General features: G+C 36.9%; 1 protein-coding gene across 1 annotated transcript; it reads left to right on the plus strand.

The window, feature by feature from the left end:
• Nucleotides 1–45,662: 45,662 nt before the first annotated feature.
• On the plus strand, nucleotides 45,663–54,526 carry LOC104577980 (uncharacterized). The gene is made up of 5 exons (XM_010225505.2): nucleotides 45,663–45,697; nucleotides 46,077–46,257; nucleotides 48,400–48,603; nucleotides 52,594–52,792; nucleotides 53,934–54,526. The coding sequence occupies exons 1-5, from the start codon at nucleotides 45,663–45,665 to the stop codon at nucleotides 54,524–54,526; spliced, it is 1,212 nt and encodes a 403-aa protein (XP_010223807.2).
• The last annotated feature ends 17,563 nt before the right edge of the window (nucleotides 54,527–72,089 follow it).

Raw genomic sequence — 72,089 nt, forward strand, 5'->3', positions numbered from 1 at the left:
AATTTAATATATTGGTATTATCCTTCCTTAAGGATCTTCCTGGCAGAATTAATCTCCAGACACTTATAAAAGCTTTTGCTTTAGGCGCTGAAATCAAGTGACCTAACTGCCAACTCAGAAAACTTTTGAAAAATAATTACCCGAAGAAAATCTATGTTTGCTTCTGATTGTAGTGAGTTCAGAAGAAGATTTTTGATTGATTTCACTAGGAGTGAGCTTAGGAACTTAGTGATCAGTGGCATCTCAAAGGAAATATATTCCAAGCTCAAATTGTGAGTTAATAGATGTTCCATAGGTGTTTGAAGACTAGGCCATTTGAATAGAGGTGACTGTTTTTGACCTTACGCATATTGTTTTGAGTCTACTTGAACAAACTATGTAAAAAAGTCTTTATACTAAACATTCTCTTTGAATGAAAATATACAGAAGAGCTAAATTTACTCTGATTCATGTCATACAAAAATAAATAAATGCAGATCTGACAAGACATACAGGTCCTGTTAAAGGACCTTCAAAGCATATATGGATGACTTTTAAAAGGCAGGCTATCTTTAATGTTTCTGCTCTTCTATAGTAGAGGTTTTAATAACAGTCCTCTTTTTAAGAAAGCAGTCATGACAAAAATCTTTCACCACTTACTTGTCAAACAACACTCTGTTTCAAGTTCAGCACTTCAGCACATCTCATTGTGCATCATTCAACCCTTTCAAACTAATCAGCAAAGAAATTTAGGAGCAGAAAAAAAATACAATCTTATGAAGTCTCAAAATAGTGAGTCTTTAGGGGACTAGCATGTACTTAAAACACTTTTACAGGTAAAATGCAATGCTGGCCTGAACTAGGGTATAATCAATTCTTAACTGTGCAAAGCAGGCTTGTTTTCACTTTCACTGCTCTAAACTGTTAGAGTGGGATCAATCTCAGCATGTTTTGCTAGTAATTTATTTTTAATAATACAAGAAATGCTCCCTTAAGTCTGTGATGTAGGTTTTCTGAAGTCAGGGAAGTTAATTTGAACACATCTGCACCATCAAGCATAATTGCTTCATAACACCCTTGCATGCTGATTCAGTGCATCATTCTGTCTTTCCACTTATGTGAAATAGAGCGAAGTGTGCTATGCAACTGTGAGTGAGCTATAGCAATGTACATCTGCCATGTGGGAAACTTGGAAAAGAAATCCAAGGAATTGCAAAGAACTAGCCATAAACAGTTAACAAATATATATTATTTGTAAAGCAAACAAAAGGGCTTAAAAATAAATTACAGTTTTGGTAAAAATAATCAAAGCACACTTAAAATTGATTCAAAAACGATAATTCCTGTATGCATATATTGTACAATTTACTTGTGTTGTTGTGTTTTAGGATAAGATTTCTGCTGAGGATCAGATTTAGCCTAGTTTGACACTAAATGTAAATAATAATAGAAAATATATTTTCCATTGTGATTCCTTTGTGTTTCTTGAGCTCCCTGAATATGGAGACTAATTTTGTGACCCTAAAGTGGCTGGCTTCTTACGCCCTTCTATATCGACCCGATTGGAACTGGAGAGTGCAACTTAAAGGCTGCAGCAGATAATTTATTGTGATCCAACTTAAGTGTAGCATAATCCTTCTGGGGATCCCCCTTCCTATAAATTCTCTGTGGAAGTAAACTAAGGAAGAAACAAAAGTACTTTTTCAAATTTTTTTTTCCATGTCATTAACATTTCTGTTAGGTAGCCATTTTGTTTTACCTTACATTCCACCAGAGTTTTCAGGGTAAAACTTAGTAATACTGTTTGATTTTTGATTTGATATCCTTTGATATCAGTGGGTTAGTGTTACCAGCAGATGTTGTGGGAACAAACAGCATTTGTAGGCTGCGCTGACGTGTGGGAGAGTGGTCCTGGTGCAGTTGCGCACTCTGACTGTCCTGCCAGGCGAGAGAAGCCATGACCGTGATGCTTTGTTGAGAGTAGGTCTCCTTGTTAAAGTGTGTAGACTTTCGTCTGGGCCTACCTATTTGAACAGATGTCTTTTATGACTCATGAAGCCAATTGGGGTTTACCAATATTTTACAGGATTATGGGTAGCTAAAGATCACTGAGCCATCTGTGCTTAGCACGTTTTAATGGGATGAACTGGTTCAGTGAACCTGTATACTGTGTTTTAAGAGCCTCTGGGGAGTTACCTAGTAAAGGCATGGAGGAAGAGATGAAGAGAGGATAATACACTGAATTATTTTCTACCGTGCAGTTCAGTCAATCAATCTCACAGTTCCTGCTTTGGTTGAAAGGCAGACAAAGCTCTTACAAGGCCTCAGACATCTGAGACAAATTTCACAGATTTCTTACTGTTTCTCTGTCTGGCATGTGAAACTCAGCACTAGGTGAAAGAAGATTACATTATGGAATCTCATTTAGTAAGGGTAATTGGAGCACCTAGGTTCCCATGTTTTTGCATCTATTTATAAAATAAATTAACTCCAAGAGAAAGAAAATTCCAAAAGATGACTCTTAGGACATGTCTTTATCTTTGACAAGACCATACAGAACAACTTTTCAGTAGCTTAGCCAATTCTTAAATATCACAGTTTGAGGGTCTTGTAGTAATAACAGCCATTGCAGGCTATAAATGACTCCCAATTTGCTGAGGAAATGTGGGTCAAGCCATTATACAGTGCTTATATCATCTCTCAGCAAGTAGCAAAACAGCTGGGGGGCTTCTTCAGAAGCAGAAAAAAACAATGTACTGTATTCCAATGCATAAAGATAACCCTAAACTATGCTCAGCCATCATAAAAAACACAAATAATTATGAAAGGTTCAGCAATGAAAATTTATATCAGACATTGGATAAAATCAGCAACAAACCATAATTACCTACTTGGAAGAATTAAGTGCTCCAAGCAAAAATGGATGGAGATGATGGAAAGTGATTTTTTTTAACAATGTTCTCTGTTAAAATCTATACAGATATATTTAGTGTCACTGAAAGCCAGACTTTTACCTCTTATTAACTTACTAGTGTCTTATGATAGTTCGAGTGTGTGTGAGTATACGTGTGAATATATATATATATGTATATGTATATGCATGTGTGTTTATATCTAAAAAAATGAATTTTCCCAGGTAGACTCTCACTACTGTAACATGACCTTGTATCAATTACTATTGAGAAATACATCATTGGAAATAGTGTATTTATTATCCATCTATTTAAAGCTCAAAATAACTGGAAAAAATGATGAAATCTAAGGAGAAGATTCCTTTTATACAGATTTACTCCTTAAATTGCCAGTCTGTAAACCAAAGTCTGTAAGTCCATAAGTCTGTAAACCAAACACAGAAGACTGAAGGAGGATTACAGATCAGTAATTACACAATTACACACCAATACCTAGTATTAATGGCTAGGTTCAGTCCTGGCATAATGACACAGTGCAGACTATGCCACGTTCTTATAGATTGCTTCTCCTGCTTCTGTCTTGTCCTTGTGCACCCTCTCTATGTAGTTACACCAGCTAACACTCACACTTACCAGCAGCACTATAAGCATGTCATTTGCACTTTGAAAAGCCTCTCCACAGCATTGCACTCAGAGCACATGCTGCACTGCATACGCTCGGTGTCATAGCTGTTGTGATTTGCTTTCTTCCTGTTAGAACTGTGAATGCTTTTGTTTGTTTGTTTGTTTGATTCTTCATTTGAAATTAGGCCTAGACAGATGGTAAAGGCAGTGCTAAAATGAAAATGAACAGTATAGGGGAAAAATACTCTGACAGTGAATCTTTACATACTCTGTACTTAGATGCCATGTCCTAGCACTCAGATTTAATCCACTGTAACTAAATTTGTGCTCTCTTAGTGTGCTCTAGGGAAAAAAATCAGGAGACAATCTAAAGCATATCAATGTTTTCAATTTTGAAAGTCCTCAGATGGGTTCTGTGAACTTAATTTTCTTGCATAAAGCTTGTGTTGGCACAATTTGCAGCATAGCTTTCTAGTTGCTGATCCATTATACTGCTGGCATGGATCTGGAGCTTTTCATTAGCTAGTCAGTGAATATTCCCAGTTTACTTTTCACTAAAATAGGAATGCTCCTCAATTACTGCACTTAAATATGCTCTTGGGTATTGTTAGGAGATGAAACAGGGCTGCCGATCTTGGTGTGCTCTGTGACCCAAGGATCCTTCCTTCATGGCTGTTGGAGCTGGGGTTCTCCTAGCCCCAGGCATTGGACCCAGCTGCTTCTCGATGTTTGCACATTCAACCAGTTGCAAGGCCCCAGGATCAGATAGACAAACAGAGGACACTCTCACAGCCAGTTACACAGACTGCCACAGGCAGGGCACTGCCTTTAACCATACCGACTTTTAGCACCGCTATAAAAAACATACGGACAGCCAAATCTTGTTCCTTCTCTCCGTCTCATTAAGAGTGTATTTCACCAGTGAAAACGCGCGCATACCCTCGCTCTCTGCTTCATGAGCACACACACATTTGCACCTCCCTCAAAACCTGCCCAAGCTGTCTGATATTTCTGCCAGACCCGGGGTTCCCAAGCTGCTCTATAGGACATCTGCTCATCCACTAATCCTCCCTTAAGTTTGAAGTTTGTAGTGGGTTACATACACTAGGGGAACCAAAGCACTGCAACCTGCAGGACACATGACCCCTGTGCCACTGGTCTTGCTTCAGCTGCAGAGACTGAGACCCTGGCCCAGCCCAGCTGCTGGCCCTGCATTCCCAGTCAGTCCAGTTGCTGGCACCAGACACAGGGGCAACTGCCTGAGGTCCCTCTCCAGTTACTAGCACCTGATTCACTCACTTCTGTCCCCTAGGTGCCGGCACCTCAGACTTGTGCTCTTGAGAACTGTGGTTCCTCTAGCTGCCACGCTAAAGGGATCTTCAACACCCATCACCAGCTCAAATCCATTCACTCCCTTCTCCCCAGTGCTGACACCCAGTTCTGACAGCCCTCACACAGCGGTAGGGAGGGAGGTAACACAGAAAGATAGTTAAGCAAGCTTTAATAAGACAGGGAAGCCTGCAACAATCAGGCACAGGACTCAGTCAAGGCAAGCATATTGATTGGCCATTGCTTACCTAGAGGGATCCATTTTACACTCCTCCTTGCCCTCTCTTTTGGCACTTTCCCCAAACACTCCTTACTAAAGCTTTGCAGCTGTCCCCCAGGACCTCATCAAATACCATAATACTCGCCTTTGTTCCCCCTTTTAGATGCAAATCATAGTTGACCTCTCCAAATGGATGCCTGTAGGTCCCTCATAACCATCGATTAGTGCCTGGAGACTTTTCGGCTCCCTTATTGTCTCCCTGCTCCCCTGTTCCTTTGCCAGGCAGGTTGGTGCCTCTGTGCATTTTGATTACCCCTTTCCTGTTATTTGTCACTCCCTTTGGATTGAGCAGGTTCAAAGAGAACAAAGTATTGTACAGCAGCTCAGGATAAAACTGCAGTTCTTCCAAGCTGAAAATTACATTTTCAGATATTAAGGTTTCTTTTCTTTTTTTTGATGATGGTTGTAGTTTTATTTTTAACAAATAGATCATGAACAATTTTCAAAATAGCATGCAATATTCTCAATTCACTTTCTTCATTTGTATTGATTTTACAGTGACTCCAAAGAAGATCAAGTACAATAAAAGGAAAATGATAAATTATATTCAGGTTCATAAGCATTCTGGATATTTGCCCAGTGTATCTCCAGTATGCTAATAATTTTCATATAAAGTTGTCCTTTCATCTAACATATATGAGGTCTGTTTTATATAGAAATTTTTCAGGGTGTATGTTCATCTGTTTTATTGGCCAGAGAAATGGGAGGGATCAAAAACTTGAGAAAGAAGGAACATACCCAGATAAAGAGGATGAATGCATCCGAATCTTTTTAAACTTGCTAGAGGTGAAGGTGCTCATTAGAAGAAACGATATTTTGGCATGCTCATGTTCAGGTTGAAGGCGAGCTAATAGTCATCATATTCTGGTTAATACGCTTACATTATAGGGGTGTCATAACCCTCTGTTTTTGCTACAGAACATTTTATCTTAACAGAAACTTCAGATAATGTAAGCCACTTGCAGCAAAACACTATTGTAATATAAAATAGATTGGCATCCTGTGATTGAATTCTGAGTGTTAGAGACAGCAATAAAAAAGACGATTATAAAAAACGTGTCTCTTTTCTTTGCTTAATGTATTTTCATTCCTGCTCCATGACGTTACATGAGAATATTTCATCTCTTCTGAGTGAATTCAGATCTGTAGTCAGCCTGTGACTTTTAAATTTAAGGTAAAATATCTCCTGATGAAGCCAAATGAATCTGCCTTTTTTAATGACTTATTGGCTTAAATAATATATATAAAATATACTCACCTTAGTAGTAAAAGCTTTTTGTGAAGCACTCCTGAGGTGTGCTCCTTTTATTGGAGAAAAGGCCCTTGCTTATATTATCTGTAACAGCTATGATTAGGCTACTCCTTAGGAAGCCACAAGGTTCAGTTCAATCACAGTTCTGAATTAGGTAGTAGGGAAATTGGAATCTGAGACTTCTGCAACCCTGCTAGTGCCTTATCATTAAACCTTAAGGTATGCTGAGAAATCTTTATGCTATCAGTGATATTTAGACCCTATTTTCAGTCTAGTCATTCATTTTAAAAATGTGTTTCCTTTTTAAAAAATAATTAGTCATAAAATGACACATTGAAAATTGACATAGTGCATTTTTCCAAACCAAAAATTATCTTTTTTTTTTGCATATCAGTTTCATAAATTCAATGTCTTCATACTACAAATGTGAGAATAATTGTTAACAATCTCTAGATTTTTGAACAGTAGAGTATTAGCTCTTGCTGGCACACTTCACAGTGTTAAGAACGGGCAGTAAGTCCCATTTCTGCTGGTTGTAGGTTTCAGAGTTTAAGTGATAAGAAATACACAAAGAGCCAGCTGTTTCGATGATGTGCTCCCCTTGCTGTGAGACATCTGAGGTAGCACAACAGCTTTTGCACATTTCATTTATTTTAACTCAGATTGCTAGGTTTTGCCTCTGAAAACTCAGGACAAAGAATACAAGATTCACCAGGGAGAAGAAAAATATGCCAGAGGTGCATGAATTTGTGGTCTTTTTTTTACTGATCTAGTTCTGCAACCACTTATAAGATTTATTTTTGTTTTTTGTCCACTAGATGATCAACATAAAATGAATAACAATTATTAAAATGAAAGGATATAGACATTATACTTAACTCTAACAGCCCCCAGGATTGTTGGAAATAATGAGGGAAATTTTGGTTTATTGTTACTCTTTTCTTCAGTTTCTTCTCTATGGTAATATCAGAGCGACTGCTCTGACAAATCTTGACTAGTCTTGTAAACTTTGTTGACTTAGAGAAGTGAGACGAGACAAATCTACATCACCCATTTCCTGGGAAAGGAATGTATCATGTTAACTCCTCCTTCTAGTTGTTTTTAATAAAGTGTTATCCCTGTTCACATACTTCAAAGCATACTTATGGATGTATTTGTTCAAAAGAGGATTCTTGTTTACAGACAATCAGGACAGTGGAGGTGTTTCTAATTTAGACCTCAGCTGCAAGGAGGACTGGTTGCTTTGATAATGTTCTTTACTAACTCCCCTTTTGGCTAAATTTAGGTTGTTTTGCTCACAGAAGTTTCAGCTTTAGGAATTCTCAATTCGGCTACAAATGTAGCTGTCATTTTGTACAACAAATCTTGAATGTGACTACTTGAATCCAGGCTAAATTACTGATTGCAGGCTACAAGCCTAAATTTCACATGTACAGATCTATATACCTAGCATTGTTTTTTTCCTGTTCCATATCTAGCACTCTCTTTTCCAACTATTGAAATAGAGTAACATCAAATACAGGTCTGGTAGTATAAACTGATTTTTAAATGGCTTTAATATCAAAAGTCTGTGGTGTAAGGCACAATGATATAGGAGTTGAAAAAGAAGTTAATAGCTAAATGAGTTTTAATGGGAATTTTTCTCTTGGTTTTATGGCAATGCAGAATGAACACAGTTTGTCAGGTAAACAGGCACCTGTGTGAAGGCAAGGCAGGCCTTACTAGAGTTAATGCTATATGGTCAGTGTTTCATTGAATATACTCTTTTATTTTCTAGCACTTTCCTTCTCCCTCCAGCAGTCAGGGAGTTGACCATAACATGCTGATTGATATTTTCCTCCTTGGTTTTACTTATTTTGGAGCACTATGTTTAATGATATACCTGTGCACATGATTTTAGAAAAAGAGAGTAGGACATTATTTAAAAAAAATCCCTAGACTACAAAAGGCAGATTAAGTCCTGACCATCTTGGCATACTGGCCAAAAGACTAAATATCTCTTCAAAATTCTTTTTTCAGTTGTTGAGGTCTATTGTTGGGCACTCCCCCGTGCTGGTCTGGATATCTCAGGGAGCCATTCACATTCTTTGGATCAGCCCTGGAAGGAACATTTACACCTGGTCTATGGCTACTTATCTAAAACAAAGGTGTCCCTCAAACCCCCTTTGTGTTGAAATAAAGGCAGTTCTCTGTACCTAAACCATCCCTGAGCTTCATGGGCACCTGGTCCTTCCCCGTCTCCTCTGAGCCTTCTTCATTGTAGGGGTTATGTTAACATCATAATAGGGTTTTTGTTTGTTTGTTTCTTTGTCTTTTTTTCTGGATACTAAGTTTGTCTGGCTCTAGAGAGGTGACTCCATTAGTTCAAGATATACAATGCTATTACCTGTCTTTGAATTGTGTTTTCAAGTTTTTTCTGTCAAAACACAAGCAGAAAGGAAAATTCTTCCTTTCGTAATATGCCCACAAAAGCGACATACCCTTCTTCTTCTAATACTTTTCTTACAAAAAATTACACTGTTCAGTAATTTAGGGGCTCACAACTATAGTATAATATTTTTCTACCGTTCTGGTTTCTGTTAGTCAATGTTTTAGGGACAGGACTACATCACAACTGCAGACCTGAAAGTTCTGAAAATTATTTTGGAAGATTTTAGATTCAAATGCTCTATTGCTTTACCTATTCTTAAAGACATCCTATATTGGAAATTGCATAAATTTGCTTAGCAGCCTATTCCAGTGCTCCTATTTTCAGCTTTTCACCATTTTTTTTCCTAGGGCTTAATCCAAACTGAATTTTTTCTTGGTATTTCCTCTTTTGCCATGAATAAAACTACTAGCCATTACTCTTTTCATTTTTTTAAAGAGGTTTGTATTCCCCCTTTTTCCTGTTCTTCTTTATACTCTCATTTTTTTCTTGTATTCTCACTAGTACTTTCCAGTAAGCCGATTACTTTTTTTTTTTTCACATTGGTGTGACATCCTTGACACATATTCAGCTTTTGATCCACTCTAACCTCTTTCTCCTTTTCTGAAAAACTGTGATGAACTCTTTTTTTTTTTTTAGTCTGATTATGCAATTGATTATTCCCACTTAAGGGTAGTAGACATTGCTTCTGTTCTGAAATTCATCTTAGTTATTTTTGGAACACTTCTTCAAGATGATAGAAATGATTGTATTTAATTCTTTTCCTTTAATGCTCCAGCATCTTTGTTTAGCTTGCTTTCTATGAACACCAAATTAATTTATTTTGTCACCCAGGTCATTAACGAAAAATTATTAGAACTATACCCTGAACAAATTATTGTGGACACTTCTCTAAAAAAACCCTCACTTTTGGCTATAAACCAAGGAGAACTCTGCTCTTGTACAGAGTTCTGCAATCTGTATATATTCCATGCAATAATTTCCCAAAGATCACCTTTAGTTTCTTAATGAGAACTTCATAGGATATGTAGTCACAAAAAGGAGAGAGACTACTTTGGCACAACTTATTTTAGAAAGAAGACATTGTCCATGGTTTTGTGATCACTTCAGACAAGTCTTAAAGTATCGGAGGATGCCTAGTTGTCAATGAAAATAACTTCTCATAACACAACTCATATGAAAAATCTAAGTTGTATGAATACATTCTAGCTAAATTTATGTGTTTTAGGATGAACTTTTATCTTTTTGTCATACTATAGCAGTAGACAGCTATTTGTATTTGATTTTAAAGGGAAGGTCGATATAAAGATAGTCTTTCTTTTTGGGGCATCTTTATGGGTGACTTTTCTTGTCCAGTGGCTAATAAACCAATGCTATTACTGGTCTTTGGCTTACTTTTCCTACACTTGTGAAGTTGTTCCTGGCTTCCTGAATTTCATTTGTTATCTTCTTTGCTTTGTCTCTATTTATTGTTTGTAGGGCTTGCCATGGTGATTAAGAAACATTATTTCTTTTCTTCCTAGAAACTGACCACAATACATAGCTTTTCAGATAGTTCATCTCTTCCATGGATGTAATTCAGCTGCAGCTCTGTTCTGCATGAACTGAGCTATCCACACATGCATATGTGTGCATGTGCATGTGCATATGCACACATGTATTTAAACAGTGTACATGAACAGGTGTATGAACATTTGTAACTAGAATTAATTTTTTTGGTTTAATATATCTATCTTTAAAATGGCCAAACTATCTTCTAATGTTTTCATAAAAAATATATTTTCTTCTGATTTCAGGCTTTCTAGGGCGATGTCTTTGTTTTATGTAATTTACAAATACTTATGCATAACTGAATTTATTTCATTGTTGCTAATTTCAGTCTATAACAGAAAATGTCATCTTCTTGTCTTTGTCCTGTAATTACTTACTTTAGTATCAGTCATTACCTAAAATTGAAGGTTTGTCATGTGAAATCACAATGAGCTTCTACTGGAAGAATTTGAGAGTTAATATTTCTTGTAGTAATGTAAATGATTAATTTTCTTGGAGTACCATCTTTCACATAGAATATGCTGTAAAAATACCTTCACTGTATAAATATCATTTGGAATATAAATCATGTCTTTTTAGCAGCACTAGTAGAGTGAACTTTCTCTCGATAGGCTACAGACAGGAGTTAAACTATATTGAATGAATAAGATAGTCAAAAATAATCTGTCCTTCTTCAGATACACCTATGTTTAAACATTATGTACTTTAGGAAGTCAGTGTCTAGATTTTTCATTATCTCATAAAAGGATAGCATCAAATTCCTAAAATAAAAAGAGAAAAAAGATCACCCTCAAGAAATTCCACCATCTCTGATGAAAGATATTTATTTGAAAGAGGAGAAGAATGAAAAATGGGAAAGAATCTGTTACTTTGTATTTAAAAATGAAATAGGGTGAATATGCCAACACTGTTTATAAAGACTGCTTAATGAATATTCTATTTATATTGTAGTTATATATATTTCCTTTTAAAGTCGGCCAAGAAAAGGTCAGGTCATAACAGGAATCAAAACTATGGAGAAAAATAAATCAGTTGGATGTTTTTTAGCTATATCAGGAAAGCAAACTTAGGAGTTCATAAAAAGAGGTACGTTTTTGAGCACCTGAAATATGAGCTCCAACTTACATTAGAACATTGAAAATGCATTTTTTATCATTATAGAAACTCAGTTCTTAATAGAATTTTTCTTAGTATTTAAACATAGAGCAGATTTTGTATTTTCTATAGATTATTAATTCTCTTCACAAATATTTAATTTTTGTGCAATATTCTGAAAGGAAAAAAAAATCTTACTGAACCACTGATCACAACTGCATATAAAAGCAGAAGTCTTAAGAACAAGCGTGCAACAGAACATATCCTGCTTATTTGTATACTAAGAACAGACGTACATTTAGATTCAGACAGTGTTATCATAAGAAAAAAAAATACAGTAGATTAGGTGTTCATGCTCTATGGGAAGTCCATGTCACAATTTTCAATGCAATTTGAGGTTAATGGCTCTGTGCAGCCTAACCATACGAAAAGGATTTACCCTTCTGTGCATTAGATGCTACATCATATAATGAACATTATGTTTGGTAGAGCAATCAGTTTACAAAATTTTGGATTATCTTTCTTGATTCAGTTTCTCCTTTGCATCCTCTGGAATATATGAATATAGCGAGACCGACTTTTAAAGCTTTCCCTCTTTGAGTACGCTCATTTGAACAAAACAAAAACACCCTATTCTGTTATCCTTACAGTACTTTTTGGCCCTTTCAAATAAGTCTTGTAACTGGTTTTATTCTTTGCACGGCAATCTTTAAAAAAGCTCTGTTTAACAACAGAGTTCACCTCTATGTCTAAGCAAGATAGATAGATTAGATGTGCCATTAGTCCTTCTTCCTCCCTTTACACCATTTTTGACCTTTGCCTTCTGTACATTTTTTTTTTTTTTACTCTAGATTGGACTTTATATATGTGACCATTAAAATGTATTAAATTATTTCAAATAAATTTATAGTCTTCAAAGTGCTACAGATCTCTATGGTTTGGAAGCAAAAATGGGATTGTGAACTGTGAAGCAGGCATCCTTTGAGCTGCATGAGTACATTTTTACTAATGCTCATCTTGAAATTGTTATAAACTTGCAGAAATGATCCTTCTGGCTAACATTTGAATTATTATTTACTAGTAGTCCATTTAATTCAATCTTTATTTTCCTTTTATAAGTATTTGCACATTTTTAAAAAATTGGATATTACATTTTTCATATCAGATTTAATGGGGAATTTGCATAATAATGTTTGGTAAGAATTATCAGATTCCTATACAAAATGAAATACAAGATCACTTTTATGCATTTCAGTTCAAGAATATAATGTTAGCTGTTTTTCGGGCAGTGAAACAACAGATTTTTTGATGAGTGAATTGAAGTTGGTGAATGCCACATTCATACTGTTCCCCTTTTTACATTTTTTTACTCACTTTGTGCATGCACCTCAAGTTAAAATAAATCTACAGTGGCCTATAAGTTTTTCATTCTTGCAGGAAGACCTCAGGTTGCAATTGTAGAGACGCTTTTCAAATTATTTTTTTCAGTTCTCACATATGTGGGAGAAGTTGCCTGCATACCGTAAACATTCTTCCAAAGACAAAGGCTAGTGCTCGACTCTAGCTGATTATTATTGTGTGCTTCCCCCACTATATTTGAATATTCTGGAGGCAGTTTGTTATGAAAAGAGACACAGTATCTGCCTCAGTAACCTGCAGGTGAATTCAACTAGGTGGTTTCTAGTTCACAGTGGCTATCCAAATCTTCTATTCACATCATACTTATTTTCTGTAGGTGTTCTTGGTCATAGAAGGACCTCTTGTTACAGACTATACTAATCTGTAATGATCATAGACCCTTCCTATTAGTAATTTATAGTCTCTGTCTTGTTCTAGTAATTCAGTACAGATGTCAGCTAAAAAAATTAGCTACATTCACTGAAAGATTTGAAATTAGTTTTTGTGGTGTGCATCTTGTATAACAAAGGACCATCTAGTCTACTTGTCTGCTACAGAAGCATAAGTAGATTGCATGTGTGCTGTTAGGCAACATACCTGTATTTCTCTTCTGATCTTTTGAAATCAGTATCTTTATTTCTTACATTTTGATAGGTTTTGTTCTTAAGTCTGTATCTACAATGGCCTTTCTCTAATTTGCTGATGGCCTAATTCAATTGCTTTCTACTCCTCTCAAGACCAAGGCTTGCTTCTTATCTTCAAGAATGAGAAGAGCACTCTCATAATGTATACATTATATATAATATATACATATATATGTAAATGTATATATAAATAGTATATATTTATTTATTTTTAATATACACATGCATCATTATATAACAACATATATAACACATATGCATAAATATATATTTTATGCATGTATGCATTAATGTATAAAGCCAAAGTAGGAGTAATAGAGGTGATGCATAGGAAATGATTAGGTTCTTTAAAGAATATTGTGCAGTCCTTTATCCCTAGTACACTGGATTCAAGTCTGTGCTGTAATATGACTTCATGCTGATGCTTAATTTAATTTAATTTAATTTAAATATTCCTCCCTTTATTTCATCATAATAGATGTTTTGTGGGAAGAATAGAGTAGTGGAGAATTGAGACTTCAGAGAAGAACAAACCACATAGCACACAAAGATTAACTGTCTCAGAAATAAAGAATAAGGGAAAAGAAATACAAAAGAATTATATAATAGACTGATTTTTTTAACTCTTCTGTAAGGCATCATTAATAGTTCTTCAAGAAGGTATGCAAATACACTCTAAAGCTTCCATCCCTAATGTAATACCATTAAAAAGATAAAATCCTGTTTGTAGATGTAATTTACATATTAATACATGTAAATTATGAATCAAATCCTAATTCAGCAAGTGAAAGTATATACTGTTTACAGTTCATTATGGGCCATGCTATAGCAACTTGACAATTGAATTGATTAAACTTAGGTCAACTCTTACGGTCATCTGGCTTACACTATTGAAGTTGCTGTGATTAATTAACCTGAGATGCTTAATTAGTGTCAACTGAGAAACTTACATTGAAGTATTCAAGAGGAAGAAGAAAAAAGAGAATTTGAATGAGAAAATGTCTGAAGTTCTGTAATTATCCAGAATATCTTTAACATTTATCTTTTCATTCTTAATCCAGTCTAAAGCCCTTTCTGTGCTACAACCTTTATTATATAACTCCCCAATAATGAGAAATATAATCTACTCGTCCTAAAAAAAAATCCTTTTCTTGCTGTTAAAGTCCTGTATCATCCCATCTACCATGTGAAATACCTAAAGGTTTTTGTACTGATGCATCACTCCCCCCCGGGAAAATCCATTAGAAGTCCTGGAACAACTGATTCACTCACAGGAAAGCCCATGGAGATTCATAAGGTATATTTTGTCTGGCAAAAAATAAAAAAAAATAAAAAAATAAAAGGCCTCCAGTGATAAGGCAATGACACGTTAGGGGCACTTGTCTCTGGTAATTACTCTGGTAAAAAAATAAGTACCATTAATTAAAAATCAAGTAACTCGACAGAAAATATTAAGGAAATCAAGATGCCATAAAGTTTTGTAGTGAAACCACTATGAGGGAAGATGAGTCTTGCATGGTTAAGTGTCTTCAGGCAAAATGTTGATGTGCTGAGAGGATTTTCAATCATCGTGTTACTGGTGTTACTGTGTGTAACAAGCTGTTTACTGGAGTGCTGTTGCCACTTCTTTCCCTGTTCCACTGTCTTAAGGAAAAGGTCTGGCTATTGTACCTCATCTGAGGAAATATTTTGATAGTGAATCCTTGCTGGGCAGGGTGTCTTCCTGATCATGGGTTAATGTTAGGACTGTGGGCAAATGACTTGGCCATTGGCTATGCCCTGGTTTGAGATTAAGCTAATTGGAAAAATCACTGGACATGACATGAGAAACTTCTGAACATAAACAGCAGTGTGAGAAGCTGACCACAGGTAGAGATTGTTTGAGGAAGTATATCTGGATTTCACTGGTGGTAAGTTTTGTTGGACAAGTTATGAGAGAAACTCCATGGGTAGCGGGAGGGGATTACAGAACATTTCAGGGAGTTTGGTAATGAAGGACCAGCAACACTCAGTTAGCTATTTCCATAATATCACAAGAAGCTGATAATACATAGGACACTGCCTTCTCTGCCACCACAAATTATGGACACCTCATATTCTGTGGCAGCCTCTCTTACCAGCAGATGTTAATCTTAGAGGTGACCAGCCATGTTTAGCAGGAATTCCTCAGTTCGTATTCCAGGTCCTAGTGCCCCTAATCTTATTCTCAACACCATCCCAGGTAGATTTTATTTTAACCAAACTACTACCTCTCGGCACTGATGATAACAAATAGGAGACGTAGGGACTGTATCTCTATATATAATTGGTATGTTAATAGAAATAAATGTAGGCAAGTAACTTCAAAGATAAAATCCTGTCTCTAGGCCTTGCTGAAAGGCCATTTATGCTTGAAGACATTCGCTTAAGTCCAATTTAAGTCCTCCTCAGAATGGAAGGTATTTCTGAAATTGAAATGAAAATGTGAAAAACAACAATTCTTCCACAGACACCACATATTTCCCCAAAGGAGTGTGTTTCCAAGGTGCCTGTTCTAGCCTGTACCTTTGTTTCCAACAACAATCTGTAAGTGGTTACTGGACAGACATTTCTAACAAATTGACAAGAAGTGAAATGACAAAAACAACAATGCAACAGTGGCTTCTGGAAAATTACTTGAGGACAGAGAAAAGCTTAAGTCAGGAGAGCCCTCAAAGTTACTGCAAGCATATTCTGTAGAACAATGTAAAATTCCATGAGAGGGATCCATAACAGAAGAATTTTTTTCCTTCTAAAGCTGTCACGTACTATCGGATAAAAGCTGTCTGCCTCATTATAACAGTTAAGCACTTTCTAACACTCATCTGTTTCATAGCAAGGAGACTTTCTGAAATAAATATGGAATAAAGGCAGTCATTTTGAAGTATTTTAGGAATAAATGAAAACAGTATCTTCACACTAAAATAACATAATGAATGAAAGATGAAAAGGTAGGCTGACAGCTTCAGCTTTTCTTTTATCATTTCTTAGTTTGGTTAATAGTTCACGTATTTAAAATCACTTTGTTGCGTGACAGTAATTGGTTAAAATGAGATTGGATATTCTGTCTTCCAAATGATGAATGCTGCATGGTCCTAACTCAGCAAAAAGTTTACCTTTCTGGGGCATTGCAGCTAGGTTTCCTCATACCCAGCGCTAAACTGAATTATTCTCAAGTCTCAGTCTTGCAAGTAGTTGCATGCTCATGTATATCTTCAGGTAAGAACTGGAGTCCTAAGAAATAGTCAATGAAAAATGAAAACAAGATATATCCTCAAATGAAGTTAGAAAATCCTGGAACAATTTCTTCCTGAAAACTTTATCCTGTGAAAAAGAAAGTCTATTAAATTATGTAGCATGGTAGGCCATAATTTTAAAGGTCAGCTGTCGTCATGCACATGGGAGATCATGTTCATGATATCAGTCTCAAAAACATGCTTTTTTGTGCATTATGCTTTACATCTTAGATGAAGTCATAGGCTGCACACACTACAAAGCTTCAATAAAAATCTTTGGCTAAAAATAAACAATTTTGTACATACCTTAAAGAAGGATGGTGGGTTGTTTTGTAAGGTAGTCAAGCTACAAGAATTCCAGCTGTAGTACTATGGTTTTGTGAATGCATGTGCTTTTGTAGGATTTGATTTAGTTAAACTTTTCATGAAGATGTGGAAGAGTGAGCTTAATTAGGGGGATAATAGTGGGAATAGTGGGATAATAGTGGGAAAATATTTTTATATTTTATTTGCTAACAGAGTAAGTCTTCTTATTGTTAGCTCCAGTTCTTTTTCTTACTGTGAATTTAAAGAGGGGCTGAATTTGGTTTTCAGACCAGTGAAGTAAAAATATTAGCTTAAAATTATTTATACTTATTTTAATCCATCTATTTATATATATATATATGCATTTGTTAAGCCCATGTATAATATCTGTGTCAAAGAAATAAATCCATATGTTGAAGTGCTCTTTGTGGATCTTTAATAAATTCTACTGACTAAATAATTAAAAAGAGAAGTAACCAGATGGAGAAAGAAAATGCTACATTTGTTTATGCAGAATATATCTACCAAAACCGTTCTTAACAAGTTCATTATATTTACCAAACTAACTTTACCAAATTAGTCACCCACAAAATCATTACTGTTGGAGTAGTACATTACTGATGAGGTCATCACATGGTGTTTAGCACCCCAAAAAGAAGCTGAATAAGAAACCGTAAGGTAGTCTGTTTCCTCCAGATTTATAATACAAAGCAGACCTTTCTTTAAAGAATTTGGCCGAGTGATTTTTCTATTGCAAAATGCAGAGAGGAGGTTACTGACTTAAGGGCACTGCATCAAGAGCTGATTAATAACCACTGAGAGAGTGAATATGTGTCTGCCATCCTGCAGCAAAGGCATGTGTTTCACTATCACTTTCATTTCAAACTGCGTCTTAGCCCACTGACAAGGATAATTTCTGACAAGCAAGGAAATTGCCTAATACAAGAGATATCATAATTTGCAAGAGCAGAATTGCTGGATGACCTATGGACCCAAGGCAAAGTATTCATCTAATAGTGCCAGTGTTTGTCATCTCTGAAAGGTGCTGAAGAAAATGTCGTTCAAAGTCAGTACTTTAGAGCGCTGGCTGCAAGATATAAATTAATGTAGTTTCTTCAAGATCTAGTAAGCTGATAGCCGATATTTAAGAGCTACAATAAATGACGAAAATTTATTTAAATACAACAATAATAAAGTGCTGGAGAAACTGTGGGAAACAGTATTATATTTAGTATTAAGCTACAAATATTAAGACGACAATTTTTGAAGCAAATAAGGGCTATTTAACCTACCTTGCATACAAATTGTTTGTGTTTGTTTTGCTTTTAAAACATTTTGGTTTAAATAATATATATACAGTTCTTCAAATAAGTTATTTTGTTATGATATTGCCTTTTTTTTTTCCATGTGCCATAACAGTAAATTTTACAAATCAAATGGAATTAATAATTTTCTGTATTTTAAACATAACCAACTGAAAACAGAGCAGAGAAGCTGAAGTTCTGCTTATTGCATTGATTATTGTCACTGTATTTCCTGCAACAATATTTTAAAGTGAATGAGACATACATATGTTTAGATAATTAAAAAGTCAAGAAGGATCACATACATCTTTAATGTCTTTCTCTGGGTGAAAACAGGAAGGCTATGCTTTCGCTGTCACATGAACAAATTAAATTATTATTTTCAGTATTAACATATTCATTACTTACAGAGGTGTATTCACCAGAAGATATGCTGTTTTTTTTTTTCCTATAAATATTTGAAATGAAGTATTTTGAGTACCAACAACTAATTATGAATAGAACCATGGAAAGAATGACCCGCAGATTGTACAGTCAGAACTGTTTCTTACTGAGAGTATATAAAAAGCTTGTAGTCTTGATGAAAATGAAGACGTCTGATAAAACGGAATATACAAGTATATTTCTAATACTACTACCCAAACCATAATAATGTAGCAAATGTCTAAAACATGGTGGGTAAAGTAAAGCATATAAAAGTTAGCTTGCACCTATGTGAGGTGCCTGAAGGGATAAAAAAAGGTCTTCAGTCATACTCATAAATATCTAAGGTGAATAAAATTTAAGAAGGTAAGTGAAAATTAAGCTATGTTGATGATTCATTTGTAGGTTTATCTTTGTTACAAAAACGACTGTAATTGTTTAATTAATATAACTCTACTGACTTGTCTTGTTTGGCCAACCCATTAATCATGGCTGTTTTTGAATTCTTATTTTAACAGTACTTGTTTCAGCACTGTAAATTTATAGAATTACTATTTGGAAAGATGCCACATTGAAGAGATCTCTAAGAAATTCAAAGGTTATTTAAATAGTATATGGATTAATATTTTATTGCATAGCTATGCTTGCAGTGCTTTATATTAACCAAAATTTCATTAGAAGTTAAAGTCAGACCTAGACAGAATAGTTTAGAAGGTATTTAGTGTAAAATATACATTATTTTACATTGCATAGGTGTATAGCATCCACTAACATTTATTTATCACTCACTAGAGTCAAGTAATTTTCTATGTTCATGTTAGTTTGCATAGTTAAGTTTGGTTTTGTGCTACCAACTGAAAGAAGCTATTGTGGATGGTGAATCTGATTGTGTTTAGTAACTGGTATTCAGAATTTATTGCAGGAAAATTGTATCTCCAATCATCATACTATTTTCAAGTTTTACAATTCAGAAAGATTGCCGGAATCTTTCTGAATAGGAAAGGTTGGAACCTTTTCGGAATAATGAAGTCCTACCATTTGAAATCATTAAATCATTACAGTTAGTGAATGAAAACATTTTTGTGGTGTCTTCAGAGAAGTCTATCTGCAGAGTAAGCTTTACTATTCTGCATTTTATTCCCCTTAGGTATCAACCTCTCGGAAAAAAAAGAGGAGCGTTTTCCATGCCATAAGATTTACAGTCAGAATACTTATGATGAGTAATAATATATATGTTTATGCAAAGTCAGTTGTAAGAAAAATATTTTAACAGCTGCCTGCATTGTTCTTTTACCCATATTCAGCTTTAGAGCTTCTGGTGATTGAGGCATGTTTTGTTATAGGCTTTGGAATTACAGATCCCCATCTTAAAGAGATCATCATCTAATTTTTCCTAATTCTTGCAGAAACCATATATACAGAATTAGTATCTTTCATTATCTTGCTATATTAGAATCATACACTGTGATACTAGTTATTTCTAATTTGCAGTGCTATCAACTTTTGTTCTGAAAGGAAGGTAATCTTACAACAAATGCGAAATGCACAAATTTCATTCCTGATTGGGCCAGTCACTCTGGAATTATTGCCTAGAATAATGAGTAGAAAGTCATAGTGGAGATATTTGTTTTAATTGTTTAGGTTTTGAAGATCTGGAAATCTTTTCTCATCAGTATGAGAAGTCAATTAATAGTAAAACATATAAAAAGAAACAGTCATTTAAAAGGTTTCTTGTGATACTGTTCCAAAATTTTTCTGTTTCTGTTTTAGTTATTTACATTGAAACAATATAATCATATTAAATTTTCAAATGCAAAGTTGTCCCCACAATAAATTGGATGTTTTTTCTGTTTTGAAAATAACAAAATAAATGTTGTTTACAGAAAACTCCCTGCCAATTCTTCTGATGTGCTTTGAAGTATTGTTGATTTGGACAGACCTATTTAGAGGATGTTTAATCACTGATAAAACCCTTCCCATATATCTACCAAATTATTTCACTGTTCTTTGAGAAGTGACATTATGTTCAAATTAATTCTGTACCTGTTTGAGAAAAGTGATTTTTTTTTTTCCTGAAGTGATGCCTGGGTGGAAATGGTGAACATTACATTTATATCTCTTTGCAAGAGCAAAGCTTAACAATATATCATCTGTATCTAATTTGCCATGGTATTGTAATGATTCACAATCATACAGAGATCTCTTTAAATTTTAGATGAGATCTCTGAAGAATGTGCAGAATGGTAATTGGCCAGCTCTCCTTGGTGTTACAGTTGGCATGGCTGAGTTCTGCATAGGTCAATCAATTACACTGGATCCAAAATGAACAACTTTTTAATACTGCTGTCATCAAGGCAGATTTAAAACCTTTCACTTTACTTGCTTGTAATTTTGTAATATGAACAAAACTAGCAAGAAAAGTAATTTAAGTAAATTGCTTTTTATTAAGAAGTAATGTCCAGAGAGACCACTGACCTCATACATTAATCTCCTTACAAGAAACAACTTTCAACATTTATTGCAGTATACACCAGTCCTCAACAACTATAATTCAATAAAAGTGTACTTGCTATATAGAAAATTCACTGATGGGGCAGAATGTCATAGTACTCCATTCATACTTTAGTCAATGGCCAGAAAGAGCATGTCACCTATTTACAACATAAAGTATTTTTCATAGCAGTGTAATGTACCTTAGAGATCCATTCATAGGGCAAAAGCCTAGACTATTTATTTTAATAGTGGAGTCCATAAGAGAAGTGTTTAAATGTGCAATCATTGTATATTAACTAATTTTTACTTTGAGTTATAAAATTGAGAGGATTTTCATGGTTAAAATAGTTTTGTTTACTTCAATAGAGACCCTCTTCCCCAAACTTCTATTGCACTTCTTTGAATTGGAATGCAGAAATGAAATACCTCATTAAATGTGTATGCCAATAAGGTAAATTTCCATTTGACTGGTTTTCACACATTGTATTTCTTCTTAGGGCAATAAATAGCTATTGCTTCATTAAGTTTTCACTATTAGTTACATTTTTTTTAGAGATTTTTATATTTTTAGGTATATTATCCTAATTTCATTTTGAAAAATGTAAAGTAAGAAACAAATATCTATTTGTGTTCAATCACGTGAAGAACTTTAGAAATTAAGGTAGAAATCTCTCAACGCCGTTCCAGACTGGAAGCACTAATAGGCTAAGGGGAGAGGAAATGATAGGACCATAAAAGAGTGATGTTCATACCAGAATGCTTGCCTCTACGAGTCATTGACAAAGCTCATCATTTTACTGAAATGTCTTTTCAGATTCCAGATTTACTTAAGTGTTCAAACAACCACTTCAAAAATACACTTTTAAAAACAAGCAGGAATAATTCTGTACAATAGGAAAGAACATGACCTTTATATCTTATTGTAGAGGAAAGAAGTTACACTTCAATTTTAATTAAGAAAAGGGAGTAAGCTGCACTGGTGAAATGGTACAAGGTCAAAGGAGAATGATAGAAGTGTTTGTTATTTGCCGCTTACAACAGTGAGTGGAAAATAGATGTAAAATGTTATCCAATCAAAACCAAAGCTTGAAATCTCAAAGTAGCACTTAGTCTGCATTTAGGCAGCAATATCCAAGAAGGCAATTTTCATAACTTGTACCTATTCCTCTAAGAATTTTTAAGTAACTTAAAATTTAAGTTTAAATTCATGACTGTTGCCAAATCCCAATGTTCTGTTTCAGCTTGATAACCATTTTGGCTTGATATGTATTACAAGCTGAATTAGCATTAAACTAAGTACTTTTCACATAAATTCCCTAAGGAGTTTGATTTGGTAGGAAGGAACAAAGTACATGGTTTTAAGAGCAGAACTGAGTTTTACAGAAAATACAGTGACTATCGTCTTCTCCCTGGATCAGAAAAAGAGCCAAAGGAGAAGACTGTATCTCCTCTCAGAGAAACTATTGTCTTTTAGACAGCACAGCAATCATTTGGGACATTTAAGAATATGATTATGCCACTTTCTGGCCTGACTTCCACAATTCCCTAAGCACCTTCCAACCCATGTGCAACAATCACTGAATATATCCCATGCTCAAGGCATTTGCTCAAGCTTGCTTAAGGCATTTGGATTTACTGTATGCATGAGGTATCTTCACTTGCCTGAGCAAATGAAACTCCTCCAATCAAGGTCCAGTCACCTCTGAAGTAGCCCTGCACTTACCTGCAACTGTAGGTGCCTGCCTGAACAGGAACCTGAGACACTTGCTGGAGTCAGCAGCTCCACAACTGAGGCACTGCAACCCTATAGAGTGGAAAGTATGGCGTTGCTGCTGCTATTAACAAGCCACAGACTTTACAGGTGCTTGGCAGCGCAGGTTTTAGGACTTTGGAGGCTCATTTGAATCGTCTTGGTCTTTCCGGAACCTGTTTTATCTTATTTAGCTGTAACAACAGTTGTCTAATGACATATAGACATATCCCAAAATACTAGTTATATCTTGAGCTTAGCTTTGTGCTTTTGTATAATGTCATGCTTATTTTTACAATAATTTGTGTGTATGTCTATAACTAATGGTAATAACCAATAGCTTTTCTGTCTAAAATGAACCACCTATGACCCTGGCACAAAAGTGTCATCAAGTAAAACCGTGTCATGACAGCTGCGCCTTGAAAGCACAGACAGAGGATAACAAAGGTTCAGGGCACTAAACACAAATCTCAGTTGGTTATTTGGTCACTAGAGGAATATAGCCTAGGGAATGGCTAAAACTGATTTTAGGATACCAAAAAGGACAAAGGACAACATCCATCATATGCAAATCATAACCATATATTGTAAAACTGAACTGTAACAGGCAGTTCTACATCAATGAAGAAAAATGTCTGACAAGCAGAGAAGGTTAGAAAAATGTATAAAAATAAAACCAAGAGCATAGGGAAAAGTGTCCTCCATTGATATCATATGAGTACTGACGAATAACCTAGGATGCTGTCAGGCTTGCTGTAATAACGCATTGGAAGGCTGAGCATAACAATACAGAAAGGGCAGATATGGATAGGTTGTGTATGTGCTTTTTCAAGATGGGCTATAATTGGGAAATTTAGACCATAAATCTGTAAAATATAACAGATATTGAGCTATGTAGAAGAACTAGGATACAATATTTATATGTTATAACTCTTCAATTTCACTAATTTTGGCATTATTACTATCATTTTCATTTTAAAACCAATGTAAACTTTTTTTTTCTTTGAAAATATAGGCCTTGGCTGTGTTACAGTCATCTTACTCATCTAGGTGATGAACGGGGTTTATTGGATGGATGAAATGAGCAACAGTTTAAACATATATTGTGGAAAGTCTGTTTTTAATAGTGTGGTGCATCTCTAAATTATCCTCGCCTTAGCACCTCTTCTGAGAATTAGGACACGGTAACTAAGAGTTATCATTTATTTAGACTCTTGATGTCAGAGGGAGCGAAGGCCATGCAGCTTCTTACAAAGTAAGTTCTTTACTGGCTTACAGCGCAAGACCTGTGAGAGACCTGTGCTTTAACAGAGCAGCTTCTCGTAACTGCCTGTCACTGTTAATGATGTGTAATTTATGGAAATAGTAGATAGTAATTCCTAATCAGCAAAGTTGCAGCTAATAATGCTGGAACGTATCATGTGGGATTGATGTCAGATTTGTGAAAAATGGAATTGACAAGTAGATTTTCTCCTATAACAGCTGTAAGACTGTTTAAGTAAAGCATTCAGTATATTCAGTAACACATTTAAGGTTTAATCTTGCACAATTTTTTATTAATAGAGGCATGTCTAATAATTCTTGCTTGTCAAAACATTAAATAATTGAATGTTTAATATTTTAATTCTTAATGTATGAAATAAGTAAGATCCCTTTTACATGAGTTACTAATACCATGTAATTGGAAAGGACAATTCTCTGTTTTTTTACTTATGCTTTGCATTTTTATGATGACCTACTCTAATCATGCTGGTAACAAAAACAATAACAATAACAAAAAAAGCAAAAAAAAAAAAAAAACTTATTATTCCTGTTGCACAGCTTTTCCTTGGAGGTTGTATGGGTAGAAGTAATTTTTGAATTACAAGAATCACAAGATAAGGACTCTGCATTTTCACTGATTTTTTACCTTAAGCTGTATGAAATCAGTTTATAAATACAAGGTTATAACCTTAGCTATGTACTGTCAACTGCTATGGTAGCAGGCACTATGGTACCGGGTTGTGTGTGCTATTTGATTGTCACATTTTTATGACACATAAATCAAAGCATTGGAGCAATATAATGTTTTAACATGAGAAGACAGATTCAGACACTCTTACTTTTTCATGGTAAAAAGATTTCCTACTGAAATTATTTAGTCATCAGATCTACTGTCTTCATTTCCTACATCCTCACTGTAGGGAAAAGCAGACTGCCATCATGGGGCAGGATCTGAGAAAGATCACAGAATCACAGAATCACAGAATGGTTAAGTTTGGAAAGGACCTCTAGAGATCGTCTAGGCCAACCCCCCTGCACAAGCAGGGACACCTAGAGCACATGGCACAGGGTGATGTCCAGCTGGGTTTTGAAGATCTCCAGAGAAAGAGGCTTGACAGCTTCTCTGGGCAGCCTGTTCCAGGGCTCTGTCACCCTCAGTAAAGTTCTTCTTCATATGGAAAATAAACTTCCTACGTTTCAGCTTGCACCCATTACCTCTTGTCCTGTCACCGGCCACCATGGAGAAGAACCTGGCCTTATCCTCCCTACAATCACCCCTCAGGTACTTCAACATGTTGATCAAATCTCCTCTCAGTCTTCTTTTCTCCAGACTAAACAGGCCCAGCTTGCTAAGTCTGTCCTCATATGATAGACGCTCCACTCCCTTAATCATCTTCGTGACTCTACACTGGATCCTCTCTAGAAGCTCAATGTCCTTCTTGTACTGGGGAGCCCAGAACTGCACCCAATACTCCAGGTGCGGCCTCACCAGAGCTCAGCAGAGGGGGAGAATCACCTCCCTCGATCTACTGGCAACACTCCTCCTGATGTAGGCCAGGATCCCATTGGTATTCTTGGCCACAAGGGCACATCATTGACTCATGGTTAACTTGTTGTCCCCAAATCCCAAATTGCTCTCTGCGAAGCTGCTTTCCAGCAGGTCAACTCCTAGTCTCTACTGGTGTCTGGGGTTATTCCTCCACAGGTGCAGGACCCTGCACTTGTCCTTGTTGAACCTCATGAGGTTCCTCTCCCCAACTCTCCACCCTGTCTAGGTCTCCCTGAATGGCAGCACAGCCCTCGGGAGTGTCTCCTCCCAGTTTGGTATCATCTGCAAACTTGCTGAGGGTGCACTCTGTGCCCTCATCCAAGTCATTGATGAACAAGTTGAAAAGTATCGGGCCTAGTACTGACCCTTGTAGGACACCACTGGCCAGCCACTGGCCTCCAACCAGACTCGGCCCCTTTTATCACCACCCTCTGGGCTCTGCTATCCCTCCAGTCCTCAATCCACTTCACTGTCCATTCGTCCAGTCCATACTTGCGAACCTTTCCTATGAGGATGTTATGGGAGACTGTGTCGAAAGCCTTGCTTTCACCATGCACTTCTCTGTAGTGTGTGTTGAATAGATAAAGACAATACCTTAAACCTCTTATGTTCTGAATTTGACCATATTGCAGAAAAGTCTAGGAATATTGGGAATTCAGCAAACAAACATTTTTTCCATATTGACTTATGTATGGTTTGAACTTTGTTGTGTGAATCTGCATGGAAAACAGCTGAAGTTAGATCCTCTTATATCTTATCATAAAACCTTCAGTTACATGTTATCTGTCAGATTAATAAATATTCACGATTGACATATGTACTCAACTTATCCAAAACATGGTAAGTATTTTTAATTTGTGAATCATGAAAATCATTCTAATTTTGGGTTGTACTGGGAAGAAGACAAAATGTTTCTGACAATGACAGTGGGATAAACAAAATGCAGATGGTGGATTGGAGCAGATTGCTCATACAGTTTGAGTGATTGACTGTGTCATCACTAGGCTAGAATAACCTAGGCTCAACACCAGCTGAAAGGGATTCCACATTTGTCTGAGTTTTGCAGAGTTCAGCTGTGTTAGGCTTGAGGAACCAAAGCTTTTCTAACTTTAGATAGAGGGTGTGATGTTTGTAATAATTTATGTAGGGGTGTTAAGGCAAAAGCCAAAATCTAAAACTTCCCTATGCTTTTCTTATTTCTGTTGTTGTCTGCTTGCTTGCTTTGTGGAACTGAGAATTGCTTTTACAACCATAGGGATGTATTCTCTAACGGACTGGGAGAGTCTCAGGAAATCAAGAAGTCAATAATCTGCTTTTGCCACGGTACAAGGGCGAATTAGGGGAAGCTTTTCTAATCCTGGATCTAGGAAAATAATGTACTATATCTTCGGGTCTTATAATATTTTTGTGTGTTTAGTCTCTTCAAATTTATTGCCTTGTAATGCTTATTAAATCAATCTTTTTTTTCACGTACTTCTACTTATAAATTCTTGCATGTCTGCACATTTGTCCAAGGACCATGAATCAAAGTGAGCATGACTTGTACATAAGTTTCTCGAGCAATGCATAGATTTCTTGCATGCTCTTGGATGGGACAAATGAAAGCTTAATTAACTGTCCTTTTTTTCACATTAAAAAAAAATAAAAAAGGAATGTAACCTAAACTTCTTCCATTAGTGGATCACTTTTTTTTTTTTTCCTTTAATAACACGATATTCAAAATCTACAGCAGTTTTGGAGATGTACGTAGTGCATTGACATATTTTCCTTGGACTGTACCTTCAATAGGGACTTACTACTTGAATGAGAAAAGCATCAGAGCTGCATCTGTATAGCCTTAAAAGAAATCTAACCTGTTATTGAACACCTTTTTTTAAAAAAAAAAAAAAAAGAAAAGAAAAAAGAGAATAGAATATGCCTTTTTTAATAGACTAGTATTCTTCTGTAGTTCTTCAAATGAAGAGAAAGTTATACCCATGAAAGACAATTTACAGGGGGAAAGTAAGTGAGTAAGTTTTCATAGCACTGATCAACAGTACTTTAGATCATAGCAAAGAGAAACATCAAGTACTGGAATGTGTCTAAAGTGATGTCTTCTTCCAAGGTTTCAGTAAGAGATTAAATTGTCTGAGAGAGATCTACAGCTAGGAAGCTTATTCTGAAGACAGAGATATAAAGCGTACAATAGTAGTAGTGTATTAGTAGTAGCATTTCACACAGTGGCGTAGTGATTGCAACACTCAATAATAGAAAATGCAGGTTCATTTCCCATGTGAACTGGAGGAGGTTTGAACTCAAATGCCTCTTGCTTCCCAGATGTGAACCCTGGTCACAATAGTGACTGGAAAGGAAGGACAGTGGTTTCCACAGTAAGGCAAAATGAGCAAAATGATTTGGTATCCCAGTGTTGGATTTGTGCATCTACTTTCTATTTCAGCACCAATTCAGGTAATAAAGTTCTTCACTGATTCTTATTTAGAGACGAATCTTGTATGTTCATACGACATATCCCAGATTTGCTAATTTGTGTCTTTTGTTCTGAAATAATGCTGACTCCCAGATTTATATCTTGTTTGTTTTGTTTGTTTGTTTGTTTGTTTGTTTGTTTTTCTTAGCTGAAGAGGAGGAGGATTATTCTGGTAGGAGATCAGAATGCTTGGGAATATTTTAAGTTTTGAGCTCAGATTTATATTAGGTTTTATGTAGTGCCCAGCTTCAGAAGGATATTTCTTAATCTTTATTTTTTTTAATAACTGTCAAGGAGCAAGTAACAGATGCTTCTCCTGTATCAGAACTGTAGTGTTGTTGAAGCTATAATAGGATAGGGATATAAGTGAGGTAAGTTTCCTAAGAGAGATAATATCTTTAATAGATTGATAGCTGGGGAAAAAATATGCAAGGTTTTGGTTTCAGAGTCTGTTTCTTTCTCACCAGGCCAAGGATTTTATCGTCTCTTCTATTGCTGCCTCTCATAACTATTCTCCTTTCTCAATTTGTCTCATTACTTAATTAAACAAAGGTGAAAGTGATTGTGATAATGTGCATGGCTGGGAGTTGTTTGATCCTGTTTCAGACCTTTGCTAAGAGTTTGTCACTTTTTTATTAACTATACTAGGCTATCTGCTAAATGATACTACTTCTCCCTAAAAAATAAGTGTGACTGCCTTTTAACCGAAGAGAGTTCTAAGTGATTACTAGTCACATTGTGAGGAGGAATTTGTAACCTCCGTTACATTTCTTACCTTCATTGAGGCTAAAACATTTTGTGGGCTTCTTTCTTCACTCAGACAGATGACCTATATGCAAAAAAAAATCATCCAGACTAGAGATTCTGTTTGTTTTTCTTTTCTCAACAGTAAGTCTTTTAAACTATAAAACCTCACCTGCGTTAGAGTACACTTACCTAGTTCATGGCCTTACTAATAAGAAGGGATAGAATTGTACACAAGGCAGTGCTGTTTAGTATGCAAAATTGTTATGCTAGCCTTCAATGAGCTTGTTAATATGTAACTTACAGTCATGCAGATGAGGTATGCACTTTGAGACATTCCTGTTCACTCTTGTGATCTGTGGTGGATTTTCATTATAAAAGAAACGAATATCAAATTCCATAAAAATTACATTAACATGCTACTGTAATTAAACTTATATGCTATTACTACCAAGGAAAAGATGTGGGAGTTGTTAATGGTCTGTGCACAACTCCTCAGAAGGATCACGGCTGTTTTAAGAAAGCTATTCTTTGTTCTAACCTATTTTTTTATTCAATCTTAAAAGAGGATTTACTGGGCACTGATGTGATGACTTTGAAATACCTTTTAATTCAAACTGCCTGTGTGCAAAGATACTTATTAATGCTTTTGTAATATTAGTTATTAGACATTCTCTATATTAGGCTTCTTAGTCAAAAATTCCTGCCTTCTGTGGCAGGCATCTTACATAGGAAGAAGGCAATCTTTACCTTATTATGCAATTTACATGATACAACTATAGGAGGAGCAGGATAACAAGAGTGTGCCGAACATGGCAAAATCAAAAAAAAAAAAAAAGAGTAAGCCCTGAATGTTCCAAATTATGAAATATTTATATCTGTATATTTTCCCTGGGACATAGTCCATTTCCTGAATTCATTTTTTTTAATTAAATTAACCCATGAATATATTGGGAGAGGCATGGCAGAGAAAGAAATCTTGAAGTAAAGTTGTCACATTGCTGATCCTTTGTAATTATTCCACTTCTGAAATTTGGGAGGGCTATTTTCTTCAGAACATACCTTTAAAATTTAACATTAAAAATCTAACTTTTAAGCAACAAAATAAAGTATTATCTTAGAGGAATATTTTTCAGCATTGGTATAGTTCACCAGAGGAATTTCTAGCTGGGAGGTAGGGCCAAATGTGGGAATAGAGGAATGCAGCATAACCTCAGCAGGCTAAATATGACACTTAATATTTTCAGATATTACAAATTATGGTCAGACCAAAAAGGAATATCGGTGTAAATGGAGCAACTGTGACTTGCCTTTATACCAGTGTAAGAATGCAGTTAGAGAAGCAAAGACCCATAAAAATGTCCTATTAACCTCTGTGCACTGGCTGTGTTACGGTGCAGCAGAGAGGGGCTTCCATGAGGTTTTCGCTTGCCTCGCTAGAGTGAGTAGTGGCAAGGAGCCAGGAGAGCCTTCTCCTCACAGCCACTGGCCTTGCTGAGCAGCACATGGCTTCCATTCAATGACAGGAGAAGAAATGAGCCCGAGAACTGCTTAGAATCATAGACTCAAGGAAGACCATAATACTGCAAACATTGAAAAAGGTTTTACCTTAAAAATCTCTTTCTAATGTAGGTGTTACATTAATACTCAGAATGCCAAAGCTATCAGTAAGGGTTTACTTACTTTTCTACTGAAATCAAACAGATTAAGTCACTTTAAATTTATGTACTGAAGCTATTTCAGGCGGTGTCTGAAAGCTGTTTTAGAAACACCATACTTATTCAAAAAATCAGTTAGTTTGTTAGTTTCTAACCCAGCTCTTTGGTGAGTAAAGGTTTTGGAGGATTGTGGAAAGATTTCTCTTATGGGAAAAAAAAAAAAAAGCCCTTCACGTTATAGGCCTGGAAACATCTTTGATGCTATCTTTTTTTGTTGCTTGAAGGAGCACCATAAATATCTGCTTCAGACCTGAAGACCACCCTAAAGAGGTCAAAATGTCTTTCACGTTATAAAAGCTTAGCTGAGAAACCATCTGGGAGGAGCCAGTGTAGTCTGGGCTGGGATTACTAAGCAACTGTCCTGAAGATCTGACTAGTCACACTGAGGAGACTTGGAAAACACTGCAAGGCAGAACAAAACAGTATTTTATAGCTAAGTATTCCCTCTGAAAAACAAACAAACAAACAAACAAACAACAAACTCTATGCCTCTATTAGTTCAGAGATTACAATTTGTTACAATTACATTCTCTGGAAAGAAAATGAAATTATGTTGTGAATTAGTTTGCATGTTCTTTCTTTTTTATAGAGTCCTACCTCCAAAAACCCCAAAACACCATGTGTCTGAAACATACAAGCAACAACTTACCTGAACATTAAAAAAAAAAAAAAACTAAATTAAAAAATTAGCAAAACTGGATCATTTTGGGTCAGTGTAAAATTTAACAGCTTGGAAATTAGTCAGACTGTTAAAATGATTCCAAATATTTCTCTGTTAAGCAGTTGCAATCAAATATTATTTAGATACATAATGATGCACAAATTGTCACCCAGTTTTATAGTGATCTAATGTTTCTGACATTTTTAATCACTGCCAGGAGAAAATGTCAGGCCTATGCCGGTCCAGAGCTATCTTCTTGCTCTTTGCCTCTGCAGACGCATAGCTTGCCTTGGGCATCCCGCTTATTGCACATTCCATCCTGTTGTTGCTCTTTAAGGCTTGGCTCTCTGTCTAGAGAAAGCATATCTGATTGCATCTAGATTTATTTGTGTGGCATGGCAGGGCATTGTACAAGATCCCGATTTTCTGCTCAGCTAGAACACCAAGAACAAATTGAAGTGCAGCATGACTCCCTTGTGGTCCCTTGTAGGTTATTTTGGAAAGCAGAACTTGGCTTGACTGATATTTTTTCGAGTTTCACCTTATTAGGCCTGCATATGATTTTGCTACTTTTCTTCAGTTTGATCTCTGTCCAAAATCACCTTGTGCAAGGACTTTGGTTTTCCCTAATCATATCTTTCCATTTTTTGGAATATCATCCTTTTTTTCTATAACTCAGACAGCCTCTTTACTCTTAAAAAAATCACACACACACACACACACACACACACACACACACATATTTTACACATATATATCCACATATATCTTTTACACATATATATACACACATATATACGTGTGTATACACACATATGTACATACACACACACACATGTATGTATATCTTTAAACTTTGTTCAGTCAACCAGTGTTGGCTTTGCTATTTCAGTCTTATTGTACTCCCAGAACTAGTGCTCTTTCAGTAGCTTTGTAGAAAGTGCGACCCTGTGTCATGTGCTCTGGTTGTCCCTGCTTGAGCAGGGGGGTTGGACTAGACGATCTCTAGAGGTCCCTTCCAACCTTAACCATTCTGTGATTCTGCGATTCTGTGAAAGGGGTTAAGTGCTGTTTTACATGCAAGGTTGCACGTTCACAGGCTTTCTAATCTACTGCTGAAAACTACTGTGCTCTCTTTTGACAGCGGAAGTGCTTGTCAGTGACCTGTGACAGCCTTTAGACTGACAGATGTTGCTTTACAGGAAAAAAAAAAAAAAAAAAAGAAAACAAAAAACAAACAAGTCCTTTTTTACAGTAGTTATTGGATTTGCTAGAGAAGAAACTGGATAAAGCTAAAGGACCTGTGCATCCAAGAGATTAGCTCAGGCTGTTTATTTCAGTAGATTTTTTTTAACCTTTTTGTTGTACTTTTCTATATTATCATGAATGAATTAATATCTGCAACACCTGGTGGCATGCAGAAGAATAAAACTCTGTCATTAACACCCTCCCCTCCCAAACATAAGACAGTGACTTGTTTTCTGTAAGAAATCCCTTCTAACATCCCACTTACATAAGAAAGTTTTAAAGCAATCCCTGTTTTTCTTTGCATGAAACACATGCATGAGAGATGGAGAACTTTACTCTGTGTTCAAGAGTGCTAGGACCTGAGCTGTCTGAAGGGAGTCTGATACTTTCATGGGAGCAGAAGGAAGCAGAAACTATGTCCTGCAGGCTGGGAATACAGGAAGAATTGGACTATTTAAAATAAAATACTTCCTTCTGCACTTCCCTTTGCAGTCACAGTTTAATCCTCTTGAAGTAGCATATTTACTTACCACTTCTGAGCAATGTTTAAGCCCCACTGTGCATTTACACAGCATTTATTTCTAATTATTTCTGTAACAATCAGTGAGTCTCGCATTTCAGCCTGAGGCAGATGCCTAAATTTTCAGATTTGATTAAAGGCAGAACTGGAATATGAGGGCTGCATATGAGGATTTATCATACTACCTTATAGCATGTGCTTTCCATGTCATGGGCTTTTTATACAGTAGTCACATGGCTGTGAAACCTCCTTTCCGCTGACCCTATATTTAATACTGCACATGCAGGACTGAGGAAGTAAGCATAGAAGGGCCATCGCAAACCAGGCACAAGTCAGTGCCTGTAGCAGCGGTAAATGAACTAGACAGATAAGGAAAGATTGGCCTAACTAATGGAATTTGAGGTGACACATGGATGAGAGTCCAGGGAATTACCAGCACAGTAATTAAAAGAGACCAAAAGCAAGCTAAATCACAAGGATATCATTTTAATTCAATTACTAATGAACAAAATATTTCCTAGGACAGCAATTCCCTGAGACAAGCTTGGAGATAGGAGAATAGTAGTGCTCAAATTTCTATTCAGAAGATATTTTTGTTTACTGATATTTTGAGGATGAGATTGTAGTCATAAATATAGAACAGATAAAATCTTTTTTTTTCTCTATGTGCTTTAGGGTTGATGAATTGGCAACAATTAATACTCATACACATTGTAATAAAATGTTCATGAAGTTCATTTTTTGCCATTCCTATCAACAATTAGAAACATCTTCAGGGTAAGATGTGTAATAAAGGAGTTGAAGAGGAAGATAGAATGGATATAAACACATTTCCTTCTCTTAAATATAACACTGACTGTTGACTCATGGCACATTATTTCATGCTACAGAAAATAACAGTCAATGTATAACAAAGGCATTATATTATAATATGAACTCTGTGTATATTACGTGCTGTGGTTGTAGGCTTTGTTTTCTTGTCAAGATTATAATGAATGTGCTGAATAATACTTCTACTGTGAAGTCCATGTGGACCTACCCAGTTTTGTTGGCTAGGGATATTGAGAATATATTCTATCTGCTTCCAGCAAAGCAGAGAGCCTGTAGCCTATAAGTTACCTTTCCCATATGTTCAGCGGGTTTGTGAGAACAGAGGAAATAAATACTTCTTATCCCTAGAGCTTCTTTTAACTGTGTCTTTCAGAGCTGCTTGTATTGTGACCCTTGGCAACCAAAACGACATTTTTGAGGACAATCTTCCCAGTCATCACTACAGTAAATAGAGAAAAATGAACAAGACAGAACAGGAGAAAAAAAAAAAAAAGAAAAGAAAAGAAAAAAAGAACCTGCAATGTGAATGAGTCACCATGCATGTTGGCACATCACAACTGTACTATGAGGCAAAATATTCACCAATATTCTCCTTGCTGAAATAAAGCTCCCATGGCAGCTTTGAGAGCTGCATCTAAGTAAGGAATTAAAATTCAGTCTCTCTCTTAAGTTATGCCAGTCTTTGTGTATCTTTGTTTGAAGTGTCCAGAGAGCTCAGAAAATTGATTTTCTATTGAGTTCCTGATGAATATTCTGGAGTGAAGTATAAAAGCTTAAGAAAAATCCACCTTACTCACAATGTGTAAACCTAATTAAATAGAATAGTTCCATAAAAACATATAATGCTACACAGTAATGTCCATTCTTCTCATTGTTCATATGAAAAAAGTACTTTAATAAGATCATGAATATGATCTTTGTAGAAAACTAGAATCCTCCTTTAAACTGTCTCATAAAAATATGTTGGTTTCTATCGATAAGCAGCATATATATGTTCCAAATAGCACAGCTATTGTACAGAATAAGAACTAATTATTACGTGGATGCAGACTTTCATTTGCACAGGGTATTACTGCGACAAATGTAGTGTGGTTGATACCAGTAAAACATTTATTTCTGCAAAAGTACAAAAAGGGAAAATATAACTCAAAATTATCTATCATAATCAAAATCCATGATTATGTAGAATTTTGTTTGAGAAATCTTGTAATTGTCTTGCTAATTTTTCAGAAAGACATGTCCTGGTCGAATATTTGTTTATGGTTATGGTTAGTGAGGATATGTAGAGTTAATACGTAATTATAATTGAAAATAAATACCAAAGTAAGTTTTATAAAAGTAGTCTGATAAAAGATAAGAATGACTTTTTATGATAATTTTAGCAAGTCCTGTAAGAAATAAGTTTAATGGTAGCAAATATTAGTAGAGCTATGCTTTATTTAATAATTAATTGTGAGGTGATAGGCAACAATGCTAAGATTATAACCTCTTTCTGGAAGGTTGTAGAGGAGTTCTGTCTTCATGCAAACTTTTCTCTCCCTCCCGTGTTAGGGCAAATATGTTTCAAAAAGACCTCTGGTGATTTGATAGAGAAACTGTCTTACATTTTTGTTCTAGTTTTGGTCAGAGTGTAGGAGGAATGGTGGGTGGATCAGTAAAGAACAGGAATTATATGCAAGATGCATAGGAAGTGGGGATTACTGACCTGAATCTGACTCTCCAAAATGTGTGGAGGTGTGATGTCATACCTGTCATGTGCTTGAGTTCTAGTGGAATATCACTGTTCATATTGCCTCTGCTAACGAAAAGGCGTGGGAGGCAGATGTTATTAATTTCTAAGGACAATAAGCAACCCGGTTTGTAAATGTAAAAATGGAGGAAATCCAAAAGACTTCTTGAACAGTCTAAAATGTATGTGTTTTGATGAAGCTGAACACAGATAGGAAGAAGTTGTAAAGTAATACCTTGATTCTACTTTTTAATAGTACAAGAAAAGCTTTTACCTGAACTAGTCCAGTAGGTACGAAAAAGAATGTGAGCATAGAAAGCATATTAAGGCCAAAAAATCCTTCTGGAAAGATTACTATATTGCTGAAAAGGCTATAAAAATAAAGGATAAAAAGGAAAAGGAATCAGACCTCAAAGGTAAAGTCTATAAGCTTCAGTTCTTAGATTTTTAAAGCCAGAAAGTAATGAATTATCTTCAAACAGTGGGGCGAAAGGCTTTAGACAAGTTAAAAGATTTCAAGGAGAGGAGAGGTATTAGCATACAGGGAGGATATCAACTTTTCATCAGCTTAACATTAAAAAAAAATTGAGGGAGCAGGAATTAATGTGATTGAATACTGAGGGTCTGAAGGCTTCGTTGCGTCACTCATCCACATTAGAAAATCATCATTCATTAAGTTTCTGCAAAAAGTACTGGAGAGAGTGAAGCTGTTTGCTAGCATGGAAATGAATACTTTTGGAATTACATTAATTGTTACTGATGATTACAGTGTGCTTATAGTGTGAGGTAATGCTACTGGTTATGTAAAGAGTTAACATCATTAAATATTCTGTCCAACTTTTGAAAACAAAACAAAACAGACAAAAAACCCACTTATGTTTAAAAATATGGTAGTTTTGCTTCAGATTATCCCCCAGAAAGGACTGTGGGATAAATCCTGATAAAACTAATGCTACTATAATAATAAGGTAGGGCTTCATATGGCAAGGCTCTTAATACTTTTTTTTGTTGACAACACAAAACACATATTGTAAAGGGCTTGTGTGTCTTTTACAGAACTGGTAAAATATCTTTCTTTTACATATCTAGCCCCTGAGGAAAAGCCAGAAGCTTGTAGGGCCAGGTCCCTATTCAGCAAATAAGAGAAACAGCTCTCAGAAAGGTTTCCAGAATAAGGAGCACATGAACAATGGAATTATGCAAAAAGGAGATACTGTAGAAATAAGAATTACTACTTGTCATTTAGGTATCTTTGTTGGGAGAATATCTTCACCTACATGGATGCCAAATTTTAGGAATGTCTTCTGAGCATTCTATAAAAATTCAGAATAATTTGCAGTCTGTGAAAGTTTCTGTGAAATTGTTCTACCCTGAAAGTACTCAACCTTGAAAAGTTCCCAGTTTGCTTATCTCCTCTCCATGACATCAAATCCACATCCTCCAACTCCAAAAAGACCAATCACCTATTTTCTTATCTTCTAGTAGGATTGTCTTCACTAATGTTCACAAAGTTTTAGTTAGAACCAATAGAAAATACTGTTCTCAGCTAGCCTCAGTTTGCTACTCCAAGGCCTACCAGCCCATCTCTCCAAAGATCCTGGAGTACTGGAGTTTACTCCAAGCATTTATTATCACCTCTGTATTTTTTTTAAATATGTTTTTTATAGAGCATGTCATTTATTAAACACACTGGTAAGGACAAACCTGGAGGACTCAAGCTCTTCTGCAGATCAGAATTAGGAAGAGCAAATGTCAACGCGGGGGTCTCGGACACCACGGACACAATCAGTGTGATCAAGCAGTGCCAGTTTATTCAGGGTTCCAAGTGTGCTTATATATGCAAGGCTTCCCTGATAACGAGAGTGCTTCTTTGCAATGATTGGTTAAGACCCCGCATCTAACTATGCAGTGTGATAGGCTAGCTGGCAGTGTCCACGCATCCTTACTTTCAACAACCGTCCCCCTCTACTTGTTTATTACAGCTCTCTTACTTCCTCTGATCTTGGCCCGCTTCTCTGTCACTTAGCCGGTAGTCCTCATGTTCCTCCTCTGGGGTCTGGCTCATCCACAACATCGCGGACGTGCTCTGTCTTGCTCATAACATGGCCGCTGGCCTTCAGGAATCCCACAAACAAACCTCTGCTGTTTACCTAATATGAAGTTTCTAATACTGGCTTATGCCTTTACACAGCAACAACTGTATACTTCAGGTATAAAGCACGAACATTCAGTCATCAGCCGAGCATGAACATTCCACAGTATGTGAGGCAACAGAAGAGCAGTAGTTATTTTTTGAATGGCCACCATCCACAAATGCACTTAAAATTATTGGCAAGGTCAGAGGATGCTGTGATAGACTCAGAGCTTTTTAAAATCTGCCTATCATCTACTGCCTACAAAAATCTGCCTCTAAAAGGCTGACCAGGCAACCAGTATCACTTAATCTGTTATCTTTCCATACAAAAGAATCACCACGAGATTTTCATTATGTAGCACACATAATGACAGCTGTTTACTGTGATGAGAAATTTCATCTTTTCCTCCTTTTAACCCTTCCTGCTTCCTTTTCCTCTTTTTAATGACTCCTCTTTATGGAACTTCCCTGAGACATCGAAAAGAGCAAGTAAGTCTGCATGGCTGGTTCAGCTTGCCGTCTGCTAGGTCAGGAAAAAATGAAAGATATTCACCCACCTGTCTTGTTTGACGAGCTACTTCATTGAACTGAAGGTAATGAACATCTGCGAGAAAGGGCAGAACATGTGGAGTAGGACATAAAAGAGGTTCCTCCATGCAATGTTCTTTACAAGAACATCAGTGAAAACAATATATCCACTGTTTAACTAAAGCCAAGTATAATTTAGGTGGAAGAAAATAGCTAATGTTGTTTTCGCATATATTATTTTAAAATTATCCAGAACACTCTGCATACGGAGAATAAAACCTGTTTGCTCCATATAAGTCCACTTACTTACTTTTTCTTATAGAAGCTATTTTAGTTATTGAATTGAGCATATATGTAATTATTATTTTATGTGCTTTTCATGTAACACAATATGTTAATATTTGTGTTTTCAAATAGCCTTGCTAAAATGCCAATATATGTAAAATATCCTCTAAAATGTTTCTGGAAGTATACTAACATGTTATTGGACTATCAAACTGTATGTAGGAAAAAAGGGAAATATTCCTTGAAAGAAGAATTTAGTAAAAGTTAAGGCTTGAAATTGTTAATTTGCACCATACTTAAGGAATGAAATATGAGATCTATAATTCTTCTTATATACATACTTATAATACAGGGTCTTCTTTTCTTTTTTTAGAATATTTTGAGTTTTCTTTCAGGAAATCATAGAAAAATATAGGGCTGAAGGACTTGCAGAAGTCATCTAATCCAAACCCCCTGCTCAAAGCAGGGCTAAGCAGATCCTATTGCTCAGGGCCATGTCCAGTTGAGCCTTGTACAGTCAGTTGAATCTTCTCTCCACACATGGAGATTCCACATCTCTGGAACCTCTTACAGTATTTGAGCACCCGCATACTAAAATAAAATCTCACTGAAAGTTTGTCTGTTCCAACTTGATTCCATTGGCTCTCAGTCCATCACCATGCACTTCTAGATGAGTCCCACAGTCTGAGGCTCTGTCTTTTCTGTATCCTTTGATTCAGACAAACTTACTTTTGCTCAGACCAGTTCAGATCAGTTTAAAAAAGAAGACTAGCATGTAAATGAAAAATTGCAACTCAGACAAAAGGCAAGTTTGGCATGACAATGTTGAGTTTATTAAGTGTGCATCTACAGTCTGCATCTTGGAATCACATGAGTGCATAAGTGTCTATGATTTTTTTCAAAAGGAATCCAGAACTTCCAGACAGCATGGTAACACAATCCTACCTCCTCCCTGCTCCAGTAAAATGCAATCAAATTTAAAGTTATGACCTAAATGCAACCGATGCAGTTTGAAACACTACCAACAGGGCTGCTCAGCCCTGGAGTGAAAAACAAGAGTGTGTTACCATGCTGTTGGCCCAGAGGTGGGGACCTGGCATCTGCACTGCAGCCAGCATTGGGGAAGCTTGCACTATGAGGAAGGTAAGTACCTGCAGGAGCATTTACTGTTCATCTGCTGGATGAGAATAGCTCCTGCTTCTGGAGAAGCCTAAGTTGTCTGACAAATAGCTAGATGACATTCTGCTAATTAAAATGTTCTCTGAAAACCAAATTTGGCATTTCAGACTAATGGAGCCTATTAGAAAACCTTATAACAGAGTGATCACAGTGTTTGAAGCCTTCTTTGCATAAAAAGTATCCCAGATTTCTCCATGTACTGTCCCACAGTCCTAGAGAATTGGTAGATGTTGACTAATCCCTGCAGAAGCTCATTGCCTGGGAATGCAGGTAGCATAGTTGGGAAGATAGCAGATTGTGGCCAGCACATTGTGGCTACACTTTGGCTAGAGACATCTCAGATTTTGGAGATTGTTCTGCCCTGTGAAGTCCAGTCCCAAGAGCAGGGATTTGTTCCAGCCTGTGAACAAGGGCTGAGGATTGTTGTGACCCATGTGTCTGACTGAGACAGTGGTCAGAGAGCGCTGAAGGGGTCACGATCCTGGGAATTCACAGCAGCTCCTTGGCTTTCTGACCTGTTTACAGTGTTGGAGTGACACAGGTGGCTGCTGTGGCAATCAGTTTCTTCAGCGACAAAAACTGAACAGTGACAGACAAGAGCTGTCATTCACTAAGAAAATTTTCCCTGCATTTCAAATCCACAAAAATCAGAATGAAAGGCCTCATTAAGCTGCTTGTTTTAAGATCCATAAATAAATTCCATTTCTGTGTTGGAACAACTACAAAATAACGCTAATTCACAAATAGCAATGGTAAAGATTATAATGGTGATCACTGTATATTGAGTTGCATTGCTTGAGCACATGTTAATATCAATGATGAGTAAATATGAGAAGTGAAGAGAAACTATCCAGTTTAATGATTCTGCAAGAAAATAATCATTAAGTAGAACAAGACTAAAAGAGATGCAAGAGATTTTGTATTTTTAGCTTTTGCAAAAATAATTTAAATATCTTTAGTACTAGAAGAAAATTTACAAATATATGATGAACAAAATGTGAAATGCTGTTATGAATACTGTCAATTGGGCATTCTGAGTGCAACTAATTTAATGAAACTGCTGGTGAGACAGCAGTTGGATACAGCATTATTTCTTTGCTTTGATACATATAGTTAAATTATATATTTTTTTCTGCAAGAATGGGTCTAAATGCAAATTAGATCTCTTCAGTTACAATTATTTTTATTATTATTAACAAATATTTATGTAAAAAAGTAGATGTAACATGTAGAATGTTATATTTTTTTTCTTAGCCATTTCACATCTATGTAAGATTTCCAAAACCAGTTAACATGAGATCCATATGGTGGTTCTTATTGATTTCACCAAAGTATTGTCTAAAAATATTTTTTTTAATAAATCACATTAAACTCTTACTGATCAAGGGAAAAATGCATACTTGGATACCTCTTCATTTTTACGTTCAGTCAAACAACCTCAAATGTCACTGTCTCCACATTTCTAACACTTGCAGTGTCATAGCAGAGCATAGAATATGAAATCTAGAATTCCAACACAGTATATAAGTTGTTTAGCAGTAGCAAGTCAAGAGGGTCAGTAAGTCATGGGCACATTTCAATACCAGATGACTTGAAGAATTGCCTCTTAAACCTATATCACTTTTAAAATTCATACGAAAATTGTTTTCTTTATCTCTTTTTAAAGTGGTAAAAGGAGTGAAGAAATATTTCTCACTACCTAACAAGCATTTGTACTCCCTTATAACCTTTCTGACTACTGCTGTTTCAGGCTTTCCCATTCCCACTTCTAACAGAAATTGCTTGGTAGTTCTTAACTCCTTCTTGAAATAGTTCTCTGAAATAGAACCTTAAGAGACTAAGTACACTGTGAAATTTATTGAAAGCATACTATCATTTTCTCAATCTGAATATATCTTCCTAGAAATTTGCTTTCTCTCTCAAAAAACTCTCATTTTTTTTTCCCTTTTGAATATTCTTTTAGCCAAAATAGAACTTTTTTTCCCCGCCAAGAGTATTTGATTTTTGCTCTGTTTTATCCTTATCACATCTCAGATACTGTTTTTTTTCTCTAACCAGTGGGAAGGTCTGTTCTACTGTTAGGCTAATCAGGCTATTCAAAATTTCCTTTCAGCCCACGGCACATCACTCCTTTCCCTAAGATTAAAACTCTTAATTTTAAAGACTTTATTAGTAGGTAATATAGATGACATAATTTTACTTTTCATTTTTCAAAATTTGAAAAAAAAAATGTGTAGAATGGGCAAATTCTTATGCAGATATTATTACTGTGGAACAAACAGCAAGTGGAAAATTGGTTGCAGTGCACCATTGGAGTCTTTTATACTGTGTACAATCATTTGGATTCCAATAAGCAACTCCTGATGTACAAATTTTTACCTGTCTATCAGTACTCAGAGCTATGGCTACATGCACAGTTATGGTGCAGCAAATTGGAATACAGATTAACAAACCTCTTGAAATAGTTATTCACAAGTATAAGTGAAAGACCATTTGCCATAGCTGTCACTGGGTATAAACACTCATTTATCATGGACTGAATACCTGAAATGGTTAATGCTGATCTGACAATTCATATTGAATAACTTCAAGGTGCACTATTGAAAATTCATGTTATTGAATAACACTCAAGTCAATAGCACATACAAGTATTATCACAGCATTCAAAGTCTTTTTAAATAAAAGCACAGAATTAACAGTGAAATGTATATGTAGAGGTATTTGAGAGAGGTTTTACATAAAAAAAGTTCCTTAAGTTACAAACCAAATAATGAAAAGATCTTTTTTGACTCTTTTTAAGAACTTAAAAAAAAAAGAGAGAGAAAAGAAAAAAAAAAAAAACTTACACTTCCAGAAATAGTCTTTCAAACTCAAAAACTGGCCAAAACCTACATGTTCAACAAAGTTTCCTCTTATAGTAAAACAAAGCTTCCTGACACAGACTCTGCCAGAACAAAAGACTGTTTAATCTCTGCTGGTTTCTCAAGGGAAGAGAGAGTTTCAACAGGGATTTTGCTCAAGCTGGTTTTTGAAGAAGCTTTAGCTTAACACACACACTCTTTTCTAGAAAGAAAGAGTCATAGTTCATCCAGGTTTAATACAACTGCAATACGTCTGGCAGCAAGAAAGTTGCCTAAGGAGTGAGCTGGCCTACTGAAATTTGTCTCTTTAATACAACAGGCAACACAAACCAGCTCTTTCGTCAAGCTGTCACTGTCTGCATGGTGTCCATAAGAGCGCAGGAGTGGCTGTGCTCCGATCCAAGGTCCAGCTAGGGCAGGACACTGCCTCTGGCACTGCTGGAAGCAGGTGCCCCAGAAGGGTAAAAGAGAATAATCCCTTCCTTTTCTCTTGGTAAGCAATGTAAGTTTTGCTTCCACTTTACCTGGGAATCTAATGTTGAAATATTACTTTGCCCTATCATTTGTGTTAGGTACTGCGCCATTAGGTTCATAACTTCTTTATTGAAAACTGAAGCAAAATATTTCCCTTGCAATAATACTTTTTTCCTATGTGCCAAAAAAAGTTTGTTATTTGTTTTAATTTTCTACTTATTATGTAAACCAAATCTTTTGTGCATTCTCTTTTTTTCTACACTGCCTAATATCTGACAGAGGTAGTCAGAGATCTACCTGTTAACCAAATCTCTGATCTACCTGTTAACCAAATTTATTTTCATCCTTCTTGGTTTCTCTTCTGATTTTTAATATCTCATTACAGGGGCTTAAAATCCAAGAAAATCCTCCCTGACTTTTTCTCGTCCTGCTAGGAATAAAAGCTATTAATAGTATTTTCACTTTTGAATAAAATTAGTCCCCTCCTCCTCTGGATTCTGTCATTAATTCAAGTGCTTTTAGCCTCACCAATTTTTTAGTTTCTCAAAGTCAGCTTTTTAAAAACACCAGATGTCTGTTACCGACTAGCAAATTTTATTATTTTTGCAATTTAGTTGGACCTATGTTCATGACTGCATGATCCAAATCTGTTTTCTACTGTCTGTGTGCTTTTACTAGGTGTAAAAGGCCACATACTAGGCCACATTAATCTCTTATTTTAGATGAGCAATATCTGTCCTGCCCTAGGACATCTCAGAATGTATCTCAGAAACGTTATTTCCAATTAATGTCTAGTAAATAAAATGTGGAATAAATAGGAAAAGTATGCGATAAATTACAACATAACTAGAACTTAGAGTTGTGGTAAGATGTTGAATTACAGAAGAAAGTACAAAAAACAAGCTGGAAGAGTGATGGAAAGACTGGAAAAAATGGTTTACTAAGACATGTAAAAGAGCTTAAGCTAATTAACTTATCTAAAGGGACATTGAAAAGTATCTTGATAACTGTGCTTAAGAAGAAGAAATACTTATAGAAGAAATGCTAATTCCCCAAAACCTCACCCCCAGGTAGGTAGAGAAATGCATAACAAGAATCCCCGGCCAGATTAGGTGTTAATCACCGAGGCAAACTGGTAAAAGGCCACGCCTATAGGACATACCATTCTAAGAGCATATGTGCATTTTGGAAGGTTTACTTCAGCAAAAGGACAATGACAATGTTACAGGAAATGTAACATCTTGATATGCTGGAGATCAATTAGATGATCTAATGGTCCCTTCTGACCTTATGTTCTAATTAACCTATGAAACTCTTTTCCTTCCCTGAAACTCCTTGGCGCATTAAAAGTTTAAGTCCCAATTTTCTCACAGGTGTTTTAAGAACATAGCAAGCACTTTAAACACTAGCTTTCTACGGGAACAGCAAGAGAAAAACATGGTTAAAATCATCTTGCCGGAAGTCTACAGTCTGACGGTTTCTTTTGGGAATGATGCACCATCTCAACCCTAATTCACTGAGCACAGAGGACCTTTTGCTGATATCCCTGTACAGAACACAGGTATCACTATGCAGCAATTCTTCCTGTTTTAGAGGAAAAAAAAAAAGAGTTTAAAGGCAAAGAAGGATTGCAACCTGCCTGAATTGCCAATTTTTAACAGATTATGTTTGCACTTTTATTTTTTTTGACTCAGCATGTGCCCTGTTATAAGAAAGAAATTTGGCGCAGTGGGAAAAAAAAAAAAAAAAAAAAAGATAAATAAGCAGATCCCTTACAGTTGGCTGGCATTGGTTTCTTTCAGTGACACTGCAAATTTTCAGCCTTTTTCAGGATCAAGTCCCTACATTTTATTTTCATCTCTTTGGAAATATCTCTGTAAGTCTAATTAGTCTTTAACTTGAAAACGACAGCAGGGGAGCTATTCTATCTAAAAAATAGAAAACAAGCTCGCATCTGTTTTGCTTTCCAAACTCACAGTACTCCACACTTAACAGCAATAAAAAGAAATGATGAATTTCATGCCTCAAAAAAAAAAAAAAAAAAAAAAAGCAGTTTCAGAGTACGTTAGAAGTGGGATATCTTCACCTTCCTAGAAGATACCTTTTTTTTTTTTTAGCAAAATAAATTTTAGTGCAATGAGATGATTAATCCTCACACTACATTTTCCAGTGCTATTGTCATAAACTGTATTTGCATGCAGTTTTCTCACCTTTTACATTTTAGGCATAATGCCTGTTTTGCTTCAACATTTGTCCATCTGGGCACAATGGGAGGCACACGGACTCAAACAAGATATTCTGTGGTTGTACAGAGTAGGAAGAGAGATGATTTTTAAATGAAAGTTTGTCACAAAAATCCTCATGAATAAATTCATAAAGTCAGTGTTCACACATACTCTCTGACCTTCAAAAAAATTGAATACTGTAGATTAAAAATTCAATGGACACTATGGAGGAATTTAATTGTGATTCCAGACTTGTGGGGTATGTAAGAGAAATAGAAACAATGGATGGAAACATCTCTATGAACTGGAAGCAGACACATATACATGCAGCATTTGACAGTGGATAGCTGATTTGAATGTGTAAGGGGGATAATGAAACCTACTGCCATTCCATCAAATCTTAAAAAAAAAAAAAAAAAAAAAAAAAAAAGGGCATGATCTCAAGGGAATAATAAGCAGATACCTTTTGCTTGGCATTTTTTTACAAATAAAGGCCTGTATTTACACATTCAAGAAAGCCGGTTAACAAATTAGAGCCCTTATTAATCTGCCTGTATGGAGTATATATGTACGTATATGTATGTTTACTCGTATTATTTTTGGTCCATAGATGACTGCCTTGTTCTATATCTCTATAGAAATGTCACTTCAGTCTGTGGGATGTACCGGCCTCACCGGAGGCTGCCGATACACAGAGAGGAGTCTGGTCAGGGGGCAAAAGCAGTGGTTGGGACATCCCAGAGGGGTGGGGGCATCAGCATAAAACCTGCCAGAAGCTGCGGCGAGCAGGCCAAAAACAGGCCAACTCCAGGAGCAGCGGTAAGGGAAGGGTTAACTTTAAAAGTTTGAAACTGGCCGGACTTGTCAGTCTTAACACTGCGATCTCTGATTGCTCAGTGGATGCTTAATGTGTCACTGATGTGCCTGCAGCTGCAGTAGGGTCTGGGTGGTAGCACCGAGATGCTCTGTAGCCCCCTGCTCCTGTGGGCCTGCTCATTAGGTGCTTTGCAAGGGCGGCAAGCAAAGACCTTGCTTGCCTGCTAGTGGGACACTGCTCACAGGTCGGCCAGGATTGGGAGGCTTCACATCACTCCGCAGAGGCATGAAGGGATCTCCAAGCAAGGCTCTCCGGGTTGTGAGAGGTTTGTTGTCCAGAGGCACTGCATACATTTATACGAGCTCTTACAGACCATACTCTGCCTGTGGTAACTGTCCCTCTCTCTGTTCTGTTTATAGCTTTTCTTTAGCTTTCTTTGGAAAACTTATGTGTGTAGATTGTCAACCTTTCCCTTGTGGCTTAAGTTATGGCCTTTCTAAAGAGAAAAATGTGCTGTGGGTGTTGAGAAATGTCTGGGAGTTTGGAGGGAAAATCTGCAAAGACCATTTTGTTAGTTTAGGTACCTCTTTGTGGGGTGCTTGTCTTCAAGGCTTGGATTTCTCTTTCTCACAGGATGGTGAAGTAAGAAATAAGAGTTGTCCCAGCAAGCACAGAGCAGGAGCGGTGTTCCACAGAGCACTTCAGGCATTTGGCTCCACATAAATGCATGGCAGCTTCATCTACAGGTATTTTTCTTTTTCTTTTTTTTTTTATGTATGTCACACACATTTTGTGACAGCTTTGAAAGGAGTTTTAGTGAAATATTTGCAGACTAGAAAACTCTTAATTTCTTTTTTCTTCTCTCTCTCTCTCTCTTTTTTTTTTTAACATTTTAAATGCTATGGTGTTTAAAATGTGCCATGAGAATCTTTATGAAGATATCGTTATGAAGATATCTCATATGTCGTGTGTCTTACCACCTAGGAAAGCAGAATGAAAACAGAATTATGAGATTAGTTAGAAAATTCCTCATTTCAAAGTCCAAATATTTTTAATACTTGAAAATGCTGTGCATCTCTGTTCTGCCAGTGCATCAGTATGTGCTTCCCTCTACTGCAGGACACACATGCCTCTGCCTTATGATAACTCTTGCAGCTTAATAAATTATACTAGGCATGCCTGCCTTTTAGAAATGGAGAGAGTACAGCCTGCATTTTAAATCCAACTTGCAGTTGATAATAGGAGTCTGTAGCTAGTGTGGGTGACCGTATTTCCTGTCTGACAGTTTTTATTTATCTTCCAAAGTTTAGATCATAAGAACTGCCATGCTGGCTAAGACTAAAGAACCGCTATGGCTGTTTCTTGACTCTGTCAGTTAGGTATTAATAGATTCCCAGCTGTCATTGTTTCCAAAAGAGTAATGGTGTGGAGAGAATATGTACTTTCAGCATTTTTGCTCATATAGTTAAAGCTATGATTATGTAGTATGAAATATATAAACAGCTTTGCAGAACCTCATGTGCTTATGAATGAGGTGCCCAAATATTGTAAAATTGGATTGTCATTAATGAGGTGCTAAAAAGGTGCTACATTTTTATTTTAACTTCTCGATTGTCCTTTTCTATTCATATGTGCTTAGCAATTAACATATGTACTTAGCAATTAACTTAACAATTTGTCTGAAACAATCAGGGATGAATTTTAGTTTTATAAAGTAAAAATATATTTGTGGAGTTTTGTGGGGAATTGCCTTTAGAAATACACTAAATATTGTACAAAATGTCAAGAGTGTATATGTGATTCATCTTTTTGTATGAAAAACAAAATGGTGTACATTCAACAATTTCTAAACTGTGCAGCATAAATTGCAGAAATTTAAATGACTGGCCTATTGCATTTTTGGATCACATCTGAAGAAAACAGGTATTCTAGATAATGAGTTTATATTGCAAACAGATGGTCTTTCTTTCAGAACTGGTACCCAATGCATGAGGAGATTCTAGTTTGGTTTTGATTTTTTACAGTATGTAGTAGGTATATTCTTTATTATACCCATATTATACAATTTTTATTTTATTTTCTCGCTTTTAAAAATGATTCAGGTGATGCTTCCTGATATGCTTTTGTTTTGCTGCTTTTGTCAGCCTGTGCTGCTGCTGACCCAAAGATGCAAGAAAAGATTTGACCAGTCTTCACCAGGTCTAAATACTCGGGTTCAACAGTTTTTGTACAGATTGCCCGTGGGGAAAACTGCTACTTACCGGACACAGACTGTAGTGCTAAAAATAGCTGTCTGCAATACTACTGCTTTACTGAGAGAGGCACTGGGAGCTGGGGGTACCCATGAGGTGTGCAGACAACTGGAGTTAAAAACTGAAGGCAGAGATCTTACAAAGAAGCAGATCATGGGCATGCATATCCTGCAATAGTTCTTCTGTGCATTGAAGCTGTACATTGTGCAAGAGCTGGGTCTAGGAAAATGGTCCAGATCCCTGCACCTAGATGACTGCTCTGGGAAAAGGTTTTCATCTAGGACCAGCCAGAGTCTAAAATAACAGGCCTGCAGAGAATACTCAAGGGAGGAGGAAAACTGTAGATGTGTCAGGCCTTCATGACTCTTTCTTGCCCTAATAAGAATTTCTCCATGGTGAGTCTTTAGAGTTTTGCCATCTTACTTTTACCCAAAGTGCAGTCACCTGCACCTGTCCACTTTAAACTGGACAGCTAAGAGCTGTAGACTGGAAATCCCGTAAGAATTAAATCATGCCCATGGAGGGATGATGATGGTGATGGTGATGAGCCATGAAGATATCAGGATCCAATGAGATCCTGATTAACCATTGTATGCCTAGAGTCATAGAATCATAGAATGCTTAAGGTCGGAAGGGACCTCCAGAGGTCATCTAGTCCAACCCCCCCTGCACACGCAGGGTCACCTAGAGCATGTGGCACAGAACTGCATCCAAGCATTTGAAGATCTCCAGAGAAGAAGAGTAAACAACCTCTCTGGGCAGCCTGTTCCAGTGCTCTGTCACCCTTTCTGTCAATAAATTTTTCCTTAAGTTCCTGTGGAACTTTTGGTGCTTCAGTTTGTGGCCATTACCTCTAGTTCTGTTGGTGGCCACCAGAGAAAAGAGGTCAGCGCCATCCTCCTCACTGCCTCCCTTGAGGTACTCATAGACACTGATCAGATCCCCTCTCAGCCTTGTCTTCTCCAGGCTGAACAGGCCTAGCTCTCTCGGTCTTTCCTCACAGGGCAGACATTCCAGGCCCCTGATCATCCTTGTAGTCCTGTGCTGGACTCTCTCCAGCAGCTCCATATCGGTCTTGTACTGTGGGGCCCAGAACTGGACACAATACTCCAGATGTGGCCTCACCAGGGCTGAGGAGAGGGGCAGGATCACCTCCCTCGATCTGCTGGAGACGCTCTTCTTAATGCACTCCAGGATCCCATTGGCCTTCTTGACCATGAGGGCACACTGCTGCCTCATGGTCAACTATGACAGCCAGGTCTTTTTCTGAAGAGCTGCTCTCCAGAAGGTCGGTCCCCAGCCTGTCCTGGTGTCTGGGGTTATTATTCCCCAGGTGCAGGACCTTGCACTTGGCCTTGTTGAATTGGATGAGGTTTTTCACTGCCCAGTTGTCCAGTCTGTCCAGGTCCCTCTGGATGGCAGCGCAGCCCTCTGGGGTATCAGCTACCCCTCCCAGTTTCGTATCATCAGCAAACTTGCTGAGGGAGCACTCTGTGCCTTCATCCAGGTCATTGATGAATAAATTGAACAGGACTGGGCCAAGGACTGACCCCTGGGGGACCCCGCTAGCTACAGGCCTCCAACTAGACTCTGCACCGCTGATCACCATCCTCTGGGCTCTGCCATCCAGCCAATTCCTAATCCACCTCACTGTCCACTCATCTATCCCACACTTCCGGAGCTTGCCCAGGAGGATGTTGTGAGGGACGGTGTCAAAACCCTCGGTGAAGTCGAGATAGACGACATCCACTGCTCTCCTCTCATCTACCCAGCTGGTCTTTCCATCATAGAAGGCTATCAGGTTAGTCAAGCAGGATTTCCCCTCGGTGAATCCATGATGACTACTCTTGGGCACCTTCTTGTCCTCCATGTGCCTGGAGACAACAGCCAGTATGAGCCGTTCCATCACTTTTCTGGGGACGGAGATGAGGCTCACTGGCCTGTAGTTGTCTGGGTCCTCCTTCTTGCCTTTTTTGAAGACTGGTGTGACATTGGCTTTCTTCCAGTCCTCCGGCACCTCCCCCATTCGCCAGGATCTTTCAAAGATGATGGAGAGCGACTTAGCTATAACATCTGCCAGCTCCCGCAGCACTCTGGGGTTCATCCCATCAGGGTCCATGGATTTGTGGGTATCGAGTTTCCTTAGGTGCTCTCTGACCCAATCTTCCGCTACCCAGGGCGAGTCTTCCTCTCCACCAGCTTCTTCTCTTGTCCCTAGGGCCTGGGGCTCTAAAGGGCTGCCCTTGGTAAACACCGAAGCAAAGAAGGCATTCAGCAACTCGTCTTTTTCTGTGTTATTCGTAACCAGGGTGTCCATCCCGTTCACCGGCAGACCCATGTTTTCCCTGATTTTCCTTTTGCTGTTAATATATTTGAAGAAGTTTTTCTTCTCATTTTTAACATCCCTTGCCAGGTTGCATTCCAAACATGCCTTAGCTTTCCTTGTTGCATCCCTGCATTCCCTGACTACGTTCCTGTATTTCTCCCAGGGGGCCTGTCCTTTTTTTCACATTCTGCATACTGCCTTCTTCTGCTTGAGTATTGCCACAAGCTCCTTGCTCATCCACGTGGGTCTCCTGCCCTCTCTGCCTGACTTCTTACACACAGGGATGCACTGTAGCTGGGCGTGGAGGAAGTGCCGCTCGAAAATTAACCAGCTCTCTTGGGCTCCTCTTCCTTCTAGAGCTCTAGCCCGTGGGATTCTTCCGAGGAGGTCTCTGAAGTTGGCCCTCCTGATGTCCATGGTCGCAAGGCTACTTACAGCCCTGCCTCCTCCTTGTTGGATCCCGAACTCCACCAACTCATGGTTACTGCAGCCGAGGCTACCTCCCACCTTCACATCTCCTGCGAGTCCCTCTCTATTTGTAAGCACGAGGTCCAGTAGCCCACCTCTCCTCATTGGCTCCTCCACAACCTACGTCAAAAAAGAGTCTAACCTTTCTTTGTAAAGAGAGGCAAGAGAGATTTAGTACCTAGAAGAGGCGCTCGTTCTCTCTTACTTGTCAAATAGGAACTGAAGGCCTGAGTGTGTCATGAATTTTGCTGAAACAATGAAAAATCTCACACAATAAAAGAGACAGGCTTAGGCATATGAGTTGCCATAAGGTAGCAAGCTAACTAACTTAGATATAGCAAATATACCTTGATGAAATCTTAAATGTTATTAATTCTACTTGTTGCATTGAATGACCATAAAATTGAGCTTACAAATAAAAACCACTTTTTCTTTAAAATATCTGTGGAATACAAGTGTCTGTATTTGCTAATTTTGAGTATAATACTGAAACTGTCCTCATCAAATTGGAATTTCTGTTAAAAGACAGTCTTCTTGCAGAGAAACCTATGACAATTCCCATTTAAAAATGTAAGGCACAGCTAAGACTCTCACTTTCTGCAATAAAGAAATAAGACAATTAATCCATCATCATATACACATTTATTTCTGTCATGAATGTGAACATTCATACATTTAACCTTAATGTCTCCCTAAAAGTAAAAATGTATGGAGATAACAGTACTCCATTATACAAGTAAAAGCTGGAAGCACAAAAAGACTAAGGATATTTTTCAAATGCAAAAACAATGACTTCTACTGGAACTTAGAAGTATTTGGAAATGCAATGTCAAAGTTTCATTCAACAGTGCACATGGTGCGAAGAGACATGACAAACATGGATGGTAAGTACTGTCTGAGAAACTGCTCTCGGTCTCTCCAGAACTACTTCACATCATTGCTCAATCCAGCACCAAAAATCCTAAAAGCACTGGTCTTTAAAATATAATTTGACTCAACAGCCTCAGAAGGAATTTATATTCCAGTGTAGCTTCAGTTGAGGAAGCGCTGCTTGGGATGGAAGAATACTGCTCCCACGTGGCAATTTAAACAGCTCCATAGGCACATTTTTCACATGCATCAAGTTAGCTTAATAGAGTATCAGACTTCTGGTACTCCTTCATTTATTCTGCAACACCACAGCCGTGAGAAGAGTGAGGGTGAGATGCATCTTCATTCTTCAGGGATACCTGATCTGACTTCCTAGTGATTCCAAGGCCTTTCTCTTCACAGTGTGCTTGGTTTATTGTCAGGTTACAGAGCAGAATATTGAAGAAGTGAACCGTGTGAAGATGGCTGCTGCTGTGAAATTATTGGAGCCTCCACTTAATCAGCCGCAGCCTGATTTTGAACAGCCATCCCAGGAAGGGGCAGGAGAAAGCAAACAACCAGAGCTCAAATATGAGCTATTCTCTGTGGCTAATGAAGATCACCAGTTCCTTCAAGAGAAGGGTAAGAAGCTATAAGAGATGGGAACACATAGAATTAATTGTGTATATGAGAACATACACAAAATGATGACTGTTGAGAAAGCAGTAAATGCTTTAGTATATGATTTAGCAATAATATAGCCTGATCAGTTGGGTTATTTGACATTCCTGGGCCTAGCTGTTTTTAATGATTTAGTTTTGATGTCTAAAGCAACAAATCCAGCATCATACTTGGCACCTCACTAAAGAGAACCATGAAAACAGAAACTATGGAATCAGATTTCCCTCTTGGCCTTCCAAGTAAGATACTTTTGTTTTAAATGAGGGAGATAAAGGAGAGAAGCTTGCATTACTCTGTGGATTTTGGTACATAAGTTAAAAAATATTGTTTTTTACCCATTTATGGTGTCCTCAAGTGCTCCTCAAGTGAGATTTCTTTCAGGATTTTTCAGGGGACAGACCAGATGGTTGTAACTCACTGATTATTAAAGAGTAGAAAGTAGTAAACCATCTGGCTTTACTACATACCTAAGGTATATACTGTTAGCTGAACGCAAGCATATTATTTGATTTGAATTAAACCTTCTAGCCTGTCCTTTGCAAGAGATCAAATGTTCATAATGTTCACTTGTGACTTAAAAGCTTGCTGAGAATTCCAGTTCTTTTTTTGATTTTGGTATCAAAGTTGCAGACAATAGTAGAAAATAGTACTGATGATGCAGAAAACAGCAAGCATGATAGATTTCTGTCCCGTTTGTAGTACCAAACACAATGAAAACCCTGATCTTGGTGTGGCACAGCTTGGATTCTGTTCAGACTGTAATACATGTGCTCATGTTTAAATTGCTGCTACAGGAGGGATGGTTAAGTTACTCAACAGCTAGTTTGTGCCTTCCCAAAACCTTTACTGGCTCCTCCTGTTTCTCCTGCAATAATACTCAGGGCTCTGTTCCTTTGTACATTTTCTTTCACAGGAACTGTAATTTATATTACTATCCTTCAGGTGACAAAACTTAATTTTTTATTACACTATTACACTAAATGTAAATGTGTGTCTTAATAGTGTAACTGATTAAAGTTCTTAGCTTCAATGTACAGGTCTAAAGAATTGCCGGTTGTTTATAAATGGGAGCAAATGACTTTTTTTTTTTTTCTACCCATAGCAGTTAATAGACTAGAGGAAGAAACAGAGAATCATGAAGAGGAAGGTCCTGGACATACAGAAGTTCACAAGGTAACATCAGGTCAAAGGGAAGGCATCTTTCAAAATGGTGACCTAGCTTCTCAAAAGGGTGAAATGTCTCAAAATGACAATTTAGAAACACCCCCTGAGAACAAACAGGCAGAGGTCTCCAGGAAGAGATGCTGTAATGTGAGAGACTTACGAGACATTGCAGTCTCAGAGGGAACTTCATCAGGGCAGAGTCCTTACCAGTGCAGCGTCTGCAGCAAGAGCTTCCGCCGCAGCTTCAACCTCCTCCAGCATCAGCGCGTCCATACAACGACGAAGCCTTACAAGTGTGTAGAGTGTGGCAAGAGCTTCAGCCACAACTCTGCTCTGAGTAAGCACCACAACGTGCACCGCGGCGAGCGCACGTTTCAGTGCAGAGACTGTGGGGACCGCTTCACCCGCAGCTCCAGCCTCATTGTCCATCAGAAAACTCACCTGGGGGAGAAACCTCACCTGTGCAAAGAATGTAGGAAGTGCTTCCGCAATGTTCTGGAGCTGATGTCTCACCAACAGCTACACAGCTGACCTCGGGTTAGTCCCTTGGGCTGCTGCAAATTGGAACCACAGGCATATGGAAGGGGCAGGGTCTCTGTAGGCCCCCAGAAGTTTTTGTTCCTCTGGTCAGCCTAGAAGACAGAGGCAGGTCATGCCCAAGAGTGACAAAGCAAAGAGGCAGCCCCTAATCCAAAGAACCTGATTGACTGAGTAGGCCAACCAGTTACTTAGAGATTCCAGTGGATGAGGAATGAATCCCCATTTCTCCTAACACATAAGCTTCTGCTGGGGTGGAAGTAGGAGTTGTTTTTTATTTAAAAGACAGTATCTGAGAGAGAAATAGCATATTTTTTCAAGCTGAAGAGACATCTAAGAGCTTGACTGATACCATTTCAACTTAGAATTCAGCTACAGGATGCTTTTGTGCTCATTACTTTGTCTCCCTATGTCTTTACGGATGATAGGTTAAAAAAAAATCTAAATTCACTCCCTCGGTATATTTGAGTGTGTACTAATATGTGACAAAATACCACACCAAATGGAGACAGATGAGCTTAGTAGTTTCATGAGCAATCTTTTTTGAAAGCCTGAATGGCTCTGTTCTTGCTGTTGGAGGGAAGATTTCCAAAAACGTCTGGAGTCCTTTCACCTTTTAATAGAATTTGAGTTCCTAAATTCATAAAGGTACTTCTGATTAGCCCTATTGTAACCATGCAGGATTTCTGAAAAGATCATTGGTAAACCAAATGCCAAAGTGATCCATTCTTTCCTGCTCAGTGCTAATATCTCTAAGTCCTTGGCATAAGCAGAAGGATTGGTTCCTTCTAGAGGTTCCACTAGATATATTTGACTCCCACCTTGCCCCAATAATATCTATCCAAGGGGAAAAGAATGGCTTGAGAACTGGACATAAATCTCAAGAGATGAGACCAATGTCTCTCCTATCATGGTACACACACTTTCACAAAGAAAAACATTGGAGAAATTGTACTTTCTATCATGCAAGTAATTTTTTAGATATTTTCTTTCTTACAGTATGCTATCAATAGCTGCGGTAAGACCAGAAAGAAGTTCACTCCTTTTCTTAAGAGAAGGCTCTTAAATCTTCCAGGCAGACATCAAAGATAAATTAATCTCAGAATGGAAAGGAATTTAAAATGTTAGTTATGCTATATGTTATTAAAAGTGGAACTACTCCTGTTTTCAGAGGGTTAAGAATGGTTTTCTATGTTTTTGTATGGAGTCCATACTCTACGATGTGCTCTGTTAGGGCACATATTAAGATTGCAGAACAGAAAAATGTGAGTTGTGCTGGAGCTCTGGACAGCTCTGAATGGTGTCTGAATAAAGGGACACTTGTCTAGCAATGTCTCCCTCACCTCTCCTGCCAAGTAGATGTCCCCTAGTGCTACAGGTAACATATTATTTCACCCAGCCTTTGCCATGAAAATGCCCATCTGAACTCCTGATTCGGAACCCTTCCAGAGTCTGGAAACCTGCCTCTCCTCTTAATAAATTTCCCTCCCAAATCTTAGACTGGCTTTATTTAGATGTGCACCTTTGGTTACAAATATCTCTCAGAATGGAGAACTAGAAAGATCATGGAAAATAATTCTAAATTTTATCAAATTTAAATAGGGCTCAGTGCATAAGACTGAAGGGTATAAAAGGCAAGGGAAAGCTAAGTAGTCACTAATTCAGTTTAGCAAACTTCTCACTCCATGGAAGGCATTTCTGATGTTTTCAAATGAGAATGTGGTGCATCAACCTTTTCCAGGTATAATAATCCTTGAATATTTTTTCAAATTTAAGCATACTGACAGAATAAAAGAGTCCCTAGCATGGGGCATTTTGATTATAAGAGGTTTAGAATCCTGGTATTCTGTGCATACTGTTGACACCACATGGGAGCAATGTGTAGACACCCTCTTTTCAATGGCCTTATGAAAGGGATTGTTTTCACAAACACAACACTCCTAGGTTTTTATCTCATGTTCAGCAGGAACATCCTTTTGCCTTTGTCTCCTTAGTGATCTCCCTTCTCTGCAGATACTCTCCTGAGGAATTCCACATTCCAACCCATTTCTTGCCAAATTGTGATCCACTCAGATGGCAGCCACACTTTTTTTCTCCTCCCTGAGTAAAACAAAGACCTGAACACATAGGCAAGAAAATCTCTGCTGTCTTCAGTTCCGCCCAGATTACTGAATGGTCAGCAGCAAAGTAAGAGTCACCCCACTTCCACCGTTCTGGACTGAAACATTCTCCATGTGGATGAACCATGTATGAATTTAGGTTCTAAAAACATGTTCAGCCTTTATGAAAACCCTCATCATCCCTAAGCCTTTTATATAAGAAACCATCAGATACCTTAAGTATGGAAGAGATGCTCTCTGTGTTGCCTTTAACAAAGAAAACTATATAACCAAAGGGAAAGTTAGTATGTAATACAGAAAAAGAAAAAAAAAAAAAAAGAAAGAAAAAAAAACACATGTAAAAACGACTTGGATCTTTCACTGTGGCTCTTTCAGGGCTAAAAGATTGTTCTTTTTTTTTTTTTTTTCCCCTCACCAAATTATTTTAGAGTACTTTTTTTGCTACTTTTAATATATAGCTATTGCTTCTACATGTGTACATTTTTGCTTTTCTAAACCCTACTTATTAAATTAGCTTATTTCAGAAAATGAATCCATAAGGTAGTCTTACTCAATCAGCCTGATTTCTTGAATTACTTTCTTACCTATGAAAATTCAATTATCACTTTTGATTGCCCTTAATGAAATGACAAACGTGTTTAATAAAGTAGGTAGCTTCAGCTCATATTGCCTTTTGATGTACAAGCTTACTGCTCATTAACATTAATAAAGTTTTTACTTCCAATATTGAAGAAAGAAATTTCCCTTTTTTTATCTCTATATTATAGATGAGATCCTAGTATGACATAAAGCTTTCAGGTGGTTGAAGAATTTTTGAATCACCTTCTTTTTAGATTTTGAGATCAAACATATTGACTTAAGTACACAGGCTCTAGAACTGGGAAAATCTGTGTGCTAGAATTATCTTTTTGGGGGATTACATTCTTGGTGTGAAGAAGTGTTAATGACATGTTTGTGAGGTTAATGTCGGGTAAGGTCATGAGAAGTCATAGCCAGAGTGGGGGCCTAATGTCTTAGCCCCTGAAGGAGAATGTAAATGGCTGCTCTCAGCTAACAGCCCAGTTGGTTGGCAGGACCTTATCAACCTCTCCTTTGTTCTGGCTTTTACAGCTTACTAGAATCTTCGAAGTGAGTGACAAGTTCTTTCTTTACACATAAATTACTGCTAATCACCTTGTTAATTTTATATGCCTGCCTCAAATTTTAGTGAGCTCTTAGTTATATAGTATTCATATGACTGTACGAATTGCAGTTTTTTGTTTGTTTGCTTTACTGAAGTCCTTCATCTTGTTTGAGTTAGTGAATTCAAACAAAATATTGAGTAGTTGCCTACTTTAAGTTTTGGAAAAGAAGGGAAAGAGATGAAATAATTATGTAAAAAATATATCAAAAGTAGGACCCTAATAAAAAAGAAAAGATAATTAAAAAAGAAACCAAAAGATTAAGAAAAGAGAACTAATTTGAAGTCTCCTCTCCCAATATGCTGAATATGATTATCTTCTCATTTACGTTAATGGAAATCTCATGGGACTTCAATGGATGTACATATTTATCAATGATTTTGAGTATTTGTGTGTAGCACATGCCTTGTGCAGCAGATCTGAAACATGAGTTGTCCTGTTTGGGTCACAGGAGGAGAGGACCTGTTTAAATCCTGTATATCCAATCACTCATGAATGATTGGGTCCCTGGAGGAATGAGGAGAAATGCTGACTTCCAGTTTTATAAAACCAAAATAAGAGTACCTGTTTTCTGTCTTACTTTAAATAACATTTACATAGTCTATTAAAGAACAGAAAACAATGGCTGAATGGTTGAATACTTAGTGATAAGTGTTTACTTACTTACACTATCTACTTATGCAAATATGCTGCTAGAGCTTAAAAGTTATGGTTGAAGTACAGTTGAAATCTTGTGAGGCAAAACCAGTATGCCGAGAATGAGAAGCAAAAATCTCATCTCAGTTTGAATTTTGTTGCAGTAAATTTCATCAGACTTGAGCCTAATAAAAAACAAAAATGAAACAATCATCTGTTTTGTTTTGTGAGCCTTCACATTGACTATATTCTTTGTGCTGGAGGTCCCCTCTTCTACTGCCTAATTATTCAGAAACTGCCCTGTTTTCCCTAATTTTAATAATACGGAAAAGAGAAATATTCAATATGTTGGATGGCTGTTGGATGGCTCTGTATGTCTTACAGAATCATAGAATCATTACGATTGGAAAGGACCCTTAAGATCAAGTCCAACTGTAAACCCTTCAACACCATGCCTGTTAAACCATGTCCCTAAAAGCGCTTAATCTACACATTTCTTGAACACTGCCAGGGACGGTGACTCCACCACTTCCCTAGGCAGTCTGTTGCAATGCTTTACCATCTTTACATGCAGAAATTCTTCCTAATGTCTAACCCAAACCTCTCCTGGCACAACTTGAAGCTATTTCTTCTTGTCCTGTCTATAGTTATTCTGAAGAAGAACTCAACTCGCACCTCATTACAACCCCCTTTCAGATAGTTGTAGAGGGTGATAAGGTCTCCCCTGCACCTCCTCCAGACTAAATGACCTCCCTCAGTTGCTCTTCATAAGGTCTGTGCTCCAGACCCTTCACCAGCTTTGTTGCCCTTCTTTGGACATGCTCCAGCATCTCCACGTCCTTCTTGTATTGAGGGGCCTAAACCTGAACATAGTATTCAAGGTACAGCCTCACCAGCATCAAGTACAAGGGGACAATCACATGGTCCTGCTGGTTACACTGTTCCTGATACAGACCAGGAGGCCCTTGGCCTTCTTGGCCACCTCAGCACGCTGCTGGCTGATGTTCAGCCAGCTGTCAACCAGCACTCCCAGATCCTTTTCTGCCACGCAGCTCTCCAGGCACTCTGCCCCATGCTTGTAGCACTGCATTGAGTTGTTGTGACCAAAGTACAGGATCTGGCACTTGGCCCCATTGAACCTCATATAGTTGGTCTCAGTCCATCGATTCCAAATCCCTCTGTAGACCCTTCCTACCCTCACACAAATCAACTCTTCCTCCCAGCTTGCCTCCAAATTTGCTGAGGCTGCACTCATTCCCCTCATCCAGATCATTGATAAGGATATTAAAGATGACTGGTCCCAGCACTGACCCCTGGTGAACATCACTTGTGACCGATCGTCAGCTGGATTTAACTCCATTCATTATCACTCTCTGGGCCTTGCCATCCTGCTGCACCCAGTGAAGAGTACATTCGTCTAAGCCATGAGGGCCAGGAGAAGGCAGTGGGAGACTATGCCAAAGGTCCTATTAAAGTCTAAGCAGACCAAATCCACAGTCTTTTCTTCAGCCACTAGATGGGTCAGCTGCATAGAAGGAGATCAAGTTGGTGAGGCAGGACCCGCCTTTCATGAATCCATGTTGTCTAGGCCTGGTCCCCTGGTTGTCACACAAGTTGTGTGATTGCCCTCGAGATGATCTGCTCCATAACTTTCCCCGATATTGAGGTCAAGCTGACAGGCCTGTAGTTCACTGGATCCTCCATATGACCCTTCTTGTTGATAGGTGTCACATGGGGAAGTTTCCAGTAATCTGGGATCCTCCCCTGTTGATCAGGACTGCTGATGGGTGACAGAGAGCAGCTTGGGAAGCACTTCCACCAGTTCTCTCAGAACTTCAGGTAGATCCCACCTGGTCCCATAGACTTGTGAATGTCCAAGTGGAATAGCAGGTCACTGTTTTCTCCTGGATTATGGGGGCTTTATTCTGAACTCTATAGGTGTTTTCAGCTCAGGCATCCAAGTACTTTGAGGATAACTGATCTGGGTGTTAAAGACTGAGGCAAAGAAGGCATTAAGTACTTTGGCCTTACCCTCATCCTTGCTGACAATGCTCTCCTTTGCATACAGTAAAGGATGGATATTCTTCTTGACTCTCCTCTTTTTGTTAATGTATTTGTACCTCTTCCAAAGGTAGTAAATTCTCTCTCTCCCTCTCTTTTTTTTTTTTTTTTTTTTTCTTCTGGAGTCTCAGCAATAGTTCCTTATTCAGCCAGGCCAGTCTTCCTCCCCTTTGGCTCATCTTTCGGCACACAGGCATGGCCTGCTTCTGCACTATATCTTTACACAAGTACTTAGGAAGTATCTGTTGCTCAGCAGTAATATTGATTGAATTTGGCCATCCATCAGATTATTCTTGAATTAAATTGTTTCTAAATTACAACATAATTATCAATATTTTTCTCTGAACTTTCCTTAAATTTGATTTGTTACTACTAGAACAAAGTATTTTTTTATACATTAATCTTAAAAACGAAACTTATATTCTAATTTACTTCTAATATGTAATCTATACTAGGAAAGATTTTTCTTTGTTAATGGAGGACTGCTAAATGAACTTAAATTTTATAATAATTCATGAGAAATTAGTAAGCAGTCATAATGAATAAACTTAGGGACAGTTTAATGACTATTCATCAGTAGTTCATGCACAACAAATCCAAATGTTTATCAAAGATGTTCATAAACACAGTGCCCAAGCAGCTTTAATGAACTGATAAAGAACTTTAATGAACATTCATTATGAATTTCCCTTTGCTGAGAATGACATTCTCGGAGGAGGTCTAACACTTCAAATTCCTTTCCTTTTAAATAAAAGAAAAAAGAATGTTTCAAAAATCACAGTACTTAGGATATGGCTGAAAATAAGATGTGTAATAAAATTTTTATTGAGCTTGGGGACAAGTTGTGATAGATTTTAAGAATACCTGCTCTGTCATGGTGCAGGGTGAAAACCGCTTGCCAGTTAACTATACTGTATGGATTACTTGTGGATTAGACTGACAATTTTATGATTTATTTTCTACAAAATATAGAATAACAGAAATGTAGAGATGCATTCAAAGAGCCTTTTGAAGAAGAGTTTGAACATTAAGCAGAAGGAATAAATTAAAAAAAAAGTAGAGGTGTAAGAAAGGGGAGTGTTATTTAACATCACATAGAGGAAAGCAGATTACTTCTAGATTTGCTCTTGGATAGCAAGGGATAACACCAAGAAGTTCAAAATGGAATTACACATTCAATAACACCAGGTCCATAAACAGAGGTTAAGAAACCAAATATGGAAGAACATACTCTATAACCTACCAAATGTGGGATACTCAGAGGATATTGCCACACGGGAATGATTCACAGATGGAAGTCAGGTTCTTTTGCTGTCCTTGCACAGAATATGCAGCTGCTGCTCTCAGAGTCAGAGTAAACAGTACTGACTTAAGCCAGTAAAGCATTGGGAGTTTTTGACAGATATTGTCAATAAATGAAGATGTTAGTCTTTGGGAGATTCGTGAAGGATATTTAAGTTAGCACATGTCTGAAGTCATTGTTGTCATGCCCTACATAATGCTGGATGGATAATTTATATTGACACACATCTTTTAGAAACTTGTATTAATTTATTCCACAAAAAAAAACCATAAAAAACCATTCCATAAAAACCTCTGCTGCTGGGTTCATATATTTAGGGAATCTGGTATTTACAATCTCTCTGTGTTGACAGTAGTACAGATAAAAGCATAACCACACCCACAAAAGATCCAGTTGGTGTTATCAATGTAATATAAATTATGCCTACTTAACAATATGGAATGAGTATGTGCTTGGAAAGCTGAATCCATTATGTCTATAAACTCCTTCCAGTTCATACTTTCCTTTAAAAGAAAAAAATAGGACATTAATAAACAATACCCTTACCGCTACCAAGTTTTTGCTGGTGTTACTGGATAGGCATTGGAGTGTTGCTCTGCTTCATAATTTTAGAAAAAGTTACTTATCAATATACATTTTATGAAAGTTCTCTTCAATAAGCTTATGATTGTTGGTATATTCACAAAGAGATTTCAGAGAAACAAGCCTGAGCAGCTGCAGAACGCTACAGGGGAGATGGAACTTGTCGAGGTGGGACTGAGGAACAGCCTCAGGATGCTAGTGCTGGGTTTGAGAGTGGCATGAAGAAAAGTACTTTCTTGTTTATTTGCATACTGCATCTGCTGCTTTGTTCATTCGGAATCCACATGCAGAACAACAGATCAGAGCAGTTCTGTATCTGTTCCTTTGAAGAAGGAAAAAAAAAATCATGAGAGAACTTCTGTGCTTTAAATTCCACCTTAAATGGTTGTGTCTGTAGTTTATAACTCTACTGGGAAAAAATGTATTCCTTCTCACCTATCGCTAAAACTGAATCTTAAGTGCCACAAATTAAAGTCATAGTTTCAGGAAAACAACTTAACACTTTCTCATGTTATGATTTTGGTTATAGGTGTATCTTAAATTAAAAAAAAAAAATCCTTGTAGTTAAAAGTGATATACTATTAACAATGATTGTCATTTCACTATTGAAAAATGACTTTACACGTGTCATATTTTATTCAAATTGCATTCATGATCCAAAGTAGAAAGTGTGTAATTATTTATTATTTAGCATGAGTTCATCTTCATTGATGGTGCAATGAAAAGTAGACTAATCTCTGTTCACATCCATAAATTACAGTTATGGGTTCCATGTTATTTCTAGTAACTGACTAAGGTTTCACCAGCACAATGATGAAGGAATAAATGAAAGACTGTACCCTGGTTCTTTTTCACAGCAAGTTAAAACTATATGCAGAGCATATTAATCATAATTTCATTGCAAGAACATTGGAGGTCAACTGAATAAAATCACATTTATCTGCAGAAGAACTGGAGGAACAAAACATTTTTCCTTCGACTGTGGTATATTTCTTTATCTCTAATTCATAGTTATTGGAATAAGATGAAAGTAGTACCAATCATTGCACTGAATTTGCTTTGCATACAGAGTAACTAAGTTGCTTCTGGTTTTACTACTACTAAGAACTCAGTAGATACTCATAGAACTTCTTATGCTCAAAAAAGAAACACAGTATCTCTAAAGCCAAGATTTTTTTTACTAGTGTAATTGGAATCTTAACAGTATAATCAAAGAATCATTATTAGTCTGCACCTTCTTATTACAGAAAGAGAAAGAAAAGTTACAATAAAGAAAATATCTCAATAATAATAATAATACAGTCAAAACTCTTTAATGACCATATCCTAGTGCACAGCCCTTTTCCTATTTTTATTTTTCTTGAGAACTGAATATCTATGATTCACTTTTGTTATATAAAGGACTCACACTAATCAAATAAATAAATATCAAGAAAATCACCATTTAAAAAAATGAGTCTTTAACACAATGCATAAGCCAAATCCAGAGAGATAAAATCAGTAATACAGTAATTGCTCACTTTTAATTTTGTCTAAAATGTCATAACTATCTAACGCAAAGTATTGTTTTTGTCTTTGGCATCATTCCTACAATAGAATAAGTAAGTCAAGAAGAATTTTTTCCTGCATTGTGGAACAAATCAGAGGTAGTCAGGCATTTAAAAACAGATTTGATTTGCTGTATTTTGCAAGCTCTCTGATAAAGTGATAAGTGATAAAACATATCAGCTTGAAGTAATGATGTGATGAGAACATATATCACACCAAGTGTTCCTTACACTCTTTCTTTAGCATGCTGCCCTTAAAAAGTGTTTCTGAGAAATGAAAAACGCTATCAGTTTGATGCAGATCTGTAATATAAGAAATGCTGAATCTTGGATCCAAATATGTTATGAGTATAAAAAAATTACATGTTAAATTCATTAATTGTATATTGCCTAGAGACTGCTACTCTCATTTTCCCATTCATGCCCTTATGAGATGTTTAAATGATATGTATTGTATTGGATTTCGTGAACTGAATGTTACTTCTGATCTACTTTCAGAACTAAAGTGGAGAGCTCTTTCAGATTCCTTAGTTTAAAATAACCACCAGTGAATTTTCTTCTCCATGTTTTTTCTTCTCTAAACTATTCACCAAAATTTATATCCGGATAGAAGACTTTTACTTCCTCATGAATTGAAGAAAAAGAATATACTTTGAGAATGAAATTAAAGAATAAGGAAATGAAGTGTGAGGAAAACAAAATCCAAATCAAACAACATGCCAAGATTCAGATGTTGACACTGAGTGTTAATACCTATAACGGAGACACAAATAAAAAGATATGATGAAACTATAAGGAAACACATTTTGAGATCCAATATTTGAACATAAAGATTCAAATTTCAGCATCACTGATGATAGTAATTTATAGTGAAACAGCCCAAAAGACTCCGGTCTGGAAATGGATAACGCATCTTAAGTCATGTCCGGTTGAAATGTATCTGCTATTGATTACTTAATGGAACCTAGCATTTTTCCGAGGTGAAAAAATGCACAGTATAATATAATTTAAATCATAGAGGTATTTTACATTTCTTAACATAGAAGTAAATATATTAAGCAATAAAATAAAGTACTAAATCTGAAATGACTGATGGCAATAAAAGGTAAAGAACTCCATTTTTTTTTGAGACACGGGGAAACTATGGGAAAGTAGCAAAGCCTCCAGTACTGAATAAAATGAAATAGAATTAGCTCTTCCCTGCTCAGAACAGGATTAATGGTCTTTATTTGTGGGGTGAGAGAAAAATATGTTAAAATACTTCTGAAGAATAAATCAACATACAACCTTCACAGGGCAAAAATGATAGTTTGGTGCCTGGCTCACAGGGGTTTTAGGAGAAAATCCCTATAGGTTAAAGAAATTAAGCCTTCTCAAAGGAAATGTGAAAGAAGAAAGAAAAAGCTAAAAGTAGCTCATCTCAAGGAGAAAGAAAGAATGGTTGAAACAAAACTTTTTCCTCAGAGGATATGCTTAAAAATGATGTCTTTTGAGGTCTGAAAAAAAAGTTACAAATTGGGATTATGTCTCTCTGGGTCAAAGTAGTACATTTAAAAGCTTTCAATCTAAAATTACTAATTAAAACAAATCTTCTTAATACAGTATCTACTTTGTATGGATTTCCTAAGCTTCAAGCTCACATGGAATTTGTAAGCTTTTTTAATAATCTTCTTGTTCTTCACTATTCATCAGTTAGTTAAAAACAAGCATATTTTGTCTTTATGAGATATTTTGTCTGTAGTTAACTTGCCTTTTCTTTTCCTTAAACTGCTTTTCTATTACTATACACTGAAATCTTAAGGATGTATGGCAGAGTGAACCAGATGGGAACCCAGGCAGGCAGAACTTAACAGAAGTGGCAAGGAAATTTCATTTCCTCCACATCTTTGTTCCTTGATGTGGCATTTGGTTGGTTCTTACAGCAGTGAGTACTATTGCAGAGCTGGAGTTGTTTCTAACTGCATGCTCCGGAGCTAACAGGCTCAAAAGAGGCTATAATGATACCTGGACTTGTTATCCTTCCTATCTCTTATCTCATGACACCTGTCTGCTTTCACAATGTGAAATGGTGTGATTGCTGCTTTATTGCAGAGGTGCAGGAGTGTTTTTCTGTTTTCCTTTGTTTTCTCTTGACATCAAGACCATCAGATTGTCTAGTGCGAGCGTGTTTAACCTCTAATACACACGGACATGCTCACTTTGTATTATTGAACAGTTCTTCGCAAATTGCTGTAGGGAAGTTGAAGGAGGTTGGAAGAGCATTCTTTCTGCACAGGACCTATTAAATCATATGCACTCAGAGGGAGGTATGAATTGGCCCTGAGAGGTGCATTACCTGGCAATCAATTATATAAAATAATCTAACCACTTTTTCTGTAAGAAAGGTCTTCTGTAGGCCTTTATCTTCACAGGAGGGTTCTGATATATGAAACCATTGATTTACTCACTGATTGGATCATTAAATCTGTGTATTTTCAAACTTTTCTTCTCATGCTTAAGGTTTTTTAGGGGTAAACAAAATATAAATGGAGGATGCAAAAGAATGAGAACTAGTAATTTTAAGCAATTGGTATATCTTAAGAAATTGGAGGGAGCACAGTTGTGTTCATGAATTCCATTATCTGATGAAAGACATTGAATGCCACAGATACTGCTCTATCAACGGATCTGCTTAAAATTTCCTAATCAAGTCCTTTTCTAACCTTCTCCTTGATAAATTGATTGAATTCTGTAATCACTGCTGGGTGTTTTCTCTTTATGTGAGTTATGCATAATCTGAGAATTTTGTGAATTGGATTTTGCGCAAAGTTTTGCTATTTCCTACAGGTAACCTGTGGATAAAACTGTAAATTCCCCTTGATTAGTTTCAAGGTTATGTTTTATCAGATCACCAAGAGAAAAGAAAGAAAATGAAATCAACGAAAGCACAATGACATTGCTCTCAGAAAGCTGTCATTCATTCACCTTGAACAAACAATGCCAATAATCTTACGTGAAATCAGTGTTCTTTTTTTTTTTTTTTTTCTCTCCTATATGCTGACTCTGAGCTTTTCAAGGGGATCTAATGAGCTATTTCGCACATCCATCCTTATAATTTCGTTCCTGTACTAGTCTCCTCTAGGGAAGCAGTTACCAAATCCAGGAATATCTGATACAATGTCAGTGCTCTTTAAACTAATCAAACTTTCACATAATGTATTGGATTTTAATAGGGATTAATATTAAAATGCCAAGGGGGAGTTCTCCAAGTTTTCTAGTTACAATGCAGTACTCCAGGTATTTTACATATATATTAATAACACTGCAAACAATACATTGATGAGAGCATTGATGAAGCTACCGACCTTTCTAAGAATTATGTTTCCCTGTAGTCTGGAGTATTTCCTGATACTGGGGATTCATTTTTGATTTCTGTCATCTGCAATGGCACTGATAGATTGGCCAGGAGCTTTGAGCAGCGTCCTGCAGTTCTCTTGAGCAAACCATTCTGCAGAAGTTCCTAGCACAGTCTGGCTGCTCTGTGCTCTGTCCTATAACAAAGTTTTTTGAAGTTTTTTCCCTAGGGCTAGCTTTCTGGTCTCTCATCAGCTACATGACCTTCAGCTAATCCTGTCAGATTTCAGCATATCACATCTTTGCCATGTTTTGCCCTGCTAGTCCATGGACTATCATGAGTAACAAAACCATCTGTCCATTCATCAGCAAATGGCAGAAAACTGGAGTGTTTCCTACCCATCTCCTCCAATGTAGAGCATGTGGAGATGGTCCTCCAATCTAGGCCAGCTACAGGTATGTTTTACTACAAAATATAGATCTCTTTTAGATAACTGATCTCTCAATTTAAAAGTAATTAAGTTCTATAAAATACCGTAAGTCTTAAGTAGAAGTGATGAAGCTTCCAACTTTCTTATGCAAATATGACTTGAACTCTCTGCTTGGAGATCAATTCTAGGATTCAAAATGGTTTCTTTGAGCTTTTTATCATTTAATCTTTTTCTTCATTGCTGAGCCTAGCAACAAAAGAGGCAGTGAATGATAATCCTGATAATCCAGTTATTTTACAGAAGAGCTAGCAGATGATGAAGTCTGAATTGCACCCGACCAAAGGGCATACCTGAATGTAGTGAAAATATTTGCACAAAAATGTGACACTTAACCAGTCATTCTCTGTCCTCTTTTATTTGTGGCATACAAGTTTAAATAATTCTTTTCATTATCCCACTTCTTTAGCAGCTATGTCATAAGTTAGTGTTCGTGTTACTCAAGTACTACTCAAGTAATGGGCAAAACATGATTTTTTCTTATATGTGATATGCAACAGATATGAGCCTAAAAATCTTCACCAACACCGAGCAGATGCAGTCTGGCACTCCTGCTACAGGTCTCTGTACACCCCTCAATAGCACTAATCATTATTTGATGTGCTGCAACCATTTGCTGCTTACACAATTCAGTCAAAGCATAATCTATCCAGTCAAAGGGGTGCTGCACCCATACCTGAATTATCCATGCAAGTTACTTCTTAATCTGCATGAGAAGACATGGATTTTATTGGAATTAAACATCTTGATGATCCCTGTTTCTTTCTATCCCAGGTTCAGAGAGCTATCTCCAGTTTTATCTAGTCCAAACTCTCTTTTAATCAACTAATGATCTCCCTTTGAATAATTAAGTGAGAAGGCTAAACTGAAACAAGCTGCTAATAATCAACCTTGCTGGACTCTCAGCTGATTTATGTCACAAGTCAGGGAGTTTAAACTTCACCTAAGTCTCTGGGTCCTACTTTTATTGGCAGTTCTTGTAGCACACCCATATACACACACCTTATGGACATACCAAGTCCATATGGCACACCAAGTCCAGTAAAAACACAGTATCTAGATGAGTTGCTGTGTGCCCTTTATATAACACTGTAGCAGTAAGCAACTAATCTGAATTAAAATTTTGCTTAATTCTTGTCCTGTTTTTAGGTGACTGTAACCCTCCTTCCCATTTCCTAGATTAATTACTTAATAGACAAGCTGTAAGCTAAGTAGGACCAATTTCTACTCCATCTCTTGAATTTAGACTATTCTTACAGAAGACATAACAGAACCAAAGGAAGAATGAGCAAAATAGGGTCTGCTTGCACAGTTAGGGACGCACTGCAGAAAAAAAAAAAATACACTAGAAAAGATAGAAGATTTTTTCCCTCTATAGGTCACTGATTAGTTTCCTGTCGTTGCAGTTATATTGCAAGAGTGTGTTTTCATAACATCTTCCATAAACTGTTTTAGAATTTATCTAAAACAGCATGCAGGGAAGGATCTGGGGTCCTGGTGGACAAGTGGAACACGAGCCAGCAAAGCACCCTTGTGACCAAGAAGCCAACAGTCCCCAGGGTTTCATTAGGAAGGGTGTTGCCAACAGGTTGAGCGAGAGGATCCTTCTCCCTGTGCTCAGCACTGGTGAGACCACAACCAGAGTGCTGGGCTCAGCTCTGGGAGACTGGAAGACGACAAGGCTCCGGATGGGGTGCAGGGGATATGTGTATAAATACCTAAAGTAGGGCAGTAAAAAGGACAGAGTCACTCTTCTCAGTGAAAAGAAATGAGGTAATGAACACAAACTGAAACACAGGAAATTCTACACAAACATTAAGAAAAAACTTCTTACTGATACTAGCGAAACACTAGAACAGGTTGCCCAGGGAGGCTGCAGAGTCTCCATCCTTGGAGATACTCAAAACCCAACCGGACACAGGCCTGAGCAACCCATTCTAGCTGACCATGCTCTGAGCAAGAGGGTAGTCTAGTGATTCCTCACCAAGACCAGAGATTCTGTAATTTCTACTTGAACACATTCAAAGGCTTGTAGAATAAAGCAATAACATTAGCACACTAATGGCCAAATATAAATGCTCTTATTTCTGTTGACTATTTAAGTTTCAAATCATTCTAAAAACTAATTCCTCTCACATTTCCTTTTAAGTCAGAATAAAAATTTTAATAATTAAATTCTATGAGAAAAACACAAGAAGTCTCTATGTGACATAAACATGGACAAAGAAAAAAAGACTGCTCCATTTTTTTTTTTATTTTCTTAGGCTGTTTACTACTTCTAGCTGAAGTCGTTATTGCCTGATCTTTTTACAATGCATGTAATAACCTATTATTTATCAGCTTAAAAAAAAAAAAAAGTACCCCATGTGCTAATACTTCACTGTTCTATTTCTTGTGGATTTACAAAGTTTAATCAGCTCTACTTCTGGTACTAACCATATTACATTTAAAGAACTTGTTTCCCAGGATGTGGTTTAAAAAGAGTGGATCATTCTTTTGAAAAGCTTTGATCACTGCAGTCATATGATTGCACCTTTTATCTTGCTGGTACATTGATTTGAGCCAAAGATTGCCTTTCATGGAACTCTGAACTGTAAAAGAACCTCAGCTTCAAGAAAAAAAAAAAAAACTTCGTAAAACATCTGAAGGTTCAGTTTTGATCTTTTTAGGTGCATGTTACTTCTAACTTATTTTCAATGGGACAGTTAATTCTTGTGCTAAGACATGAATTTCTCACAATCAGCACAGAAATATTTTGATAATTGTAATGAGATGTAATGAAGTGTGTTAAATTTTACCAAAATAATCACATAATCCTGCCTTTTAGTGTGTTGTTCGTTTGTTTTATTTTCTTAGTTACTTCATTGGATAAGCAACCTGTGGCTTAAAAATGCTATATGTTTATGAAAATACAGGATTCAAGGTGTGAACATGTGTTTGTGATTTTCATTTATTTTCTTTACGTTTATTGTAATTTGGCATTCTTTAGGAGTCCCTTTCCTGGACTACATTAAACACCACTATGGGTATTTAGATTCCCTCTGAAATCTCCAAAGCCTTCATTTTACTCAAGAAATATTCCCAAGTGTTAGTGGGTAAATATTAATGTATACAAGGCTTTAGTGGCACTGAAACATCACGTGTTGCCTGCTGGATAGTGTTGACAAATTTTGTATCTTGATTTTATAGATCTATATGTGTTCATATACTTGTGGCTTTCTTTTCTGAGAGTATCTTAATATTTTTTACACCCTCTCTGATCTCGAATGAAATAAAAGTAATTTGATTCTTTTACATGTCTGAAGTTCCCTCAGCAACACTGGCTATTAGCTGTTAGAATAGAGGCAAAAAACACAGCTGCAAGATGCATCTAAATCTTGGTGTTAAGTGTTGTTAATTCCTCCATTAAAATAATTGAGATGAATTTAAGATGAATTTTCTTCCTATCTTACGAATAGGATAAGATGCTCTAAAAATGGATAATTTCGAATTTAGTTCAGGCAATGATTTCTTCAATGGTTTCTTCTTCTTCTTACCTTTCAGCAGTATTTGTGACTAAAATCTAGCTATACATTCATGTAGTTGAAAGGAGGTGAAGCATCTACCTTTTAACTGTCAAAATGAAAAAGCTGCAAAACTTGGTTTAAGAAAAAATGTAACTTTCCTTCCCTTTCCTTTTTATATGGAACAATTAAAAACAATTCTATTTATTTTATGCAGACAATAGCAGCTTTATCCAAGTTCTCCTGCTCTGTCTTTTTGAACAAGTGGATCTCATAATTCTAAGATAATACTTACAAATAAAATTTTGGTTGTGTTGTAAGTAAAAAAAAATGTACTGCAGATATTCTTCACTGCACCCACATTCACAGTGTTGATGCCAGATGTGGACAAAGGGTTTAATGAGGGACAGGCAATATTTTGATGATTTTCCTTGTCCGTGCTTCTATACTTAATACTATTCAGTAGTCTCTGAATAGTTTTGAATATGTTAAATGTTGTTGCTTGGAGATGTCTGAATGTTAAATATTTCCACGGGTACAAATTTAGAAGGCACAGTGAAACTAAGGAGTTACAGAGCATTCTCAGCATTGCTCAGTATAGTGCATATAACTGAGGGAAAGCTTGAGTATTGTGCAGTCTCACTGCTGGATTAATCCAGATGGTGGCATTTTCTCCATGATAAAATATGTGCAAGCCTCCTCACAGTGTTTTAGAGATTTCTAGGCCAGTTATTTCCAGTAAGGAAATTTTCTGCTGTTGCTGAACGTGTGAGGCAGGCTGAACCTGAAATAAGCATCTGAGT

The sequence above is a fragment of the Tinamus guttatus genome, unplaced genomic scaffold (genome assembly GCF_059628265.1).
Source record: "Tinamus guttatus ecotype Peru unplaced genomic scaffold, ASM5962826v1 Tinamus_guttatus_pri_ptg000210l, whole genome shotgun sequence".
NCBI lineage: Eukaryota > Metazoa > Chordata > Aves > Tinamiformes > Tinamidae > Tinamus > Tinamus guttatus.

Bases quoted from the DNA above. Each gene is read 5' to 3' on its own strand.
- LOC104577980 (XM_010225505.2), top strand. From the start codon at position 45,663: ATGGAGGAATTTAATTGTGATTCCAGACTTGTGGG. The intron at 46,258-48,399 runs GTAAGGGAAGGG...TGCTTTTGTCAG, and splicing joins GGCCAACTCCAGGAGCAGCG to CCTGTGCTGCTGCTGACCCA. The intron at 52,793-53,933 runs GTAAGAAGCTAT...TTCTACCCATAG, and splicing joins CCAGTTCCTTCAAGAGAAGG to CAGTTAATAGACTAGAGGAA.